Source organism: Ursus arctos, unplaced genomic scaffold (genome assembly GCF_023065955.2).
Source record: "Ursus arctos isolate Adak ecotype North America unplaced genomic scaffold, UrsArc2.0 scaffold_34, whole genome shotgun sequence".
Lineage (NCBI taxonomy): Eukaryota > Metazoa > Chordata > Mammalia > Carnivora > Ursidae > Ursus > Ursus arctos.
In genome coordinates, this window is record NW_026623030.1 from 13,193,644 (window position 1) to 13,265,179 (window position 71,536).

Sequence of the window (71,536 nt, forward strand, 5' to 3'; positions counted from 1 at the left end):
CTCTGCCCCTTGCAGGGTCCTGGGCCCAGTCTGTGCTGACTCAGTCACCCTCCGTGTCTGGGGCCCTGGGCCATAGGGTCACCATCTCCGGCATTGGAAGCAGCTCCAACATCAGTGGTAACTATGTGAACTGGTACCAACCACCCCCGGGCACAGCTCCCAGAACCATCATCCATGGTGACAGCAACCGGCCCTCAGGGATCCCCGATAGATTCTCTGGTTCCAGGTCAAGCAGCTCGGGCTCCCAGGCTGAGGACGAGGCTGATTATTCCTGCTCAGCCGGGGGCAGCAGGCTCAGAGCTCACACAGTGCTCCAGGCCTCTGGGGAAGGGAGACAAAAGCCTACTTTCTCATCTGCAAAGGGGGGACACACCTCAGGAATTGCCTGACAGTTTCACCTGCGATTCTCTTTATTCTTTTGCTGACGCCTTGGTCCCAAGTCCATCCAGAGGCACCGCCTGAGACTGACGCTCTTCAGTCCCTTCTGTCCTCAGAGTCCTTCTGAGCAGCCAAATCTTAGAAGACGACTCTTCACGAAAACAGAAATTCCTTGTCTTTACCAGCTAGGGACAGTTTACTTCTAGAATGGTTCATATTCATTTTTTATGATTTTAAATTAACGAAACATTTTATTTGCCTCTGAATGCATCACGGTCTATGCCTGTTGTGGCGAGGAGTACGTCTGCTCCGTTTGCGTCTGATAATATATACTGACTATAACCAGTGCGGGCCAGTTGTGTCCTTTTCGGAATTGTGTGTGTGTGAAAAAGATGTCAGTTTCCAATTATAAAATTATAGAAAGAAATCCAAAATTTTTGCACATAGAGAACTTGCACGTGAATGTTTACACCGGCTCATTCATAATCGCAAAAGACAGAAAACAATCCATAATCTGCACACGGATGTTTTTTTCCAGGTTTATCTATAATCACCCAAACCCGGAACCACCTGAGAGCTGGCACATTTATAAAATGGGATATTATTCATAGTATGAAGGTAATTATATCACATTTTGGAAGAGACAAAACTCTCCACACAGTGCAAGGATCTGCAGTTTCTGGGAGGGCTAATGGAAGAAAAAGCTGAACACATCAACAAAGGAGCGTGTTTTTGGGCAAGATAATTATTCTCTATGATACTGTACCGGCGTTGAAATGACACCACGGTATTGCCAAAATTCATTCAAAACTGTAAAGTCACAGGACAGAATTCAAAGGGTGCATATAAAAATCACTTAGGAGATTCGGGGGTCATGAGAGAATACAGGATGTGACAGAACCCATCCGTCTGCTCGACAAATGTGTGAACCCACTTCAGTGTAGGGCTTGGGTGAAAGCTGCTAATTTGTACGACTTTGAAAATGAGTGGATGGACATCTGGGCTCTTTCCATAGTTCGGCTACTGTGGACAATGCTGCTATAAACATCGGGGTGACGAATGGATAAAGAAGATTTGGGGTATATATATGTACAATGGAATATTACACAGCCATCAAAAAAACCCCCCCAAAACCTTGCCATTTGCAATGACCTGGATGGAACTAGATATTATGCTAAGTGAAATAAGTCAATCAGAGAAAGACAATTATCATATCATCTCGCTGATATGTGGAATTTAAGAAACAAAACAGAGGGGGCGCCTGGGTGGCACAGCGGTTAAGCGCCTGCCTTCGGCTCAGGGCGTGATCCCTGCGTTATGGGATCGAGCCCCACATCAGGCTCCTCTGCTGGGAGCCTGCTTCTTCCTCTCCCACTCCCCCTGCTTGTGTTCCCTCTCTCGCTGGCTATCTCTGTTAAATAAATAAATAAAATCTTTAAAAAAAAAAAAAAGAAACAAAACAGAGGATCATAGGGGAAGAGAGAAAAAAAATAAAACAAGATGAAACCAGAGAGGTAGATGAATCATAGGAAACAAACTGAGGGTTGCTGGAGGGGAGGGGTGGAGGGATGGGGTGACTGGGTGATGGGCATGAAGGAGGGCACGTGATGTAATGAGCACTGGGTGTTATACAAGACTGATGAATCACAGGCCTGTACCTCTGAAACCAATAATACATGACATGTTAATTTACTGAATTTAAATTAAAAAATGTAAAAAAAAGAAAATGAGTGGCGCCTGTAAGGGTAGAGACATAAGAGACTGCCCGTGAGCTCTGTACTCTAGCAGGTAAGCTTGTGTCCCGTGGGGAACAGGTGGTTTATTTTGATGGGTCTGCATGGTGCACCTGGAATTGCACCGCTAGGTAAATGGACTGGCTGTGGAAGAGCCAGATTTCTCACTTTGGAAATGGACATTCACAGACAGAACCAAGGGAGGAGACTTGAGCCACGTGTCTGGTCATGGATTAGAGCCGGAGATGGCAGTTTGGAATTACGTGCAGCTTGACGAAGACAGACAATTGCATGTGGAAACAGTCGCCACCATGGCCATATTCCCGGGGTAGTTTCCTCCCATGTACGTCCTTTGTCAGCTGAACAGAAGTGGAAGTAATGATGCCTAGGGGCCACGAGCTGCACTGCCCCAGGTGTTTCTTTCTAAAACATTTTCCTGGGAAATGATTCAGTATTCTCTGGAGAAATGTTTAATCCCCAGATCAGAAATTAGGCAGGATGAGAATGGAAGACCTTGTAGTGTCAGAAAGTAAATAATCTGTCAAAACAAACACAAGCACATCAGTGCACGCCAGCACACACAGGAACGTGTGCACATGCGCGGACACACACACACACACACACACACACACAAAATCACACGGGGTGTCAGGGAGCTCATGAGCCAGTGTAAAATGCTCCCATTGGGTGAACCTGGACACACTTGAGGACCAAATAAATGTAATATATGGGTTTCAACTCAGCGTCTAAATGGCTGTCCACGATCCATATTGTTAACTGGCTGAGCAAAGAAATAAGTGGAGAAAGAAGAGACGCATTCCCACGCAGAATACTTTCAGGAAAATGTAAATACTTGACCCTGAAGGATTCCAGGCACAACCCCCACTCAGTAAGTGTGGACAAAGTCACCAGAAACAAGGAGAGTCTCAGAAAATGTCAGAGTAAGAGAAGCTTGTGGAGACATTATGACTAATTGTAATGAAGAACCCCAAATGGATCGCAGAACAGAAAAATAGCACTAGTTTATTATTTTCTATTTTTATTTTCCTTTTTTTTTTGATAAGAGATCCACTTTATGGGGCGCCTGGGTGGTGCAGTCGTTAAGCGTCTGCCTTCAGCTCAGGGCGTGATCCCGGCGTTATGGGATCAAGCCCCACATCGGGCTCCTCCGCTATAAGCCTGCTTCTTCCTCTCCTACTCCCCCTGCTTGTGTTCCCTCTCTCACTGGCTACCTCTCTCTCTGTCAAATAAACAAATAAATAAATCTAAAAAAAAAAAAGAGAGAGACCCACTTTATTTATTCAATTCTGTGCAGTTAGCCGACATATAGTACATCATAAGTTTTTGAAAATAGCACTAGTTTAAAACTAAGAAAACCTGCATTGAACTGGGGACGTTAATTGTTACGGGTTGAACTGTGTCTCTAGCCATTCACGTGATAGAGTTCCAGCACACCCCATGTTTCAGGATGTGGCGTTATTTGGAAATGGGGTTCCTGCAGAAGTAATCAGCAGTGAGGCCAATAAGGCTTAATCACATGATCACATTCCCTTCCTCCTTTGGTTTTCCTCTATTCGCTTGGAATGCTGCTGAGATTCATCTGAATATTGCAGAGAAAGAGCCTGGGAATCAAGCATGTATTTTCATAGAGAATCCAGAAATTACATGAAAAAATATTCTAGAAAGTTCTGTTGTCTTTTTACTGACAATCCATAGGGAACTTACCAAATAAACATGATAGGCCTGAATACGGGTGAGATACAAGGTCCTCATGTCCCCTTGGTTTAGGAGCAGAGAAATTGAGAAGATGGAGGTCCCTTGTACACTATGATGCTTTCCATGAATTCTTGTCCTGAGAACAATCATAAAACTGGACGAAGAAAAAAAGAAAATGAATCACAGGTACGTCAGAGAGACACAAGACATCATAAATCCCAGGACAACTATAAAGAGCAAAGAAAACCCAGATTCCGAAGTATGAACAGTGGATACTTTTAGCTGAAAGCATTTCTTCTAGGGACAAATGCAGACCTCGAAGGCCAGGGCCTGTGCGCTGGGGGTTCTGGGATGTGAGAGCAGACTCTTGTAACGCAGCAACAACAGCATTAGTTCCACTGTAAGAATGACCTGTGTAGATTTCTTATCGGGTATGAACAAACAGTGAACCCTGGGGAACATTTGGCCTTGAACTTGGTTTAGATTGGAGACTGGTAGTGACACCAGGCACCTGCAGTAAGCAAACTCTCATCTCAGGTAACACTAATGTATCCAGGAGCATAAATACTGTAAAATAAACCCTGTGTGTGTCCACCTGGAAGTAACAGGTGACCTGGAGAAAATGAATGTCCTCATCCCCAACTCCAAGGAGAGGACCTACTCTTCTCCTTCCCTGGGCACCGAAGTCACAAAGATCTGTCTGCGAAACTCATGCTGTCTTCCAGGAGTGCTGTGTGGTGTGATGGCGGCAGGGTGACCAGGGCTGAGGTCAGAGGTGGTCTGTTTGGACCGGGCCTGAGACGGCAGGCGTCTGTTCTAGGACCCCCCCCGCCCCGCCCCGCAGAGCATACTCAACTGGCTCGCATATACTAAGACAAACAGGGTCCTCACTGCGGTGTGACCGGCCCATAACTGCACCCCAGGAGCCACAGGAGCCCTCGAATTGACTCACTCCCTCACATCACATTTCTCCCTCCACCCCCATGGTGTCCTTCCTGAGGCCAGACACAGACAGATGGACCATCCCACAGAATTAGCCAGTTTGCATGAAGAACCTTGTGTAGGAACACCTTAGGGAAGAGAATTGTAGAAATCTGGGGAAGTTGGGTCTCAAGGCTAAAAGTGAGGCTCAGCAGCTGATTTCTTGAGGCATTCCCCCCCCCCCCCCGGCCTGGATTCTTTTCCCTTTCACTCTTTTCAGTCACGGGTCACTGAAGTCCTTCCAGTAAATGAAAGGATGTGAGGGACACATACTTACCAGCTTTCCTCCTGGCATCCAGCACAATGGTCAGTCATCCTCTTCTTTCTACCACCTTCTCTCCCTGCTTCCAGGTCTGAGGTCAGACAGTGGCCGCATCATCATTTATAGTTTGGGTGTCTGTGTGCAAAAATAAAAATAAATCTAACTGTGTATCTATATATGCATTGTGTATATAGTATTTAGAATATTATATGTTTATATATTTATCGGTATATACACGCAAATACCATATATTGTGTAGTATAGAATTAGTAATAAACATTGTTACCCAAACAAAGAGCAAGGTAGAAAGTATCATGAGAGAGATGGTAACGTGCAAGGGAATTTTGAAATACTTTAAAATATAAGGAGGGTGTGGCCCAAACTGATTTCTAATCCTAGAAAATTCATGGTCAACACCCCAACATGATCAGTATTAGGTATGAAAATTCTTAGACAACCCCATGCTTGAACATGGAGACACACAGTCTTCAGCAGATCAGCAAGAAGAATCCATTGCCAGTGGAAGCAATTCCCCTTGACAACCAGGGAGGAACTGGGCTGAAAGCAGGGCCTTTGTGGGGTCTCTGGAGGAGAGGGGACAGGGACTGTGGAGGGCTGCAGACAGGAAGAGGTAAGAGTCACATTTCAGATACCCCGATAAGCATCTCAGGCTCTCAGTATCCGTTCCTGACACACTTTGGTTGGGCACGCTGACAAGACAGACGAGACATTCTAGTGTGTGGTGGGCACCACACAACACGGTCATTCTGAGATAAAAAGCAAAGATCAAAGATAGCTCGTACCTGGGTCAGGCCACATCTCCCATGAGCCACCAGGGGAAATGCTCTCTGCTGCTTCCTGCATTGTCATGGGCTCCTGGAGTCCTGGGATCTTCTGTACTATCCAGTTTACAGATCCTACTATCCCTCCCTGGTGAAGGGGGAATGGCGGGATTGTTTAATGGGCGCACATTTTCTCTGTGGAATTGCGGGAAGGGTCTGGGAATGGACGGCGGTGGCAGTGCCCAGCATTGTGAGTGTGCCTCTTGTCCCTGAACTGCAAACTTCAAGTGACTGAAGTACTGACTTTTACATTTATGCATGTTTTACCACAATTAGGAAATTACTAGAGCAGAGTTCAAACTATGTATGAAAGCTATACTCACGAAAATTTCCACAGTTGAATGCAACCTGATGGCACCACAAGCTTCTCTCTAAATAAGAAGTGATAGATTAAAAGCAGTGAAATTGAATCAGTAATCGACAAATTCCCACTAAACAGAAGGCCAGGACCAGGGGGCTTCACGGGCGAGTTCTACCACATGGTTAAAGAAGAGTTAAGACTTATTCTCCTCAAACTATTCCAAAAAAATAGAAGAGGAAAGAAAACTTCCAAATGCCTTCTATGAGGTCAGCATTATCCTGAGAGCCAAACCAGATAAAGACACCACAAGAAAAGAGAACTACAGGCCAATATCTCTGGTGGACGTAAACGCAAAAGCCCTCAACAAAATACCACGAACCGCATCCAACAATACGTTATAAATATCATTCAACGTGATCAAACGGGATTTGCTCCTGGGATGCAGGGGTGGTTCAATATTAGCCAATTAATCAACATGATACATCAGATCAATAAGAGAAAGGAATAAAAAATACGGGAAAGGATAAAAACCATGTGATTATTTCGATAGATACAGAATAAAGCATCTGATGAAGTCCAACATCCATTCATGAGAAAGACCCTCAACAAAGTAGGGATAGAGGGAACACAGCTCACCATAATAAAGGCCTTATCTGAAAAACCCACAACAATCATACTTACTGGAGAAAAATCCAGAGCTTTTCCCCTAAGGTCGGGAAGAAGACAAGAATGTCTAATCTCACTACCGTTATTCAGCATAGTACTGGAAGTCTTAGCCACAGAGATCAGACAACCTAAAGATATAAAAGGCACCTAAATCGGTAAGGAAGAAATCACTATCGCTCTTTGCAGATGACATGGTATTACACATAGAAAACCCTGAAACTCCACCAAAAAAATATTAGACTGATAAATGAGTGCAGGAACGTCACAGGACACAAGATCAATATACAGAAATCTGTTGCATTTCCACACACTAACAATGAAACAGCAGAAAGAGAAATTGAGAATCCAATCCCACTTACAACTGCACCAAAACCAGTATACCTAGGAATAAATGTAACCAAAGAGGTGAAAGATCTATACTCGGAAAACTATAAAATAGCGATGAAAGACATCGAAGACGACGCAAAGAAAAGGAAAGACATTCCCTGCTCATGGATTGGAAGAACAAATATTGCTAAAATGTCAATACTACCCAAAGCAATCTACAGATTTAATGCAATCGGTATCAAAATACCACCAGTATTTTTGGGGGAGCCTGGGTATCTCAGTAGCTTAAGCATCTGCTTTCGGCTCAGGTTATGATTCTCCAGGTCCTGGTATCGAGCCCCATGTCAGGCTCCCTGTTCAGCCAGGAGTCTGCTTCTCCATCTCCCTGTGTTCTCTCACTCTCTCTCTCAAATAAATAAAATCTTAAACACACACACACACACACACACACACACACACCACCAGCACTTTTCAAAGAACTAAAACAATATTAAAATTTGAATGGACCCACAAAAGTCCCCACATATGCAAGCAATTTTAAAAAAGAAAAATAAAACTGGAAGGATCATAATTCCAGACTTCCAGTCCGATTAGAAAACTAGTAATCACAGCCGTATGGCCCCGGCACCAAAAACAGACACATAAATTGATGGAACAGAATAGAAAACCCAGAAATAAACTCACAATTATATGGTCAATTAATCTTCAACAAAAGTGCGACGTATATAACATCAGAAAAAGACAGTCTCTTCAACAAATGGTGTTGGGAAAACTAGGCGGGTACATGCAAAAGAATGAAACTGGACCACATTCTTCCACCTTCCACAAAAATAAACTCAAAACGGATTACAGACGTAAATGTGAGATCAGAAACCATAAAAATTCTAGGAGAGAGCACAGGCAGTAATCTCTCTGATATTGGTCATAGCAGCATTATTCTTGAGATGTCTCCTGAAGTAAGGGAAATAAAAGCAAAGATAAACTATTGGGACTACATCAAAATAAAAAGCTTCTGCACAGTGAAGGAAACCATCAGCAGAACTAAACGACAACCTACTGAATATGAGAAGATATCTGCGAAGGGCATACTTGTTAAAGGGTTAGTATCCAAAATATTTATAAAGAACTTACGTGGGGCACCTGGGTGGCACAGCGGTTAAGCGTCTGCCTTCGGCTCAGGGCGTGATCCCGGCGTTCCGGGATCGAGCCCCACATCAGGCTCCTCCGCGATGAGCCTGCTTCTTCCTCTCCCACTCCCCCTGCTTGTGTTCCCTCTCTCGCTGGCTGTCTCTATCTCTGTCGAATAAATAAATAAAATCTTAAAAAAAAAAAAAGAACTTATGCAACCCAACACCAAACTCAAGTAACCCAATTAATAAATGGGCAGAAGACATGAAGAGACTTTTCTGCACAGAAGACAACGGGTGCTCAACATCACTCATCAGCAGGGAAATGCAAATCATTGACATTGAGATATTACCTCACACCTGTCAGAATAGCTAAAATTAAAAACACAGGAAACAGCAAGTGTTGGTGAGGATGTGGAGACAAGGGAACGCTCAGGCACCGTTGGTGGGAACGCCGACTGGTGCAGACCCTGTGGAAAAGAGCACGGACGTGCCTCCAAAAGCTAAAAATAGAACTACCATCCTACACCTGAGACCTGTAGTACACTATATGTTAACTAACGAGCAGTTAAATAAATCTTGAAAAAAATAAATAAAGTCTCTGGGGAAAAAATAGTACTGCTCTATGATCCAGTAAGCACACTACTGGATATTTACCTCAAAAGTACAAAAACAGTAATTCAAAAGGACACATGCACCCCTATGTTTATTACAGCACTGTTTACCATAGCCAAACTATGGAAGCGGCCCGAGGGTCCAGGGATGAATGAATAAAGAAGATATATATATACATATGTCACCCCCTCCCAGGATATATGATAAGATATATATAAGTTTCCTGCAATGAAGTTGGGGGAAGACCATCCAGGAGGAGCTGTTCTCAGGACTCTGTGAAGCTTGGGCATCTGAGCAGAGCACAGGGTGCAAGGGTCAACATATAGTGGTGGCCTTGCAGTGGCTGCGACATTCACAAGCATGTCTCAACTGAGCCGCTTTATGGGTCTTGTCCTTGGGTAGGGGATCACCCGAGGTCACTAACTCTCCCAAAGGCAGCCTGCGTGCAATGACTGCCTGCTGCCTGCTTCCATGGCCTAGTCCTCGGATTTCCCCCCTCAGGACTCTAAAAGGCCATCCCAGCTCCGGACTCACTACAGAAGGGGCTGAGCTTGTGGCAACCGTATCACAGCGCAAGTCCTTCCCCTGCCCCATTCTGTGTCCTTCACTCCTGACCAGCTGGTGACTGGGAGAGCTCTCCCCATCATATCTGTGAACAACATCTCCATTTCAGACGCTGCTGCTGGGGAAATAACGGGGACAAGGAACGTCTGACACTTACAGGAACGTAGGCTGGAGATGGCTCCTCCGTGAACCGCGCTCTGGTTAAGCTGTTACAAGAGTCCTTAGGGGCAGGGAGAGGGATGTTCACCAGCCCTGTAGCTGTGGGGAGTAACCACTCAGTCTGGATACGCCTCTCCTTATTTCAGGGAAATCACAACATACCTGTGACACGTATCGGCACGTAATAAAGGATTGCAATAATGAGGAAACGTGCGACAAAGGCTGCTTTATGCGTATTTGTTTCTACTGAAAATTGAAGGTGATTTAAGGAAATACCTATTTTTTAATTAAAAAATAAGTCTCAAAAATAAAGAAAAATCTAATTAAAAATGCAAATGATCTGAACAGTCACAGGTGATATACGGATGGCAAACACGCTTGAGAAAAGATGTTCAACATCGTATGTCAGTAGAGAACTGTAAAATAATACAGTAATGAGATAGTTTTCCACACCCATGAGAATGGCCAGCATCCAAAACACAGATGACAGCAAAGGCCAGGATGTGGAAGAACAGGGACTCTCTTTCATGGCTCATCTCCCCCATGCCTGGTGCCTGGGGAGCCCTCCATAAATGCTTGCCAGCCTCATTACTGTCCCTGGTAACTTTCGGTGACCTCATGTCAGACATCTCTCCATGCCTCCACACACACATGCAGAGACGCACAGATAGAGAAATGATACGGGAACAGGGCAGTACTAGATACCCCAGTCTGAACCCTGCGGTTTTGTCCCAGCCAGTCGTATATAGGGGATACGTGCCCAGGCCAGTAAGTATGGGACTCCAGAATTTGTAGGTCACGTGTCTCACACTCTCCCTCTACAGATAAGGGAAGGAAGGCCCAGAGAGGGAAGGCATCTGCTTAAGAACACACAGCACGAGTAAAGAGCAAAGCTGGATTCTGGATCCCTTGCCTCGCAGACTCTTTTTCTGATGCCTTATAAGACCCTCTGTGTGTCCTCCCACCTCCCTGGCTGGTCCTTTTCAGCCTCCCCACATTTCAGAGGGATGTCTACTCATCCAGGGCCAGCCCTAGAGCCTTCTCTCTTCCTGCTCTGTCACTCCCTGGGGATCTCTCATAACACCCCCTGGCTTTAAGGAAATCCCATCTGTGCACAGACAACTCCCGATTTTGTCTGTCCATGTTGGGACCCCTGACTCGCAGATCCCACCTCCCACTCCACATCTCCCCACGCTGTGCACACTCATGTCAGCCTTCATGGGCCCCAAACAGGCCTCTCCATTCCTTCCCTCCAAAACTGCCCCTCTCTGCCCTGCCCCTCACCCAGCTGTGTTGGCCAAGACCCTCGGTCGTTCTCCGTTCTTTGGTTTCTCTCCACTTCATCAACAAAGCTGAGATTCTGCCTTCAAAAATGCTGCAAGCCTCACACCACAAACCAAAATCAACTCAAAATAGACCAAAGCCCTCAATGCCAGAGCGAAAGCTAGAAAACTCTCAGAAGAAGATATAGGTGTCAACATTCATGACCTTGGATTAGGCAGTGGTTTCTCAGATACGGCATCAAAAGCACAAGTGACCAAAGAAAAAGAAATTGGAGTTCATCAAAATGAAAAACTTTTGTGCTTCAGAGGGCACCATGGAGAAAGTGAAAAATACAACCCACCGAGTGGAACGCAATTTCTGCAAATCCTATGTCTGCTAAAGCACTTGTGTCCAGAATATATAAAGAGTGATTACAACTCAATAATAAAAAGAACAATAACCCAATTAAGGATGGACAAAGGATCTGCACAGACGAAGAAGGGATACAATGGTCACACAGGCACATGGAAAGATGGGCCATGGAAAATGCAAGTCAAAACCACAATGAGATACCTTCATACCCAGGGGGATGGCTAGAATCAAAAAGACGGGTAAGTGTTGGCAAAGGATGCAGACACATCGGCCCTCACGCACTGCTGGTGGAACGTATAATGGTGCAACTGCCTTGGATTTCGGTGGCTCCCTTATGCTCTGGCCCCTGCCCCCTGTGCCCACTGGCGCCCTTCCAGCATCCACGGGACTGCTCATTCCCATGACGGCCATCACTCAGGTGGCACCACTCGGGTCCCCTCCCCAGGACACCTCCCCCTGACTACCCTCTTAGAGTCACCTCCCCATCGCCTCTTCTTCTATCTCCCCAGCACTTCCTACTCTCACTCACTCAGGGTCTGCTTGCCCCCTGGACCGGAGCCATCCACTGGAACATTCTGTGGTTACAGAGATGTTCTCTATCTGGGCTGTACAATACACTTGCCATGAGCCACCCGTGGCTTTCGAGCACTTGAATGTGGCTAGTGGGACCGAGCAATTGAATTTTTAATTTTGTTTAACTTTAATTTACATTCAAAGAGCCACATGTGACTGGTGGCGGCTTTATTGCACCGCACGGCCTGATACAGTGGGCTGGTCCCTCCAGGCAGCCCCGGTGCCTAGAACAGGGCCTGGTACAGGGTGAGCCCACTTATTAAATGTAATAAATGAGCAGAGGTCTGGAGGGGCTTCTCTGATTCCCTCAAACCTTCTTCACATCAGGCCTTGGGCCAGCGGCTCGACTACAGGATAAATCTGCTTCACAATAAATCTCCTATAAGCAGTGAAGCAGGCAGGATTCACATTCCACAGACGAAGACATCCAGGCTCAGAGAGGTCTGGCAAGACGCCTGGAGTCACACAGCTACTAAGTCACAAAGGCAGGCCGTCCAGGGCTGTTTCCAGGGAGAAATCAAGTCATGAGAGTACAAGAGGTTCACCTTCCTAATAAAGAACTCCAACGACTCAAGGAGAAAAGGACCAAGGACCAGGGTCCAAAAGAACAGCGAGTGGAAGGAACATAAGCAAGAGGGTGAGAGGAAGGAAAAACAGAGAGCCTCACGCAGGTGACAAGAGGAGGGGTGCGACCAGGGGCATGACATCCCCAGGTCTGGTAACGCGCCGGGCTGCTCAGGTCTCTGAGGGGAAATGGGGCCCTGTCCTTGCAGGCGAGGATGTGACCGGGTACAGCCCCCGCTGCAGGGCACTCCGGCAGGATCCTGCAAAATCGCAACCGCGCTCCCCCTAGACACTCGCCGTCCTAAGCCCAGGGCAAACCTGCGCATGCGCAAGATGACGGCTGACCGGGGTTGGTAATTCGCAAAAGATCAAGAACATCACCCATTTCTACCGCACAGCAATCAAAATGAGGACACCCTGTGGGCTGAATCCAAAAGCTCTCAAAGACACATATGTGGGTGTGAGCCGGGGGGGGCTCAGTCGGTGAGGAGTCTGCCTTCGGCTCAGGTCATTGATCCCAGGGTCCTGGAATCGAGTCCCGCATCGGGCTCCTTGGTCAGCGGGAAGCCTGCTTCTCCCTCTCCCTCCGCCGCTCCCCCTGCTTGTGCGCGCGCTCTCTCAAATAAATAAAATCATAAAAAAAAAATTGTGTTCATATTTGCTTGTATTTTCAGAAAGAAACTCTATATGAATTTGGACCAGAAAAGCAGCCAAGTGATGGGAGGAATGCTAAGGATGGGTGAGACAGGGACAAAGGGTGATAACTCCATGCCTTTAAGTAGTTTTGGAGCCTCCTGAAAATGTTCTGTCTTTTGAAATTCAAATAAATCAGTTAATTAAACAATACTGCAATCGGGCCTGGGACAAAGTTTTGATATATGTTTCTTAGGCGAAAAAGAAAAAGAGGAGGAGGAAGGGAGCACTTGAAGTCCAATCACACCCTACTCCGGGTACGTGGGCAGCACTGGCTGTGAATCAAGAAAGCCTCACCCAGGGGAGCAAACGCTTGCACCAACATGCTCCCCGAAGCCCTGTTTGTGACACAAAACCTCCAACCAGCCCACACGCCCACCAACAAGTGTCTGGATAGAAAATGTCTGGGGGGGCGCCTGGGTGGCACAGCGGTTAAGCGTCTGCCTTCGGCTCAGGGCGTGATCCCGGCGTTATGGGATCGAGCCCCACATCAGGCTCCTCTGCTGGGAGCCTGCTTCTTCCTCTCCCACTCCCCCTGCTTGTGTTCCCTCTCTCGCTGGCTGTCTCTATCTCTGTCAAATAAATAAATCTTAAAAAAAAAAAAAATGTCTGGGCTCAGTCACTTAATAAAATACTTTGCAGCCACTGAAAATAATGAGGTGATTATCTACACACTGTTTTGTTTGTTTTTTGTTTTACTGTTAAAAAAAAAAAGCAAGGTGTAAGATTTTTCTGTAGAATATTGCCGTGTTTCCATAAGACAGCATGGGATTTACCTGTATCTCTACCTGGCTGGGCTTCCTTACCTGTGGACCTATGTGCATTAGAAGCTGGATGATTCTCAGGGGCTGGGGCTGGGGGTGCCGATCCGTGCATTGGAGGGTGCTAAGTACTGGGAGAAAACTCTAGGCAGGGGAAGGGAGTGGACAACAGAAATTGTCCCACGGGTCACCAAATGTGCCCTAGGGCCAAAACTGCCCAGGGCTGAGAACCACCGATGGGCCTGGAAGCCTGTACCCCAGACTCACCACTTAGGGGAGCGTCTCGTTCTAAACCGTATGCTTACCATAACAAGTCCACTGTCATACACGCGTTCACTGCTTTTGCAGTAAGGAAAATACAACTACAGGTAAAGATGTATGTGATGGACCAGCAACGCTGTGGGGTGGGAAAGCCCCAGAGATATCGAAAGTGAACAGTGGCCGCATCTGGGGGTGGGGGGGTGGGGAAGGGAAAGGGGTTCAGGGTACACTTTTTTATACACTCTCGTAAGGTCTGAATTTTTAACCACAAACATTTTGTACTTCTGTGTGCCTTTTATGTTTTTCAAGATCAGGAACCAAAGCTGGTTGGGCAGGAGAGAAGGGAAACAGAGAGCTGGTCCAAGGCTTCCCAATCCCTCGGTGAGAAAACAGATCCCCTGACAACGAGCACTCCTGGGGCCTGCGCACCCCGGGCTGGTATCCAAGGCCCGGCTGGGGGCCCCCTCCACACTGCCCTGACTCTCCCACTGCCAGGAGGCCCCTGAGCAAGGCGCTGGCAAATGGATTAAGTGTCACATTTCCTGGTCCTCCCCCGTCTCCCGCTGTGCCCACAGTAACAGCCTCGTGGAATCCCTCCTCCGGCAGCGCCTTGGCTGAACCCACGGGCCGGCCCTGCGCTCGCACCCACTGAGTGCCCAGGCCACGCTGTATCTCCATTCAGCCTGCCAACAGAGCTGCCGGGCAGAAACTTCTGTCAGCTCTGGTGAGGGATCTGAGGCCCAGGGAGGCAAAGTCACTGTCCCACACACGGCTGGTGAGCGGCAGAGTGGGGTCTGAACGCGGTACCTGGCAAGCCTTAGGTGACCCTTGGTGTCGTGATCTGTACTGGCATCACCCCACTGTTTCCTTTCTACCACGTCCCTGTCCAGGCTGGACCCTCTACTTTCTTTTTACAGATGAGGAAACTGAGGCTCAGGCCCTCGGGGAAAGGGTCTGCCCTGCATCACTCAGAGAAGCCAACGGGGTTACGTCCATATGCAACCAAAGTTTCAACCCCCTGGAGAGAATGCTCTCTTTGATGGAAAAGAGGCAAAAATAAGAATTTGTGTTCGTACTAGCTTGTATTTTCAGAAAGAAACTCTATATGAATTTGGACCAGAAAAGAAGCTAAGTGGTCACGGGATGGGAGGAATGCTGAGGATGGGCGAGAGGGGGACAAGGGGATTGATACTCAGATTTCTTCCCCATCTTCAAGGGTCCTCATTCACCACCGAGGACCCTACTTGAAAGCTTGGGTATCAAGCCAGACCTGGGTTCAAACCCTAGGTTGCCATTTGGTGCTGTGTGACCCGAGACAAGTTACTTAACTTCTCTGAGCCTGGGTTTTTTCTACCTGTACAAGATGATCACATGTGCAGCTGACATTGTGGGCGCCCTGCCCAACACTCAAGTACATGCCAATGGCAATGGTGTCCTGCCGCGGGAGGAGTTTTCTCTCCACCACTGAGCGTGGCACCACCCAGGATGAGAAGTTCGGATGTTGACAGCCCCAGAAATAGCCTCAGATGAGGGCAAAGGGAACTGGAAAATAAATACTCCAGGTTCCTTGCCCCTCGGACAGGACAAGTCAGGGGTGATCTATGCCACTTCCCAGAGGTCTCCAGCAAGAATGAGCCTCAGAGGCCCACAGGGGCACCTTTATCACCAGCCTTCCCCTCCCCCGCCTCACTTCTCCACTGGGGATCCCTGCCGGGGATCACCTTCTAAAATAACTACTTGCAGGGCGCCTGGGTGGCTCAGTCGGTTAAGCGTCCGACTCTTGATTTTAGCTCAGGTCATGATCACGGGGTCGTGAGACTGAGCCCCGCATCGGGCTCTGTGCTCAGCAAGGAGTCTGCATGTCCCTCTCCCTCTGCTCCTCCCCCAGCTCATGCTCTCTCTGGAGCTCTGTGTCTCTCTCTCTCAAATAAATAAATAAATAAATATTAAAAAATAAAAATAAAACAACTGGTTGCAAGGGTCTGCTTCTATGGAAACCCAAACTACCACAATCCGACAAGAGAGGCATTGCCATGAGACTCACACAAGATTGCTCACTCACCCATTCAACAAGTACGCCTTGCACGTTCGCAAAATGTCATGCCCGATGCCGAATATTATGGACAGGATAACGAACTTGATACAACATACAGGAACGGGCAGCAGGTGCTCAATAAATGATTATCATCATTCTGGGCCAGAGGTTTCAAACTGGTGGCCCACGGACTGAATGGAGCCAGCACGTGTCAAGAACCCGCCAGACCTGAGCAGCAGCTGCCCCGCCCCCCTAGGGACTGAGCTCTCTATTTGCCACAATCCCCACCACTCCCTAGAGTTGCACACTCAGCCTGACTCCATTCATTTACACGCCCACCAGGCCCACATAGGACGGGAGTTTGATACCCCTGGCCTAGGTGTTTAACCAACGTTTTACAAAACAGAAACAGCCTTCCTGCTCACCTTGTGACTGTCTCGAGTCCCCGACTCTCGCCGGCAGGGCCCCATTTTGGTCTCCTTGGCCTCAGAACTGTCTCCGGAGAGGCTGGACCTCCCTTTGGGTTGCTCTTGCCTCCTCTCTCTGGCTTCCTGCATGACAGACAGACCTTCTCGGATTTTGGCAGGGGGGCCTTTCTCCGAATAGGCCCTCTTGACATTCAGCGGTGACCTGCCACAGTCGTATGGGTGATCACCCCACTGGACCACACTGCCCTCCTCTCCCCTCCCAGTGGATTTCCTTGGGGTCCCTTTCTTCTGGTCAGTAGGAGAAGATCTGGCCAACACGCAGGCCCCACTGCCCAGATCCTCCCAGGGAGTGGGCTTCGACTCGGCTGCAGAATTCTGGTACTTTGGACTCGGATGGTAATAACCAAGTCCTTTCTGTCATCCTCAGGGATTCCCAAAACTTTTCTCCTGGGACCCGCGGTGCCAGAAGAGGCCCCTTGGGTATTTCTCATTAGGAGCCGAGGGTGGCAGAGCCCACAGAGGAGGGCTGAATTTGGTGTTCGTGGCTGCCCCTGGGGCCTCTGCCGGCTGTTTGCCCGAGCAGGGAGTGGAACCGTGGTTTGCTTCGGCAGAACCGGCTTGTTTCCGGGGACCCTCAGCTTCAGACCTCTCCTTCCAGCTCTTCCTTCTTGGTTCCACGCTGCCTTGCTGGCCTGGCCTCTCCTGAGTCGAGTTGCTGGGGGCCGCGGGCGTACCCCCCACCAGCTCCTGACCCTCCTGCTTCTTGTACTCCGCCATCAGGGCGTCAATGTCAAGAACGCTGGACCTGTAGCCATCTTTGGTCTTCCCTGGGACCCTTGCACTGACCACCTCAGGGTCCCTTCTGATGAGGAGATCGCTGGCTTCTGGGTGGCTTTTGGAAGCTGGAGTGTTTTGGGGGCATTGCTGGGGGATGTCCTGTACCCACCATTCTTCCAATTGTTCTGAAAACCAGTGCCCTCTTCTGGGCCCTGACAGACCCACAAAGCATCAGCATCCATGATTCTTTCACTAGAAGGCTCCAGAATCCTGTCCCCAAGAGGTGATGGGTGGTCCGTTGGCTTCGGAGGTTGAGCAGCTGATGCTGTGGCGTTCTTTGCCCTTAGCCCAGTTGTTACTGCCCTTGGCCTCCAGTGGCTCTTCATGGTTAAGAGAAACCAAGGTGGATGTTAGACGATGAGAAGGAGGCAGGACTGTTTTTCTAGAATGTTTCGTCAAGTTTTCAGGCCCTGACTTACCAATGCTCTTTGCTTTTAGAGTATCAGGAATCTGATAGGTCACTGCAAAAAATGTCACCCTGGGTTCCCAAGAGGACCCCTGCTTCACCGCTGGCCGAGTCGGGTCCTGGGAAGCAACTGGGCTCACCTCCTGGGTCTCCAACTGGTGGTGGGGCTCCAATGGTCTGTTCGTCTCTGCTCCACCTTCCAGGAGTTTTCTGGGGCCAAGAAGCCGAATTCGTCAAACTTCACGTCATGGGGCAATGTCCACCGTGGCCACCTCTCAATCCGCTGGTCTGTGGGACCCGCCTTCCGCATCTTGGCCTCGGGCTCCGGCGACTGGGCCGGCCGTGGCTCACCCTCACCGGCAGCCACAGCGAGGGGCCCCTTCTGCACGAGCACTTCTGGATGCGGCCGTGCCCGGAAGCCAGACGGCTCATCCTTACCCCTGGGAGGAAGGTCCAGGGGGAATCCCCAGGGGGGACCCCTTTCCCCCGCTGAGCTGCAGATTCCTGACTTGTTCCTGGCCCCATCAGGCCCCTCGTGCAGGGCCTCCTGGATGGCAGCCTGGATGGCCCTCCCAGAGCTGGATTCGGGGCCGCAGGGACTGGCTGAGCACTCGCTGTTGACCTCAGGGCTCCGTTCTGAGCCTTTCTCTTCAATGGCCACCACGGTGGCTTTATGCCAGTTCATGGTCACCCCACATGTCCATCTGGGTGACAGGCAATTGCCCCCAAACGTGTCCTTTCACTCTCGGAAGTCAGGCTTTGGCCCATGCGTCCCTTGAGCTTCTGGCCTTTGGACAGAGCCCGCCTGACTTTCCAGCCTGCACTCCGGGTCAGCAGGGGTGACCTCGTGGGACTGCTGCCTCCCCTTCGGTGAGAGGCGAGACCTGCCGCTTCACAGGCTCATGGCTTTTTCCTCTGATGCTGTGGAGATGGCCTCACTGTGCACACGCCTGCCCACAGTGTGCACAATGTCATACTTGGGCTCGACCCTCTGGGACGGGGGAGGATTTTCAGAGCGTTGGAGGAAGGGGTTTTTATTGTGTTTTTCATCCAAAGGCTGTTCTTCTGGGAGGGGCACGTGATACTGTTTGGGTTCACCATTCAAAAGGGCGGTCGTCCCCATCTCTCTGTATGGGGATTTTCAACCCATCTGGAGTTTTATTTCATGAGGTTTGTCTTTTCCAGCAGATCCTTCCCCAGCCAAGAGCTTCTCTTGTGCCTGGGTCTGATTTCTGGGACACGGGCATTGGCCACATCTCTGGGGGGCGTGGCCGAGGGACAGTGTCGGGACTGGTCAGCTACCGTGTGTCTCTCCACGTGATGCTCAAACAGTGTGGCCCACACGGTCTGGAAGCTTCCGTCGTCTTCTGGAGTGCTGTCAGAAGGGCTCCGAGCCCCCACTGAACTTTCACCCTGACAGTTGCCAGGGACTTGGTTAGAACTGTCTTTCCGCTCTGTCTGCCTAGACTTCTCCCGGAGCGTACCAGGCTTCCAGGGGCTTCTTGGGACGGATGCTCCATCCGCACCATCCCCTTCTTTTTGCTGAAAAACAAAACAAAACAAACAAAAAAACAATCCAACAAAGTTAAGGGACTTGAAAGAGAAAGGAAGTGGTGAGTTGATCAAAACAGCTGCTTTTAAAATCACAGCCCTGAGATACCATAAAATTCCAAAGACTGAACACACCCAGTGTGGGTGAGGATGTGGGAACATGGACACTCTTGGACACTGTTGGCAAGGACATAAATGGGTACGACTTTTGGACGGTTTAGTATACATGTCATGATCTTAAAATACTCATTTCCTTTTAATCTGGCCAATTTCCTCCCAAGACTCTTTCTTGGCCCAGATGCCCAAGTCTGGGTCAACAAGGGTGCTCGGGGAGCACTGCAAAGACGGGAAGCAAGCGATACAGAAACAAACCTAATTGCCCACCTGTAGGGCACGGGCTAAATGAGTTCTCTGACATAATCCAGACAGCGGAATGCCACAGGGCGCCTGGATCAGGGGGGTGGCTCCTAACGTCCCATCTGACAACACACAAAACACCGTGGAGTGGGCAGGGGAAAAGCAGACTGCCGAACGGTGTATTTATAAAACAATATGGTTTCTAAACAACTATGTGTGTACGTGTACACACGTGTAGACACACAACAGAGAAAAGACAGAAACCAAACTGTGAGTAAGGGAGTGAGGGGAGGAAGGAATGAGGAGGAGAACATCGTTTTGCCTCTTCTGCGCTCAGTTCTGTTCGGTTTTTAACACACGTGTATTCCTTGGTCATTCCTTAATCTAGAAAGAAGTCTACTGCAACAAGGTAGAGGATCAACCACCTAACCCACCATCCTGTTCCTGGGGAGATACCCAAAAGAAGTGAAGACAGGGGTCCAAACAAAAACTTGTACCCCTGTGTCTACTGAAGTACGATTCACAATCACCGACAGGTGGAAATCACCCAAACGTCCTCCGGAAGAAGAACGGATACACGAACTGTGGTCTGTCCGTACAATGGGAATGTATTCCGCCACGAAAAGGAACGAAGTACTGATTCATGCTCCAACAGGGATGAACCTTCAAAGCATTATGCTATTTCAAGGAGCCAGACACAAAAGGATACATGTTCCATGATTCCATTTATATGGAATGTCCAGAATAGGAAAGTCTATAGGGACAGAAAGTAGATTCGTGGTTGCCAGAGGCACAGGTGGGAGATGGGAAGTGAATGGCTGGCTAAGGGTTTCCATCTGGAGTGATTAAAAAATTCTGTTGGCGCCTGGCCATCTCAGTCAGCAAAGTGTGTGACTTTTTTTTTTTTAAAGATTTTATTTATTTATTTGACAGAGAGAGAGAGACAGCCAGTGACAGAGGGAACACAGCAGGGGAGTGGGAGAGGAAGAAGCAGGCTTCCAGCGGAGGAGCCTGATGTGGGGCTCGATCCCAGAATGCCAGGTTCACGCCCTGAGCCGAAGGCAGATGCTTAACGACTGCGCCACCCAGGCGCCCCAAAGTGTGTGACTCTTAATCTCCAGGTCGGGAGTTTGAGCCCCACGCTGGGTGCAGAGATTACTTAAATTGAAAAAGAATAAAAATAAATAAATTCTGGAACTAGGTGGTTGTGCTGGTTGTACAACACTGAGAATACACTTAACACCACTGAATTATTCACTTTATTTATTTTTTAAATGTTTTTATTATATTATGTTAGTCACCATACAGTACATCCCTGGTTTTTGATGTAAAGTTCCATGATTCATTAGTTGCGTATAACACCCAGTGCACCATGCAATACGTGCCCTCCTTACTACCCATCACCGGTCTATCCCATTCCCCCACCCCCCTCCCCTCTGTAGCCCTCAGTTTGTTTCTCATAGTCCATAGTCTCTCATGTTTCATTCCCCCTTCTGATTACCCCCCTTTCCTTATCCCTTTTTTCCCCTACTGATCTTCCTAGATCTTATGTTCCATAGATGAGAGAAATCATATAATTGTCTTCCTCTGCTTGACTTATTTCACTTAGCATTATCTCCTCCAGTGCCGTCCATGTTGCAGCAAATGTTGAGAAATCGTTCTTCTGATGGCTGAGTAATATTCCATTGTATATATAGACCACAGCTTCTTAATCCAGTCATCTGTTGAAGGGCATCTCGGCTCCTTCCACGCTTTGGCTATTGTGGACATTGCTGCTATGAACATTGGGGTGCATATGGCCCTTCTCTTCACTACGTCTGTATCTTTGGGATAAATACCCAGTAGTGCAATGGCTGGGTCATAGGGTAGCTCAATTTTTAACTTTTTAAGGGACCTCCACACTGTTTTCCAGAGTGGCTGTACCAATTTGCATTCCCACCAACAATGTAGGAGGGATCCCCTTTCTCCACATCCTCTCCAACAATTGTTGTTTCTTGCCTTGTCCATTTTTGCCATTCTAACTGGCGTAAGGTGGTATCTCAGTGTGGTTTTGATTTGAATTTCCCTGATGGCTAGTGATTTTGAACATTTTTTCATGTGTCTGTTAGCCATTTGTATGTCTTCATTGGAAAAGTGTCTGTTCATATCTTCTGCCCATTTTATGATTTGTTTATTTGTTTCTTGTGTATTGAGTTTGAGAAGTTCTTTGTAGATCTTGGATACCAGTCTCTTATCTGTAGTGTCATTTGCAAATATATTCTCCCATTCTGTGGGCTGCCTCTTAGTTTTTTTGACTGTTTCCTTGGCTGTGCAGAAGCTTTTTATCTTGATGAAGTCCCACAAGTTCATTTTATCTTTTGTTTCTCTTGCCTTTGGAGATGTGTCATGAAAAAGGTTGCTGTGGCCGATGTCGTAGAGGTTGCAGCCTATGCTCTCCTCTAGGATTTTGATGGATTCCTGTCTCACATCGAGGTCTTTCATCCATTTGGAGTTTATCTTTGTGTATGGTGTGAGACAGTGGTCAAGTTTCGTTCTTTTGCATGTAGCTGTCCAATTTTCCCAGCACCATTTATTGAAGAGACTGTCTTTTTTCCACCAGATGTTTTTTCCTGTTTTATCAAAGATTAGTTGCCCAAAGCACCGAGGGTCCATTTCTGGGCTCTCTATTCTGTTCCATTGGTCTATGTGCCTGTTTTTGTGCCAGTACCATGCTGTCTTTGTGATCACAGCTTTGTAGTACAGCTTGAAATCCGGCAACGTGATGCCCCCAGCTTTGTTTTTCCTTTTCAACATTTCTTTGGCGATTCGGGGCCTTTTCTGGTTCCATACAAATTTAAGGACTATTTGTTCCAGTTCTTTGAAAAATGTCATCGGTATTTTGATCGGGATAGCATTGAAAGTGTAGATTGCTCTGGGTAGCATGGACATTTTAACTATGTTAATTCTTCCGATCCATGAGCATGGAATATTTTTCCATCTTTTTGTGTCTTCCTCAATGTCTTCCAAGAGTGATTTATAGTTTCTAGAATATAGGTCCTTTACCTCTCTGGCTAATTCCAAGGTAATGTATGGTTTTTGGTGCTATTGTAAATGGGATGGATTCCCTAATTTCTCTTTCTTCAGTCTCATTATTCGTGTATAGAAATGCAACTGATTTCTGAGCATTGATTTTGTATCCCGCCACATTACTGAATTGCTCTATAACTTCAAATAGTTTGGGAGTGGAGTCTTTTGGGTTTTCCATATACAGTATCATGTCATCTGCGAAGAGAGACAGTTTGACTTCTTCTTTGCCGATTTGGATACCTTTTATCCCTTTTTGTTGTCTGATTGCTGTTGCAAGGACTTCTAGTACTATGTTGAATAATAGTGGCGAGAGTGGGCATCCTTGTCGTGTTCCTGATCTTAAGGGAAAGGCTTCCAGCTTTTCCCCATTGAGAATGATATTTGCTGTAGGCTTTTCATAGATGGTTTATATGAGATTGAGGAATGTACCCTCTATCCCTACACTCTGAAGTGTTTTAATCAGGAAAGGATGCTGTATTTTGTCAAATTCTTTTTCTGCATCAATTGAGAGGATATGGTTCCTGAGTCTTTTCTTGTTGATATGATGTATCACGCTGATCGATTTGCGAATGTTGAACCACGCTTGCATCCCAGGGATGAATCCCATTTGGTCATGATGAATAATCCTTTTAATGCACTGTTGCACTGTTGGATTCTATTAGCCAGGATCTTGTTGAGGATTTTGGCGTCCGTGTTCATTAGGGAAATCGGTCTGTAATTCTCCTTTTTGATGGGGTCTTTGCCTGGTTTGGGGATCAAGGTAATATTGGCCTCATAGAATGAGTTTGGTAGCTTTCCTTCTGTTTCTATTTTTTGAAATAGCTTTAAGAGAATAGGTATTATTTCTTCTTTGAATGTTTGGTAGAATTCCCCAGGAAAACCATCCGGGCCTGGAGTTTTGTTATTTGGAAGGTTGTTTATCACTGACTCAATTTCTTCATAATTAATTGGCCTGTTTAAGAAATCAATTTCTTCCTGTTTCAATCTTGGTAGTTTATAGGTTTCCAGGAAGGCCTCCATCTCTTCCAGATTGCTTAATTTATTGGCATAAAGCTGTTGATAAAAGTTTCTAATAATCCTTCCAATTTCATTGGTGTTGGTTGTGACCTCTCCTTTTTCCTTCATAATTTTATTAATTTGGGTCCTTTCTCTATTCTTTTGGATACGTCTTGCCACTGGTCTGTCAATTTTATTGATTCTCTCAAAGAACCAGCTTCTAGTTCTGTTGATCTGCTCTACTATACTCCTGGTTTCTAATTCGTTGATTTCTGCTCTTATCTTGGTCAACTGCTTCCTCGTGCGTGGATTAGGCCTGTCCCTCTGTTGCTGTTCCAGCTTCTTGAGGTGAGAATATAAAAAGTGCATTTTAGATTTTTCTATTCTTTTGAGTGAGGCTTGGATGGCTATGTATTTCCCCCTTAGGACTGCCTTTGCAGTATCCCATAGGTTTTGGACCGTTGTGTTTTCATTCTCGTTGGTCTCCATAAATTGTTTAAATTGATTTTTGATTTCCTGGTTTATCGAATCATTCCTGAGCAGGATGGTTCTTAGTCTCCAAGTGTTTGAGTTTCTTCCAAATTTTTCCTTGTGGTTGAGTTCCAATTTCAAAGCGTTGTGGTCTGAGAATATGCAGGGAATAATTTCAGTCTTTTGGTACCAGTTGAGACCTGTTTCATGTCCCAGAACATGGTCTATTCTTGAGAATGTTCCATGGGCATTAGAATACAATGAGTATTCTTTGGTTCTGGGGTGTAGTGCTCTGTACATATCTATGAGGTCCAACTCGTCGAGTATGGCATTCAAAGCCCTTGTTTCTTTGTCGATTTTTGCACAGGTGTTCTATTTCTGATAGTGGAGTGTTGAGGTCCCCTACTACTAACGTATTTTTATCTATATGTCTCTTTATTCTGGTTAAGAGTTGGCTTGTGTATCTTGCTGCTCCCCTATTGGGGGCATAGATATTTATAATTGTCATATCCACTTGTTGGATACATCCTTTAAGAATAATATAGTGCCCTTCTGTGTCTCTAACTGTAGTCTTTAGTTTAAAATCCAATCTGTCTGCTATGAGAATGGCTACCCCAGCTTTCTTTTGAGGTCCACTGGCGTGAAAGATGGTATTCCATCCCTTTACATTCAGTCTGAATGTATCTTTAGGTTCAAAATGAGTCTCTTGTAGACAGCAAATGGATGGGTCATGTCTTTTTATCCAATCTGCAACCCTGTGGTGTTTTATGGGAGCATTTAGGCCATTTACATTGAGACTGAATATTGAGAGATATGATTTTAATGATGCCATGTTGCCAGTACAGTCTTTGTTTCTAGAGATTGTGACTTTCTGTTCTGTATCCCTCTTGGGGCCTTTTTACCTTCATAGAACCCCACTTTATATCTTCTGTAGGGCTGGTTTCGTGGTTACAAAATTGGTCAGTGACTGGCGATTCTGGAAGGTCCTTATCTCTCCATCGATTCTGAATGACAGCCTTGCTGGATAAAGGATCCTTGGCTGCATGTTTTTCTCTGAAAGAGCTTTGAAAATGCTCCCCCAACCCTTTCTCTCATTCCAGGTCTGTGTAGATAGGTCTGACGTAATCCTAATATTTTTGTCTTTGTACGTGAGAACTTTCTTTGCCCTGGCCGCTTTCAGTACCGTATCCTTGGATCTAAGATTTGCAAATTGCACTATGACGTGACGTGGCGTAGGTTTGTCGTGGTTGAGCTTGGGAGGGATCCTCTCTGCCTCTTGGACATGGATGTTTGTTTCCCTTGCTAGATTAGGGAAGTTTTCAGCTACAATTTGTTCAAATATCTCTTCTAGACCTCTGTTTTTCTCCACCCCCTCGGGGATGCCGATGATTCTGACATTGGAACATTTCATTAAGTCAGTAATCTCCCGTAACCTACATTCATGAGTGTGGATTTTTTTAAGTCCAGATTCTATTTTAGTTTTCTCTTCTACTAACCCATCCTCCAATTCGCTGATACGTTTTTCTGCCTCATTCACCCTGGCCGTCAGAGCCTCTAGTTTTGACTACATTTAGCTCATAGAATTTTTAATTTCTTCCAGATTAGCTCTCATTTCCGCCCTTAGAGATTCTATATTCTCATTAACATTTTCGTTAATACTTTTTTCAAGTCTACACATCATCTTGACCATTGTTACTCTGAATTCCATTTCTGATAATTTGGTTACATCCATATCCATTAGTTCTGTGGCAGAGGCCACAGACTCATTGTCTTTTCTTTGCTGGGGGGGATTTCTCCTTCTCGTCATTCTGATGAGGAGAGGTTGCGGGGTTGTCCAGAGCCCAAATTATTGCCCGGGACCCAGGCCGTGCACCCTTGTTTTATAGGGATCTTAGGGATGTGGGCTTCTTGATTTTTCAGCCTGTCTTCTGGGGGAGGGGCCTGCCACACCGACACTCAGGCAACCCTGTTTGGGTAGAGTCTCCGTGACCCCTGCGAGGAGGGATGCGGATGGGCACTCTCTGAGCCAGTATTTCTAGGCTTTTGTTCTCTGGCGGCTTTCCCTGGCGGTTTGCTGTGCCTCTTCTGAGAGTCAGAACAGCAGTGGCCGAATCTCAGCCTCTGTCACAGAACAGAGGGATCGCGGACCGTTCTCCACTGATGTTCTGGCCACTTTAACTCTGTTACTGTTGGTGCTGCTCAACCCTGCAGTGTCCCGGGATGTGCACCCCACAGCCGGCATCCCAGCCCTCACTTCCAGGGCCGGCGCGTCTCTGTCCTTTGTGTTTCTAATGCCGCCAGCCGCCCCGCGCTCCCGGATCTCCCGGTCTCAGTCTGGATCCGGTGAGCGCACCGGGATTCCGGTGTTCCGTGAGATGCCTGGTGGCGCGCGCACCCGGCTCACGGCTCACGGTCTCAGTCTGCTGTTTTGTGGGTGCCGTCCGTGAGCCCACCCGCTCCCCCGTGCAAGTGGCTACCGCTTCCCGGCGCCTGAACGCGGCGGCTCCATCCCCCTTCCGTTTATCTTCCGATATCTGTGCACGGTTTCATGGCTCCCCGCTTTGTACCTCAATACTCAGCGCTGGAGATGTTCATTTGTAGAGATCCAGATGCGTCTTCCTGCGTCTCAGGCTGGTTCCGTGGTTGTTTAGGCTGGTCTGGTACCTATCCAGCTCGACTTGGAGGACCGGCTGAAAACGGTGTCTCCTACTGCTCCCCCATCTTAACTCCCAAAACTCCGAATTATTCACTTAAAAATGGTTAGGATGGGGCTGCCGGGATGGCTGAGTCAGCTGAGGGTCTGACTCTTGATTTCAGCAGGTCATGATCTCAGGGTCCTGGGATCCAGCCCCACGAAGGGTTTCGTGCTCAGCAGGGGAGTCTGCTTGTCTCCCTCTCCCTCTGCCCCTTCCCTGCCTCAGGCTCTCTCTCTCAAATAAATAAATAAATCTTTAAAAAAAATAAAATGTTTAAGATACACACAGGGCCACTATTTGCTAATCTCTACTACAGATGATGGAATGCCATTAAAGAATTTAAAAAATATTTTCATATAAAGTTTTTGTTTACATTTTATTGCATAAAATTTGCATAAATAATACATGGATCCATTCTCTCTAAACAATACAAAGCTCAAGTCCTTTTTGAGACTTCAAATATTCAAATACCAGTGCCCTTTCTGGATAACAGCTGTTATCAATGGGGAGGACTGTATCCTTGAAGAATGTTCCAGAATCTTCTCTTAGTATTGTGTGTATGTGTGTATTTTTACATATGTGTGTATATACATAGAGAGAAAGCTTGTTTTTAAATTTAAAAATATATTCATTGCTCTTAAAAAATAAAAATTGTATATTTTATATGTGTCTCACTATAATAAAAATATTACCGACAGGAAAATCGATTTACAGAGATCAAATCTCATTATATGAAATCAAGCCAAGAGTTCCTTTATTAACTTTCATTTCTTGAAAGTTTTCGCACACATACAAAATTAGAGAGAAAATAATATATTCACCCCAACCCTTCCCCTAGATTCAATGACAACCAGAATTTTGTCCCACTTGCCTCACAGGGTCCTTCTTTCCTTGTTGTTACCACTATACAATTTTAATGCGAATATAAGAGGCTTTACTTCAACCGGACCCACTCTCAACCGTTTTCAAGGAAGTGATTCAGAACACCCAAGGATAAAAAGCAGGGCAGACCCCCACCCCCAGGAGTGGTGGGCACTGCCCTTCAGATCCAGCTCCTGGGGCACAAATGCTCTTGCCACCAAGCTCTGGTGTTAAAAGTTTGCAAAAGTGTTGTAAAAAGTGGCACCGACATCTACCATACCACCCAGCCATTCCTAGGCATTTACCCAAGAGAAAAAACCCCGATGTCCCTACAAAGCCTTGCCCACAGATGTTCAGAGCTCTTTTACATGCAATGGCCCCCAAACAGGAAACAACCCAAATGTCCATCAACAGGGCAAAGAGATAACAAATCACGGTCTACCCACACAATGGAATGCTACTCAGCTACGAGAAGGAATAAGCTATTGATACACACATGCATGCAGTATGACACATCTCAAAATAATTATTCTGAGTGAAAGAAGAGAAAAAAAAGGCTGGTTGCCTTTATAGAAAAATCTAGAAAAAAACCTAGAAAATGCAAACTGATCTATAGGAACAGAAAGCGGATTGGTGGCTGTCTGGGGGTAGGAGGAGGGGTCAGGAGTGGTTACAAAAGAAGAAACTTGCAGGAGCTGGCGATGTGTGGTATCTTGACGGTGATACATTTTCACAGGTGTGCACACGTATATGTCAAAACGCATCCACACACACTCAAAATGCAGTTTCCTGTACAACGAGTATCCCTCAAAAAAAAGCTGTTTTGAAAAAACAAAAACCCTGCACGAGGCATCCACCACAAATGGGTTAGACCTAGTAGTTATTTTATGAGCTTTTCTTTATTAAATAGATTAAACAAAAATACTTTTAAGCAATTTAGTTGCTGGTAATTTCCCTCCTTCTGCTACGGCTAGGTGACGAGCCAAGGTAGGGAAGGGAACAGGGACCATAACGAGGGAAACTGAGGGAGTTTCTGTTAACAGTCTTTAACCTAAATTTTAATTTCTTAATTATTTGTCCATAAGAAAGAGCAGGTCCCTCTTGCTCTTTGCATAAGAAAAAGAAAATAAAACCTGGCAATTGCATTTGCAAACAATATTTAACACTAAGGAGTGCAGAACCATAAACCCAAAAGGGACTTGAAAAATCCTGGCATTAAAGAAAAAAAAAAAAGTTTCATTCTTCACGAAAGGCTTCTGATTCTTTCCTGGGCTCTTTTTCCAGGAAGTGAAGCTACCCACTAGAAAACAAGATGTGCAAACACGGGGGCTCCTTACCTTCTCTCCGGGTTCCTTGGGAAGCTCGCCACTTAGCTCAGAACACTTCTCATACTTGACTTCATTGCTGGACGCTGGACTCGAAAACCTGGTACAGAGATCCACATTACTTGTTTGAGGCCAGACTCTGCCTCCAGCCCACACCCTGTAACTAGCCATGGAACCCAGGGGTGAGATCAGCATTGAGATCAACGAAGCAACACTACCTGGTTTGCTTTGAGAAAAGATGTGTCCCTTCCAGTCGCCAAACCAAGGGCCCGGTGGGATCGGCCTACCTTAAAGACAGCATCGTTGGGGTAGCAGGAGGCTCAGGCTGGGGTGAAGAGACCTGGGTGCTAGTCCCAGCTCTACTGCCTCCCCACTGCGGGAGCTTGGGCTGTGCTTGTGATCTCACCTGAACCTCTGTCTCTTCATCTATAAAATGGGGATAATTAACACCTCCCCATCGTCTTTTGTAGGGCAGATAAGAGGCTACCCAAGGCCCTAATAGCTATGTGAGGGCGTTTAGGGAAGAGTAGAGATGCCCCAGGAGGAATAATTAATGGTTGTTGTTAGCAACCCCAGGCACAACAGCAGCCCCACCACAGACCTGCCACGGGACTCGGGGGTGGTAGGCCGTCATGGAATGTGTGGGGGCACGGGCCTGTCGCTGCCTCTCTGGGTAACCCTGGCCAAGAGCACTGTCCCTCTCTGGGCCTCAGTTTCTCCACTTGTCAAGGGGAAGAGAAAGGGTATTCTGGTGCTAGAATGCTCCCATCTCTGAAGAGCTCCCTGGAGTGGATGCCTAAAGATGAATTTGGGGCTGGGGGCTGCAGAGACAACAGAGGGGAGAGAAATGAACCACTTCACCTCGTCCCCACTCTACAATACTCCAAGGTCTGCCTCCTTGAGAGGCATGATGATGAGTTATTCCCACCCTCAAGCCTCAGTTTCCCCATCTGTCAGAGGAGACTAATCCGAGGCACTGGGAGGACATGGGAAAAGGTGTGTGAGGTCCCTGGCACGGGCGCCTCCTTCTCTGTTATCCTAACTCGGGCCGGACTGCACATGAGAATCACTTGGGAAGCTTTTACAAAGAAGCCCCGCCCCAGACCAACTCGAGGGGGCAAGGGCTGCCCCAGGCCTCGGGATTTTCTTCCACATGATTCTAAATTCTGAGAGCCACTGGTCTAACCCTGGCCCAGCTGGCTGCCCTGGTTCCCAGGCCTGGGAGGGCAGCAGTCTGCCCAGAGGTGGCCCCCGGAAGCTCCGACCTGAGAAAGGTATGTCAGTGGCATGAGTGGCATTAAGGAGCTGGTGGCCACACCCCGTGGCATCTCCCTGCTGCAGCCGGGAAGCCACTTGTGGGAAGGCAAAAGAGCATGAGATATCAGAGCCCCGCTGAGCTTAGAAAACCAACTAACAGGATTCATCACGTCACTGGGAGCCACGATGTTATCTGTGAGTCTTCGCCTTAATCCTTCAAGGAAGGTTTCCGTTTTAAAGACAAAGAAACGAGGCTCAAAAGGGGAAGGAACTTGCTTAAGCTCTCTTGACCCATTTGATTTTACTTGGGGGCCACTCAGGGAGGCTCAGGCCGTACAGTAACGTTCTCAGGCTTCTGGAAAGACCAGCATAGCCAGGAGTTACATGGGGCTCCGGACTCCCTCACGGTACTTCACCTCGCTTATCCGCATCTGTGAAATGGGCATGATACCTCCCACTACAAAGTGTAAAGAGAAGGGACAAAGAAATGTTGCTGCCGACACACTGAGGCCAGGGAGGAGCTGCGTTACCTCTCTGCCTCTCAGCTCCTTATCTGAGAAATGGAAGCGAAGGCCACCTCCTCTCTGGGGCTGTGGGTGAATCGAGACGGGGGCTGTAAGGTGCCTAGCGTGGAGACTGGCGTTCGGTTCCCTTTCCCGAGGGGCCTCTGGTAGGCGGTACGAGGCAGCTCAGGGCTGAGCGAAGCCCGTGGAACGTTCCCACTTACAGTTTGGTCAGATCTGCCGACAACGGCCGTGCCTGGAATGTCTTCCTTCTGATCTCTGGCTTTGCCTCTGAGCTCTTGGCAGCCCAGCCTTTGATCCGCTCCTGGACGCTCACGCCCACTTTCTCCGGCTCCGGGGCAGCTGACGGGGGCTCAGGGGTGGCTGGTGGGGGTTCGGATTTTGCTGCCAAGGCCAAGATGCTCTCCTCCCCAAACAGGCTGACCCACTTCCTGACGCTGCCCCTGGGGGTCCATCCTCCCTCCAGCCGGCTTTCCCTGTCAGCTGCTCTGCTCTTGACCTCAGCAAATTCTTGGTCTTTTCCAGGTCCAGGCGAGGGGGACGGGGGCGCCTTGTCCGGCTCCCTGAGCGGCTTAGCTTTCTCTTCCCCAGGGTGCTGGTCATTCCTGGCTGAGCCCCCAGCAGTTCTGAGGCCGCCCGGCTCCGTCTGCTTGAAAAGCACCTTCTCCTTCTGTTCTCGGGTCTTCTTGGCTACCTCCAGGAAGTCTGAGTCTGGGTCACGAAGGCGAGGGTTTGCTCTGACCAAACACTCCGCGTCCACTTTGGGCTCCGGATCAGATGTCTCAGGCCCCCGACACTGGGCCGCAGAGCCTGCAATGGCCTCATCAGCCACCTTCTTCAGCAAGGCCTCTTTGCTCTCAAACGGGGCCGTGAGGTCCATGGACAGAGGCCTCCTCACCCATGTCTTCTCAGGCGGGGTGGGGGGCGCTTCCCCCCCCCCCCGCGGCCTCCCCGCCAGGGCCTGGCTTCTGAGGCTGGACGGAGTCGATGAAAATGGCCAACACAGGCCTTCTCCTCAGGCGAGGCTTGGGCTCCAGAGAGGGGTCCCCTGTGTCCTCCACACTCCTGGCCTTTGACAGCGTCTCATTTGGGCCCGTCTCCTCTTGAGGGGCAGCTGGCCTGATGTCCTGCGACAGGGAGGCCGGTCGGGGAAGGGTCCCAGGCTTTCGGGCAGGCAGGGCAGCCTTGGCGGCCACCTCGGGCCGGGAGCCCAAGGTGGGCTCCTGAGACACACCCGCGGTGGCCTCCCGAGCCCCCTCACTGATGCCCTTCCCCAGAGTGGGGCCGGCTTTGGTGGTTTCAAGGACAATCATGGTGTTGGACCGGGGCCGCAGGAAGGTGGCCTTGATAAGCACAGACGAGCTTCTCCTCAGGCTCTCCCTGCTCCCCGCCTCCTGTCCCACCAGCCCGGGCATCTTCTCGCTCAGGTCCTTTGCCACCACGCCCTGGGAGCGCCCACAGGGAGGGGACGGGCTAGTTGGGCCGGGCCCCAAGGATGCGACAAGGGGTTTCACGTCCGGGGCCTTCTCCCTGCAGAAGGGCTTGGGGGCAAGTCTGGGCAGAGGGAGTAAGCGGGCCGGGCTCCTAAGGGGGCTTTTTCCTTCCAAGAGCAGCGTCGAGGGCGCCCCGGGGGTGTCCCCGGCCTGGCAGAAATAGGTCCGTTTCAGGGTCTCCTCCTTGGAGATCTCGCCGAGGCCTGGCACCCCTGTCAGGGAAGTGATGGAGCCGACCTCGACCCGCGTCGCCATGGCTACGGCTGTGGATCCATGGGGATTAAGAACATCCGAACTAGGGAAGCAACCACTGAAAGGAAAAAGCAAAGGAGAGGAAAAAATCAATTTTAATCTCAGAGTCTGAGTCCATGCAGAGCGTTTTGGGGGAATGGGCCCAGGAGGCCGGAGGCCTGGGTGCCGGACAACCACTCCCCACTGACCTCACTGGGGAAGCCCGGGCGGGCCTCTCCACCTCTCTGAACTCCAGGCAAGGCGAGTGGACCAGAGGGCCGTCTTGGAGTTTGTTCTGGCCCCAAGGGTGGGGAAAGGGTGGCAACATTCTCTAGGACCTTCCCTACTCAGCTCATCTCAAGGCCAGCTCTTTCAGTAAAACGGCATCAACTCTGCTCTACAGAGAAGGAAACCAGCTCAGAGAAGCCAAAGAACTGGCCTGATGTCACTTAGAGAATAAGGGGCAAAGTCGGGATTCGAACCAGGTGGGGCTGCAAACGCACTCCGCATATTCCAGCAAAAGCCCCGGTGAGAGCATCCTTGCGTCCCCTCACTCCTGTTACCCCCGAGTCATTCCCCATTTCAGAGCCTGCCCATATCAGGCATCCCCGCTGACCCTCCTCACAACCCTGGGCTGAGCGCCAAGCACAGAGAGCGGAGGGGACCGACCCCAGCTCACACAGCTACCAAAGTCCCTGAGGTCACGAAGTTGGTTAGTGGTCCCCAGCCCTACTAGACTGTCCCTTATCTCCACCTGCCCCCACACACCCTTCCAGATGCCTTCGAACAAAAAGCCATTTTTTTTTCCCACTCCACCTGCTGTTTTTCTTGGTTTGCCTTTGGGTTCTTTTCTGCGGAACACCTATTCCGTGCTGGCTGCCTTCGGAGCCTCCGTGAGAAGAGTATCAGCTAGCGGTGAGGGTTCACCAGGAGTGAGGCCTCACACTAAGCCAGGCGCTTCACGTGTTTTATAAACCACATCCTCTTTATAGCCCTACGAGGTGGGTACGATGGTCATCAGACCGCATTCTGCAGCGGGTGTAATCCCCTCGTTCAGCCAGCTAGGAGCTCTGTTCTCTCTTATTAACCTTGCACAACCCTGAGAAGCAGGGGTCATCGCTATCACTATGAGGATGAAAAGCAAGGGCCCAGAGAGGTCACCCGACTTGCCGACATCACACAGCTGAAACTCGACCACATGTCCTCACCCCATTCAACCGGGCTGGGCCTTCTTTTTTTTTTTTTTTTTTTTTTTTTTTTTTTTTTTTTTAAAGATTTTATTTATTTATGTGACAGAGAGACAGCCAGCGAGAGAGGGAACAGAGCAGGCGAGTGAGAGAGGAAGAAGCAGGCTCCCAGCAGAGGAGCCCGATGTGGGACTCGATCCCGGAACGCCGGGATCACGCCCTGAGCCGAAGGCAGACGCTTTAACGACTGCGCTACCCAGGCGCCCCCGGGCTGGGCCTTCTTAAACACCACACTGTATTCCTTTCTGGTCTGAAAAGGTGCCAGACAAGTCGCCGTTCTTGATTCCCCGCCACCAGCCTGTCCCCAGCCTTCATGCCCGTGTTCTCTGTCCCTGCAAAAGCTGCCCCCAGCCTGCCCCCATCTAGATGGACTAAAAGTAGAAGGTATTTTAGTTACACGCGAGCCTCCTGCTTCCCTTCCTGGGGCCCTGCTCTGCTGCCCCCGGCTCTGACTCACTCCGCAGCCTGCAGGAAAGAAAGGCAGACAGATTTTGATATTTTCTCTTCCTTACACGCTCGATGGTGCTGACAGATTTCTTCTCCCCGAAACCAGAGAACGCTGTCTAGACAGGGTTAGAGGCAGCAGAGAAGGAAAGATACGGAGAATCGGAGAACGGCAGAGTTGTAAGGCGTATCGATCGGGTCCTGCTCCAAATCAGGACTGTTCACCTTTAGAGCCAGTCCCCGTGACCTCTTGGAAACCGTGCTCTGGGACACACACACACACACACAGCCTGGACAGGAGACACAGGGCAACAACAGGATTCAAAAGATGGAGAAGTCCTTGGCAGAACCCTCACGTTCCCTCCACCTCCAGGACACTCCAGCCCTACTTACCCGAGCCGGCAGGCCCCGGCTGGGGATGTGTGCCTGCCTGACAAAGCCAACCGTGTCACGTCTCATGGCGATCGGGGCTGGCTGCACCCTCCCCTGGCAGAGGCGGGTGGGGGAAGGGAGGCTGAGTTTCAGCAGGTCTGGGAGACACAGGACCACAGCCTCAGCTCCGGAGTTCCGGAAGTCTGTGCACAGATGGCACAAAGGCTCTGAGCTCCAACTGCATCCGCTGGCACTGTCTCCAGCTTGTGAGACGCACACTCCTTGTGGCTTCTCAATATTGTAGCAGAACGAGGACTGAGTCCACGCTGGGTGCTCAATATAAACCTCCCCTGTTCCTCCACTACGTGTTTGCTGAGCACCTACTAGGTGCACAAAGATGAACAAGAAAAATCCCCTGCATTCAGGGAACTCACAGCCTTGCGCAAGAAACACACACACACACACAGAGGCAATTACAACTCTGGGTGATAAACGCCATGGTATATAGAGAGGAATGTGGGAGCACAGGAATAATATTCACTGCTTAGAACTGGGAATGGTGATCCCGAAGACTCCCTAGGCTGAAAGGTGACGCCAGAGGACTCCAGGGCCGGCTAATTTGGGAGCTGTGTCTCCTGGCTCAGAAGTAGTTGAACACTGCATCTGCTGGAGGTCCTGAAACGCTGCCTCAGGGCCTTTGCACGTGCTGCGCCTGCTTTCCGGTATTCCCTTCTCACTCACAGACAGACACAGGCCTGGCCCTCAGAACACAGCTCTGACATCTCTGCCCCTACCAACACACACACACACACACACACACACACACACACACACACACACCCTGATACAATCTTCATCTTACACGTCCATGGAGCACCAGACATCCTCGGCAGGACTCATCAAGCTACACGGTTGTACTTAATGCTGTGTGAGCCTTCAGTCTTTCCCATCCAATGGCAAGCCCCAGAGTGCACCCTGAGTCCCCAGAAGCTAGCACGGCGCCCTGGCCTATCATAGCTCTGAATACATCATCATTGTTGAATATGCACATAGAATAACGGTTGGGGGAGTGAAGAAATAGGTGAATGAAGAGATCTTCTTCTGCTCCCCAGTCTCCTAAGATAGTGAATAAGGACAGGTACCGCGAGTTTCACGACACAAAGTGATCGAGGATGCTGGAGGGGTTACTCTGACTCTGGAAGCTGGGTGGTGGCCATCGGTCAGTTGCTACTGGACAACAGGACCCAAGGGCTGTGAAGAGCTCAGCCGGGAGCCCAACCTGCCTACCTCACCAAGAGCACCCCCCCTCCCCGTTTCTCCGAACCACAGGGAGGCACTCTACTGTGCCGGACAGGCCCCGTCAGACACCTGCTGGGACCACATGAACCCCAGGCCGTCCTGCCTTGTCTCCCGCTCCTCTGCCCAAGCGTGGAATGAACGCGTCTCTGCATAGCTTGTCCAGGGAAGGCGGTCATCCAGAGCAAACCCTGACTGGCAAATTCGGATCGACGGTGCACACGTGTTGCCCTACTCTGGGATCCTTGAACCCAGCTCAGTAGCCACCCCGCAGGGAAGTAAAGGGGGAAAGACGAGGGAAAGAAGACTCTTGGTCCGTTCCCCCTCTTAACCGGAACAGGGGCTCTGTTATCTGGAATGTGCTTCACATCCTGGGCTTCCTCTCGAGTTTCCATTTAAAATGGAAGGCGCCTTCCTTACCTCCCCCAACCCCATAGTATATAGTCAACCACCCCTCAGAACCCCAGGACAGCAGCTCTTTCTGCCCACGGGTCCTGTCCCTGTGCTTTAACAACCTACCATTTTGCACCCCCCAAAAAATAAAATAAATAAATTAATTAATTAAAATGCCTGGCAAATACCTGGTATGTAGATATGGCTGCACCAATGAATCCACGAATTAATTAATACATCAGTGAACAAAGGGGGGTAAAGAGACTTTTTTTTTTTCTTTTTTGAACCACCGCAATAAACAGCTAAAATAACATTTTGAAGTCTCTCCCAAACCTAAAACACAGGCCTCTCAGGGGTTTGCTTAACCTGTTGTAAAAAACGCAAGGAAACTGATTGAAATGTGTGCTTTAAAACCTTCCTTTAAATGCATCGCATATGTCATGCTTAATTTAAGACATGTCGGTCTCTTCCAGAACACTTCAGAAGCTCGCTCACACACAGGCCAGCTGCTAAGCCTTGTGTGGCCTCGCTCGCTCTCTGTAAATGTATCAGCACTACGGCCAAAGCCAAGCAAACAAGAGCCCCCTGAAGAAGGAAGGGGCGCGGAGTGCGAGCCACCCCTCTGGTCGGATCTGTATGAATCATCAAGGAGGGTGCATGTGGGGCAGACAGGGTGCAGGGCTGACTCTGGACCGTGGCCCAGGGGGCAGTGGATGCCAGTCTGACCTCAAGTAATGGGGGCGGCAAAGGGTATGTCCCCGCCGCTGACCCTGCCCCATCTATAGGCTGGATCTCCCCTAGTGGATCTGCAAAATCTGAAATGCCCATTTCCTGCAATTTTATTCAAAATAGCCCATTTTCCTGGGAACTGAGGCACTAAGGCTCACAGGTGCTGAAATTCGGCGGGAGATCATTCCAGAGCATCCATCCGTCCATCCCTCCTTCTGACTCTGCTGCAAACCAGGCTCTGTGCTCGCTCCTGGGCAGGGGGGAGGGGTGCAGCCCTGTGGCTCCCAGCCTCCTCCTCCCGACAGAACCACACAGGGAGAAGGCAAGAGAAGCACCTCCATTCAAAACCAAACAGCTTGGCAGCTTTTCTCTCAGATTCACAGGCGTTGATTCGTTCCAACAGCTGCTGCAGATCTTTCATAATTACACCCTTAAATCCGAGCTGGGAGCTCACCAGTCATTCACTCGGCCGTCTCTGGGTGCCGCTTGCTGGGAATGCCACCATCTGCCGAGGGCTGCGAGCCAGTCCTCACGCCTTCCGGTGTCTTCCGGAATGTGACCCGGCCTCCCCAAGTCTGCAAATCCACCGCACATGGTGCACCCTGCGAGGTGCCGAGTACATGCCCGCGTCCCCCCAGGAGGACAGGGCCCCAGATGGAAGGGGCCTGGTGGCTGACGGCACTGGAGTGAATGCATCCTCTCCTCTCCGTCCCCATGGCGACGGCCCGAGCTCGTTCGGTCGTTCATTCATCCGTTCATTCACTCCAGTACACAATTATGGAGCACCTACCATGTACCAGGCTCTGGGCCAGGCGCTGGGGACACGGCAGTGAACACAACACGTGGCAAGGTCCCCTGTCCCCATGGCGCTGGCAGTCAAGAAGATGGGAGCACACGTGACAATAAAGGGGGGAGTGGCCAGGGAAAAACTTCAGGAGGAAGGGACGTGGCAAACCCGCCTCCTCGCTGACATCCCCGTCTCTGGGGACCTTCCTCCAATCCAGTCTAGCTGCGCCGCAGGGCGGCTCTGACAGCAAGCACCATCACGCCACCCTGCCTTGCACACGCGCGTCCAACGCCTTCCCCGAGACCCGGCAGGATCCAGATCCCCTTCATCTCCCCCGTCCATCTGTCTGTCTCTCACATGCACTCACGTACTTACTTTAGCACAATGAACCCCTGGACAGTCACAAGACACGCTATGCTCTTTCTCGACCCCCATGCCTCTACACTGCCACTGCCTACTAACTCCTAGTCATCCCTCAGTCCTAAGCTCCAAAATGCCACCTCCTCCAGGAAGCCTTCCCTGATGCCCTGTGGGCAGGTTCAGGAGCCTCCTCTGGGCTGTGGTATCTAAGTCTTGGTGTTCCTGCCTAGCCCAGCACTGATCACACACACAGTGACCGCCTATTTCATATTCCACTAGACTGGGCAGTCCTGGGTCCAGTTCATAGCTGTGTCCTCAGGGTCTGAGAGCAGAAGGGACGTAAAGCCAGTGTGCAAAAATTATTTGAAAGGAGAGCATCCCTGAGAGAAGAAAATAATAGCATCCAATGAAGCATGGCTGTGAGAAAACCCATAGCTCATCTGCTCCCAGGGCCAATGTCGGTGATAAAAGCAATTTGGCAGTATTCACTCCCAACTAGTAATTTCTGAGACTCCATCAAGAGTCAGGCAGCAGACTCCGTGACTCCGTGTACCTTCTGCCTCCTCCATTTAATACTCTCAACAACCCCGTGCTTCTCAAATTAGTACCACCACTCTAGAGATGAGGAAAACACCGTTTTGAAAATGAGCCAGACCACGTGCTAAGGAGGGGCAGAGCTAGGGTTGAAATCTGCTGACTATAAATCAAGTGTTTTCCCCCAATATACTCACCCCCCAAAGCATGCATTTATTTTTGATTCAATAACCCTGCTTCTTCCCCCCCCCAAATTTTATTTATTTATTTATTTGACAGGAGGTGGGGGAGGGAGAGGGACAAGCAGACACCGCACTGAGCACGGGGCTCAATCCCACGACCCTGAGATCATGACCTGAGCCAAAATCAAGAGTTGGACACTCAACCGACTGAGCCACCCAGACGCCCCCAGTAACCTTGCTTCTAAAAACTTCATCCCACGGAAGGAATCCAAGGGAAGAGAAAGCCACCTACAAAAAGATGTCCATTACAGTGTTACCAACACAAGCACAGCAATAACCACCCCTAGGTTTAAGCTGCTAACCCTTATTTGAAAAAACCCAGGACTCCTATGCCATTTGAAGTGCCACAAAAGTTGCAAACGTCAGCAGGCAGACCAGATAGACCTCCGGTGTCCAGCCAGCCCAGAACACCACGAGTGGTGGAAAAATCCTGTCCCACTGCAGAAGCAGGTCCTCCTGTGAGCCCCAGCTTACAGATGAGGAAGACCAAAGCCGGAGCAGAGAAGGGACCTGCTCGTGGGCAGCTGGAGTTAGGCTGACCCCACCCTCCTTCCTGTCAGATTTCTTCCAAAGTCCACACGGGCTTAACTAGAATAACTGCTTTTTTTTTTTTTTTTTAAAGGACTTCAGGTGTGCTTTTTTTTTTTCCTTTAAGGTTTTATTTATTTATGAGAGAAAGAAGGGCAGGGGGAGGAGCAGAGGGATTGAGATAAGCAGACTCCAAGCTAAGCGTTGAGCCCGATGCGGGGCTGCATCTCACGACCCTGAGATCGTAACTGGAGCCGAAACTAAAAGTCAGATGCTCATACGGAGCCACCCAGGTGCCCCCAGAGTGCCCACTTTTTATGATGTTCAGATGTAAAGGACAGTTCACAGCCGTTAGGATGGCTATTATAAAACAGCAAAAAACAAAAAAAACCAACCCAAGCAGTGCTGGTGAGGATGTGCAAAAACTGGAAACTGTGTGCACCGCTGTGGGAATATAAAATGGTGCAGAGGCTGTGGAAAACACAGCGCAGACCCTCAAAAACCGAACACAGAATTACCATATGGCCCAGCATTCCCACCCCTGAGAGCAGGGCGTGGAACAGAGACTTGCACACCGGTGCTCAGAGCAACATTATCCACAACAGCCGGAAGGTAGAAACAACCCAAAGGTCTACTGTTAGATGAATAAACAAAATGGGGTGTCGCCAACACGGTGGAATATTATTCGACCTTAAAAAGGAAAGCTTTTCTGACGCGTGCTACAACACAGATGAGCCTTGAGGACACTACGAAAAGTGCAATAAGCCAGTCCCCAAAACACAAACACTGCATGACCCCACTTACTGGAGGCACCCAGAGCAGTCAAATTCATAGGGACAGAAAGTAGAATGGTGGGTGCCAGGCGTGGGGGTAGAAGGGAACAGGGAGTTAGTGTTTAATGGGGATGGAGTTTCAGTATGAGTTGGTGAGAAAGTTCTAGAGACAGACGGTAGTGCTGGTTGCACAACAGTGTGAGTGTACTTAATGCCACTGAACTGTACACTTAGAAACAGTTAAGATGGTAAGTTTATGCTGCATGCATTTTGCCACACTTAAAAAAAAAAAGCAAGAAACTAAACACAAATGTGAAGTAAACCTACTGCTTAAGCTCTAATGACCACAGGACTCAGCTCATGGGGACCTGTCCTTTAGGCAAATCTCCATTAAAGGCCCTCATTAAAAGTCCACACTGGGCTATGCCCCTCACCTTGGGAATGCAGTGGGAAGCAAAGGCGACCCCACTCATGATCACAGTGGGTCACAGACAGTCTCGTGGAGGAGAGGGAAAGGAAAGACCATAAAATTTGCAGGGGGCCCTGACGGGGGCAGAAAGTGATGAATGGATGGATGGATGGGGAGTAAATAGGTGGGTGAATGGATGTGTGCATACACGGGTACATGGATGGATGGGTGAATGGACAGAAGGATGAATGGGTAGATGGATGGTTATATGGATCCATGATATATACACTGATGGACAGACAGATGGGTGGGTAAATTAATGGGTGGGTACATGGACGGATGGATGGATGGACAGATGGATGGTTAGATAGGTAGGAGGAAGGATGGAAGGATGGATGGATGGATGGATGGATGGATGGATGGATGGATGGATGGATGGATGGTTAGATAGGTAGGAGGAAGGATGGATGGATGGATGGATGGATGGATGGATGGATGGATGGATGGACAGATGGATGGTTAGGTAGGAGGAAGGATGGAAGGATGGAAGGATGGATGGACAGATGGATGATTAGATAGGTAGGAGGAAGGATGGAAGGATGGATGGACAGATGGATGATTAGATAGGTAGGAGGAAGGATGGAAGGATGGATGGATGGATGGATGGATGGATGGATGGATGGACAGATAGATGGTTAGATAGGTAGGAGGAAGGATGGAAGGATGGATGGATGGACAGACGGATGGTTAGATAGGTAGGAGGAAGGATGGAAGGATGGATGGATGGACAGATGGATGGTTAGATAGGTAGGTGGAAGGATGGATGGAAGGATGGATGGATGGACAGATGGGTCGGTGGACAGAAAAGAATAGGTGGGTAGATATAAGGATGGAGAGGAGAAGGAATGGAAAAGTAGAGGGAGGGCAGATGGAAGAATCAACGGAGGACCACGTCCTTTGGGTGCTTCTGACCATGTGTTCATGAGTTCAGGGTCCTGAATTCAAATCTCTCACGACTGTGGTTTTCTGAACGGGTGAAATGAAATAAAGCATGGAAAGCATTTAGCAAGGGCTCAATAAACATTAATCCTATTATCTTAGTTATTGTTAAGCACCATAATATATATCTTGGTTCACATTTTGGTTGATCTTCGTGGGGTGTTTTGTTGTGTGTGTGTGTTGCTTGTGTTCCACGATGAATCTGGATTGTTTCTGCAATAAGAACTGCCCTCTACAATAATTCGATATTGTTTTTGTAAGAAGAGCCACCCCCACAGTTACACTTAGAGCTTAGCATCTCTCTCCAGCATCATCTCGGGTTTCAGGCCTGGTCCAGCCACCTACCCGACAACTACGCCTCACACTAGACATACTCTGGAAGCTGAAATCCCCCAGGATCGCGTTCCCCGTGGAAACACTGTCGAAGAATCCTCTCTGGAGACAGTGGCATGTGAAAGAGCCAGGTCAAGAAGACGCCCAGGGCACAGCTCAAGCCAGCAGCACGCAAGGCCAGCTGTCTCCCAACACTGCCTACAAGCCAGACTCCCCCTCTGTGGTCCACCCCCCCCCCCCCAAGAAATACAGTTTCTGGCTGCGAATTCAGTACCACATCCCACAAGAAGAGCCAGATTACTCATTCCCAAGTTTGGGAGACATTTGGGATGTGCCAAGCTGTGGGTACAATATCCGATCTGGAGAACCAGAGGGGTACCCCCAGGATTCAGCAGCCATCCTCCAGAGCAGCTGAGGTGGGTGAACGGGGCCTGGGGGACCACTAAAGGGGGACAAGGGACGATGCAAACTAGTAGTGGCTTTTAGGATCAGCCCCAGAAGAAACCCTCCCAGGGGCAGGTGCTCCCAATCACAGATGTTGGGTTGGGGTGTCTGCCTCGCGTACAAGCAGCCCCGTGGGGCCCCAGGAAAATAAACATAGTGAACCACTACGGCTGCCTGTCATCGACCACTTCCTATGCACGGGATGTTCCATCACACGGCCAAAGGCGTGGAGCTCTGGTTAAACATATTCTCAACCAGGGGCCCCCGGGGGGCTCAGTTGGTCGAGCTTCCGACTCTTGATTTCTGCCCAGGCCACAATCTCAGGGTCGTGGGATCAAGCCCTGCATCAGGCTCCCTGCTCAGCGTGGAGTCTGCATGAGATTCTCTCTCTCCCTTCTCCCTCTGTCCCTCCCCTGCTCATGCTCTTTCTCGCTCTCAAATAAATAAATAAATAAAATTGTAAAAAAGAAAAAAAATACTCCCAAGCAATGCGGAATCGTTATTAGCAATTACAACTACTGTTTATTACGAGGATTCAGGGTGACGATCACAGTAAGTACCCAGCACTTTTTGTTACAAACGACCTAAAGGACAAGCATCAGGAGGAGGCCCGGACTGTGTGCCTGGCTCTGCCAGCAGCCTTCACAGACTGTGGCACAACCGCCTTTTGGGGCGGGGGGGAACCTCCTCCTAGCCCCATTTTACAGACAAGGAAACTGAGGGTCGATCAAGTTGCCTAACTTACCCACGGTCCCAGAGCAAGTCAGGGGTGACATCACTTCCCTCCATGGCTATCACCAACCGAAACTCACCTCTGAGAACCGGGCCCCGTTAACCCCTTCCTCTCTCTGGCCCTCCGGGTCCCGCTGGCATCCAGGTGACTTCCTAGTTTTCAGACCTTCTTAGAGGTAGGGGCTGACCCTGCCTCTTGTTCCAGGGGTGCTGAGCCCATCCCGAAGCCACAGCTGCAGCCAGGGGAGGAGGAGGAAGGGTTCCTGGTGAGCTCATCTTCCAGGGGCCACTTCTAGCCCCAGGGACCATCCAGTTGCTTTAACTTGGACAACACCCAGGCCTCTGTGGGGACAGGAAACATCCCTGAGCGACAAGGATCAGGACTGGCTTGTAAGAGCATCTAGAATCCTTTGTGTGGGCGAACACACCTGGCCCAAGCCCCATCCTGAGCAGCCCCCATCTCCGACGTGAAATGGAACATAACAGGGCACTCCCCGGAGGAGGTGGTCCGCGGGTCCCCGCAGCCTAATGTCCAAATCCACCAGCTGTACGCTGCAACATTCCTAGAAAGGGGCTCACCGCTCAACCCCAGGAAAAAACACACATACATATAAAATGATTGCTAGAGAAGTCACACACTTGCTGTGTGCCAGGCACCTCTAATCCCTTCACATACATTAACTCACCGAATCCTCACGCAGCCTCCCTTTACAGAGGAGAAACGGAGGCTCGGAGAGGGGACGTGGCCTGCCTAAGGTCACACAGCTAGGAGGTCCCAGAGCCAGGATTTGAACCAAGCCAGCTGAAAATAAAGCCAATATTCTGAACCCCAAGACATGGTGCTGACAGCTTTCAATCATCGGTTCGGACGCACGGTGTGACTGCCTAGCCTAGAAATCCTACTTCAGAATAGTACCACTGGTTATCTTTACAAGTGGGGTTACAACAGTTTTATCTCCTCCTTCTGGGTTACCTGTATTCCTAAATGTTCCACAGTGAAAATAATGTATTATAATATAAACATATATAATGTGTGTTATAATAAGGACAAAGCGAGGATAAAAATTACTAATTTGGAAAATGAAATGAGAGTCACGTAACAAGCAGTAATCTCAAGCCACCACGTGCCAGGCGTGGGCAGCCGAATAAGGCAGAAGGACCCACCAAGTGTAACTACGAAGGTACGAGAACCCCGCAGTACTCCGGAGAGAGGCATGCACATGGTGGGGGCCTCACCTAACAGCGCCACCCACCCCCCCAACGGGACAGCACGGAGGCGACTCGCCTTTCACCCCACATTCACCCGTGTGACCTCGCTGAGAGCTCCCCGCCAAGCTGGGAGGCAGGCATCGGCATCCCCATTCCACAGGTGTGAACACTGAGGCAGAGAAGGGAAGTCACGCCCGTGGCTGGGGACCCAACAGCCAGAGCCGCATGGCTCCAAACCCGGGCAGTGCCTTCAGGCTGCTGCTGCCATCCACGGAAGAGCCACCTTTCGGGGGTGACTCAGGCCTCAGAACAGGAACTGGGTGACACCCACGGAGCCCCCGCGGAAGCCCAGCCGACCCCGACTAAAGCCAGGGCAGATGGCTCACACTTGTGCTGCTGGGTCAGCCAGCACGCTGGGCATTCCAAAAATTCCTCCAAAGCTTTTTCCTGCCCCCCCTTTCCAACAAAACTCCCATTTTTAATGAACCGAAAGAAGGAAAAGCAGAGGGGCCGTGATTAAGGCCTGTGGACAAAGGCGATCCTGGGAGGCTTGATGGCCTTTCCAGGGTTAGTGCCGACAGTTACCGGGCACCTGCCGCCTCTCCGAGAAGAAGGCGGTCTGCTAGTTGCCAACACTTCCCCTCGCATCCAAATCCCAAGTGCATCACGGGAAACGGTTTGGCTGCAAAGCTGACAGAAGGGCGACCAGGAGAACCGTGCCCCCGGGGCCCCCCGCTCCCCATCACAGCCCTGAGCACACCTCTCTCCACCTCCTCTCCTCTCTCCCCTGAGAGGGCAGGGACCCAGCACAGGCCCTGGTATACAGTGGGCGCTTAATAAATAACAAAGATGGAAAAGATCAACAGTCCCAGGGGAGAAAAGGGAGCACTGCACTGAAATTCTCAGGGGAGGGATGGTATTTCCCACAGGGTCAGCGGAAGATGGGAAGGCATCGGGCTGCCTTGAGCGTTATTATAGGGAATCTGGGTTTGCAGGAGACAGGCCTGAGTTCAAATCCAGACTCTGCCACTTCTACCTCAAGCTGAGTGAGTAAGAGACTCTGGGAGCTACCCATCCAGTTCCCCTTCCCCAGTGAAAGAGGCCCAGAGAGAGAAAGGGGCTCACCCAAGGACACACAGCAGAGTAGCTGGCATGAGAACCCAGAGTCCTGACTTCTGGCTCAGAACTCACTCTACTACACTCTGTGTTCTCTCCCATGACCTAGGATCCCTTCACATGCCAAGTACAGTCCCTGGCGTGCAGGTAATCAGTTCCAGAAACAAAGGCAGGAGTTTCCAGGGCTGGGGCCTAAAATGAAAGAAACGATCGTGGGCAGCTTCCCAGGCCAAAGGGCCCTGGGAGTTCCCCCACCAGTGACGGCCGGCCCAGGGCCCAGGGCCCCCGGCAGCGCTCCGCGGGGCACAGCGCCCACTGAGGCCCAGCCTTCATGTCCGGGCAGGTCGGTCAGTGCCACTTCACACAGTGACCTCAGTGTCCCCAACGTGCCCACTGGCATCTCCTTCTGCTGGGAGGCCCCACACACCCTGAGTTTCTTTCCCCCAGCAGTGTCTCACCCCCCCCCCCCCAGGTAAACAGGCCAGTCCCAGAAAGAGCTTTAGTCACTGAGGACACAAAACAAAAAGAAAAGAACTATGAACAGTCGGCAGCCTGACCCGGAGCCTTTGAAAATACAGCTGGACACCACCGACAACGACGACATTCACACACGAAGGGGCTCCGGTGCGTCCTGCCTGCCACTAGCTGCCAATGGGGTGGGGGGTGCAGGCGCCCCGCCTCTCAGAGGCTCAGCTTCCTCATCCGTAAAATGGGAACGACACTAACACCTGTCTTCATAGGCCGAAGAAGGGATTCCGTAAAGGATGAGATAAAATACTGCACCGACCCACGTGTCCGTCCGAGGAGCTGGAATATAGGAAGCAGTCAATCCAAGCTAACTGCTATTTCTGATTATAGCTCCTGTTACTATTTCTGCTGCTACCACCAGCAAGAGAGATTTGTATCGTGATTTATAAAGCAAGTCCTTGGCGTGTCTTACACACATTTGTTTTAAAGACCCTAAGGTGATCTTTTTTGGGAGGAAGGGTTCCCGTCTTTCCAGGGCCTACTACGTGCAGGAAGCTTTCTATGGTTTTCTTACCCAGTCCCACAAGGACCTCACGGGGAAAATCTTAGCATTTTCTTTCTGCAGAGGAGGACTGAGACTCAGAGAGGCCAAGTCACTTGTCCAAAGTCACACAGCAAAGACGTGATGGAGAGAGGACAGAATGCTGCGACTGTCCAGCTCTGTCCTGCTTTACCACCGGGGAGGTGGCGGGGGGTGGGGGGTCAGGACCCAGGGGCTACAGTCAGGCTCCCTGGACCTGCATTCATCCTTCCCAGGAGGGACCCTGGGCATGCGACTCCCTCTTTGAGCCTCAGTTTTCTCTTCTGTAAAATGGGGCCATGAGAATCAAAGGAAACACAGATGAGCACATGCCTAGGAGAGAATGAATGTTCTCTACTTCTTGGTTTTATTTTACTCTAAATAACAGCACTGTTGTCAAAAGCCAAGTCTCAGCAAGGAGAAGAAAGGCAGCCTACAGTCATCAACCCCAAACGTCTTTTTTTAAAAAAAGATTTTATTTTTTTGCGGAGGGGGGGAGAGCATGCACAAGCAGGGGGAAGGGCAGGGGGAGAAGGAGAGGGAGAGAATCCCAAGCAGGCTCCCACTGAGCATGGAGCCCGATGTGAGGCTCTATCTCACAACCCTGAGATCGTGCCCTGAGCCAAAACCAAGAGACGCTTAACCAACTGAGTCGCCTGGGTGCCCCAACCCCAAACATCCGAAGGCACAGAGGCCCGGGCTGAAAGCTACCAGGTTCACACAGGTCAAAGACTAGCCTTTCGTGCCTCCAGTGACACCTTGGCCCTTCTGAGACTCACCTTACAGATGAGGAAACGCTCAGAGAGATGAAGCAACCTGCGTGGGGTCACAAAGGAATCCCATGTGTGGGGCACCCCAGAACCTCTACCTACCCCACCCAATTTCCTTCAGAAACCCACCCCTGACACCCAGCAGAAGGGACCCATTAGCAGACAGCCCTCCAACTGCAGCAAAGGGGGCAGAGGTCCCAGAAACATCCCTTTCCTCACCCCTTGCCCCAAGGCCCTGCGGGTTCCCAGGACCAGAAGCAACGCCCCTGGGCCTTTGTGGACTAAGAATAACACGAGATAATAATGCAGATAATGCCGACGCACGTACATTCATTAGCACGCGCCATGTATTTCCCCAGCGAATGAGGCAGACGCTAGTATTACTCCCATTTTACAGACGAGGAAACTAAGGCGCAAAGGGGTTAACTCCCAGGCCCTAATTCACACAGCTGGAGAGTGGTGGCGCTGGGGTTTGAACCCAGGCAGTCTGAATGCAGATTCCCCACAATATTCCCAAGGGTACTGGGAATATCCCATTCTGCAGAATTCCACGTTCCACCCCAGTCTGGACCACATCAGCTCCACGCTCACAGGCACCAGCGGCAGAGTGGCCACTTGTGCCAAGTGTCGCACAGCCCTTCCTGCTAACGGTCACAAGCTTGGACCCTACACCCACTTTACAGATGGGAAAACTGAGGCTCAGAGAGGTCAGGATACTGGTGGAGGGTCATGTGACCCATAAGGCCAGAGCTGGGATCTGACTGGAAATGGGACCCCTCCAGAGCCTCCCGCCCCACTGGCTGCAGGTACCACAGTCTGAGGAACTGTAAACCGAATCCAAAGCAAAAATCAATCAAGGGGCGCCTGGGTGGGACAGCGGGTTAACTCTCCGACTCTTGATTTCAGTTCAGGGTCGTGGGATCGAGCCGCGTGTCTGAGCCTGCTTGAGACTCTCTTTCCCTTTCCCTCTGCCCTTCCCCCTGTGTGCGCGCTCTCCCTCTCTCAAATAAATAAATAAATCTTTAAAAGAAGTCAAGACAATGGTGCCTCACCTTCACACCTCCCATCACAGACCGAAATACCTGCTTCCGCAACGTCGTGCTTAAGTTTCACAGCAGCTCAGCCGGAGAGGGCACATTATGCCCATTTTCCAGATGGGGAAACTAAGGCTCACCCACGTGCACCGCCTCTTTGGGGTCATCGACTCTAACCAGGTCTCCTCCTGCAGAGAGAGCCCTGCTCTGATGTGTCCCACACAAATCAGGCCCCACGAGGCTCAACGCCCTCTCCGGGCGGACCCTCCACCCGGACTCCGTCCTGCCCCCTCCAAAACCTGATTGTGACAGGCTGTGTCACTGCTCGGGAAACATGTACTCCCTCCCTCTCAGTCGCCGCCGGGGGAGTACATGTCTTTGTGCCTGACGTTGGGCTCGGCCGTGTGACTTGCTTGGACCAACAGAGAGCAGAAGGAACACCGCCCGAGTTCCTAGAAGAGACTTTCTGATGCACCACGGGTTCCCACTGAACTCCCGAGCGTCTGCCATCCAGAGAAAAGCCGCTGCCCATCGGCCTGGTTATCAAGATGAAGATACGTGGGGCAGACACGCACCCAATTCAAAGCCTGATGTCCAGCCTGCCCCCCAAAACCCAGCCAAGTTCAGCGGAGTCATCTGCTGACCCGAGAGCATGAAACAAATGGTTCACTATTAAAGTCGAGAACTTGGAAGGAACTTGGGAGATGCTCATTACCCAGTACCATCACAGGAAAACGGGACTAATACACAGCCACCTATCTCTAGGGGGAAGCAGGTGGACTTGTGTGTACAATGGGCAAGTCTCTTCCAGGACACGGCCCCAGCAGGCTGGATTCAAACCCAAGGGCTGTGAAATGTGCTGCCTGCAGGAACGATCACCCTCCCTACAGTCACCCCAAATGCTACCCCGTGACCACCAGTAAGACGGAGCCATCCACCGTTCCCTCCCCCTGAAATGCACCAACCGGCTCGCTCCCCCTCAGCCTCAGGAGGAATGTGAAACGTCCAACAGCTCAGGAGAGAAATGGGGCAGGCAAGATCCACACCCCAAAGCCCCTTTACTCCAACAGCTCCACACCCTGGAATCTGCCATCTCATCGGTGGGCAGGAAGCGTGCAAACACACAGAATGGCGACGTCTATGACACCCCTGGGCGTCACAGCAAAAACCAAGCCACTCAACGCCCATCCTCAGGGGATCCATCCGGTAACCAACAGCGCCTTCAGGGGTTGGGGTATTATTCAGCTTTTTAAAGAGTAGTCAGTCAACACATTCTGAAATGGGAAAGGATCCAAATCTATTTTTAATTTATGTGTGAAATTCTTTGTTTTATCATCACTGTTGTTAAAAGAGTATGTCTACACGTACGGATTCATTGTTTCTTCCACCACTGTCTGCAGAGCAAACAAGACAGATAGGGTCTCTGCCTTCTCGGAGCATAAAGTCTAGAGGCGGAGGAGGGCAAGGGTAATGACTCCACTACAACACGTAACAAGTACAGTAACAATCAAGGCATACTGAGCACTGACCACGTGCCAGGCCCTTCTCCATTATTCTGCACAAAAACCCTCAGAAGGAAGACTCGCAATTTAGCCCTGGTCACTAACGAGGACGCTGGGGCTCAGAGAGGTTACATCACCTGCCTAGGGTCACACAGCAGATAAGTGGCAAAACCAAGATTCGATTCCTTCCATGTGGCTCCGGAGCGAACGTAAAAATAACTTAGATAATTAGCAGAATGTGACAAGGACTGGCACGGGGAACTCACTTGTCACTTAAAATAATATCATTTTGCCATCTTTGGCGTACTGGTGTGTTACATATTACTTTCACAATAGAAATATACATACAGCATACCTACGTACATCACTTCTGCCTGAGTGATGTAAATGTCCCAAGATCACGCTTTGGGGACATATTTATATTCTTAATAGAGACAAGGCTGTAGCAGACTTCAAAGATCATCTAATGAGCAATGAACTGACAGAGCCGTGATACAAAGCAGACGCAGAAGTCAATCCGTGATCATTTGCATACGTGTCTCCCTTGGCCTCCCCGCCACTTTTTCCTCCACTTTTTCCTCCCTCCTGATTGAGCAAATTCCTGAGGAGTGGATTCCTGAGGGCAGAGGCTCTTTTGAATTGCCCACATACAACGCTCAATAAAATATTCATCACATTGACGGGGGAAAATGTGGGTGTGTTTACGTGTGTCCCTCAACTGAATCAGTGTGTTGGCGTCCTTTTAAATGACAGGAGTTTGAAAGCGGGAGTGGATAGGACTCCCGGAGCCTCAGCTTCATAAACTGCAAAACCAACTGTCCCCAAACAGGCATCGCCTGGGTTTGTTATGAAAAATTAAAAAAAAAAAAAAAGAACAAAGAGTTTAGCCCAGAGCCTGGCACAGATGAGGGCTTCGGTGAACAGCGGGTGTTCTGATGTGCTCTGGGCTTTACTTATATTCCCTCCAACTGTCCCATTTTACAGAGGAAGAAACAGGTTTTACAAGGGAAGCGGCTTCTCTGGGGTCACAGTCCTATCTGCCTCGGTGAGTGGGGTAAGGAATACTGAACTCCTAGATAGGGATCTTCCTGCCCTCTTTTCTTTTTTTCTTTTTTTTTTTAAATTTATTCATTTGAGAGAGGAGAGAGAGAGCACGATTAGGGGGGAGGGGCAGAGGGAGCAGGAGAAGCAGACTCCCTACTGAGCAGGGAGCCAATGCGGGGCTTAATCCCAGGACCCAGGATCATGACCTGAGCTGAGGGCAGATGCTGAACCGACTGAGCCACCCAGGCGCCCCCTTCCTGCCCTTTTTTATATCCCATACCTGGCAAAACCTTCCTGCTTGGGTACTTAGGGAGTGGTAGAGGGTGTAAAGAGAATTTCTACTCCCGATAGTCTTTCACTCATTCAGCACGCTCTCTGCTCTGGGCTTACCAATTAGCACGCAATTCTCCAGTTGAGCTATGCTTTGCCTGGGCTGCTCCTTCTGCCTGGAATGTCCTTCCCTTGCCTCCACTCATCCTTCAAGACTCAGCTCAAGTGTCACCTTTGGCTGCCCCACCCCCTACACCCCCCCCCACCAGGTTGGGAGAGGCTCTCCCTGCCTGAAACACATCTGATGACAAGCCAAAATGATAATTATATCCATGACTTAATGAGTGCGGACCAGTGCACACACTGTGCCTGGCACTTCTATGTACTGCTTCCCTGAACTCACGTAACAACCCTGTGAGTGAGGGGAAGAGCCTATCATGAGCCCATTTTACAGATGAGGAAGTTGAGTCTCAAAACGAGTACGATGCCCACGACCACAGCCAGGAGAGGCACGGCCAGGGTATGCCCCCAGTAACCCCAGCCCCACCCCGGACTCCCTCCTTTCTATCCCTGTCTCCTCCTGGAAGCCTGCCTGGGTTTACCCTGCTGCAAGCTGATTCAGCCTCACCACCCTGGGGCTTCTCTACTCCACCTCACAGATTCCAAACATCCACAAGCTGCAAGTTGGAAGCAAGTTCAAATCCCTGCTCCGCCACGGTGACTGGCAAAGACCTTGCCACATTACGCAGTCCTGCATCTGTGAAATGGGAATAACGAGCCCCGCTCCCTCCCACGGGAAGGTGGAAAATACAAGCGTGAAGTCCCAAGGATGTGGATGTTTATGACCATCCCTGGGCAGGCAGCGCAGGGGCGCTCAGCAAGGTCTGCTGAATTGGATGGAATCCTGGTGAGATCTTCAGGCCACTGCCCCCAGGGGGTTCCTCCTCCCAAGACACTGCTCCGCCTCCAAGAAGGGGTCTTCAACTATGTGCCTCTCAAGTTTGGACAAACACCACCACTCATCTGGATTTTTCTAGCAGCTTCTTACTGGCTTCTGAGCCTCCTCCTAAGAGCAAGACAAGTTTCCCAAAACACACATCTGACCCTCTCCCACAGAGAAACTTCCACAGCACCCCACAGCCCTGGAATAAAGTCCAAACCCCTACAAATGGTTGACCTGGCCCCGGCCAGCATCTCCTGCCAACGCCCCATGCTCCCTCCTGCGTTCAGGCCGCTCTGTTCCCTTTTCCTGGCCCATCACACCATCCTCTTCCCCCTGGCAAGCTCTCCAAAAAACTAAACCCCCTGACCCCCAACCCTCCCCCTGCCAGAAGGGAGGCATCACCCCCTCTGCCCATTATCAGAACTCTCCCCTCTAGACAACTGCCTCCTTTCACCAGGCTTTACCCCTCACCGTCGTGACTGCTGGCCTCCTCCTTGACACAATGGCTTGAAACAGTTATTGCACGTATGCATGTATGCATGCATGAAGCACGTTTAAAATATTTCGCAGGGGTTCTTTTTCTGAATTGGTCAAAGATGTACTCTGGAGATGCTGTGAAGGAAGATAGGCTCAGGGCCGGACAGTGGGCCATTCCATCCTCCTGTCAAGGTCAGCCTTGAATAAAAGCCCCCGCGACCTCCAAGTGAGGGGGGCGTCCTCCACCCCCAGAATCTGGGGTGAGGGTTGCAACCCCAACAGCAAGAATCAGCACTGAGCTGCCTCAGTGGATTGCTGGAATGTGATGCCAGGAGGACAGATGCTACGTGGCCCTGCGTCTGTGACATAGTAGGTGCTCAAGACGCACACTGGTTGACGAAGGAGCGCCCTCACGCGCCCCCAGGCGCCCAGACACCGTGGCGGATCCCTGCACTCCTCTCAGGTAACGGCACCCTTGTCCAGCATATAAATCCTTTAAAAAAGATTCCCCTACAACCACCAAGACCAGGGCTAGCGTCCCTTGGGAACTGTCCCAGGGCTGAGATGCCAGTGTCTAGAGGTGAACGCATGGTTGTCCAGGAGCTTTCCCGGGATCCTGTAAGGGAAGTGCCGGGGATGGGACCTGGGAAAGAAAGGGCCACAGAACGAGGGCCCACTACTATTGACAGAGCCCCTACCTGTTTCATACCTATCACACCTATTAGTCCTGCCGGCCACTCAGAAGACGAAGCACTTTGACCCCCAATCCCACCCCATTTTGCCCAGAGGGGACACTGGGCTCAGAGAGGTTAAGTGTTTTGCCCAAGGTCACAAAGAAGCTGCAAAAGAAAAAGCTATTTCTTTGTGCCACAGGTACAGCCCTTCCCCTTCCAGAAGGTAATGGCTGCTCCCGGCTAGAGAAAGTTCAGTCCCCGCCGGCAGGAAGCCCAGGCCACCTAAGGCGGCGCCCGGAGGTCACACACCCCGCTACAGGACGGGAGCAGGGTTTCAGGGCGCGGCGCCCCGGCTCCGAAGCCAGTGCGTGCCAGGAGGGTGTGGAAAGGTCGGGGCGCGGGTGGGGGTTAGGGGGCTACTTCCCCTCCTGAGGGCCCCGCCTGTGGCCCGGAGCGGCGCCGCCAGCGGGATGAGGGCCATCCGAGCCTGCCCGGGAGCAGGGGTACCGAGCCTTAATCCCATCAGGGCGCCTCAGCCCCCGGAAGGCGCGCGGAGGGGAGCGCAGGCCCAGCGGGGAGGGCGCGTCCGGAGCCCTGCGCCGCTCTCTCCGCCACCCCCGCTGCCCAAAGGATCCTCTCACCCCGGGCTCGGCCTCGCCGGGCACCCCCGCTTCCCGGTGTCCACCTCCGGGCCTCCAACCCGCACGGACGTCCAGATCCTAGCCGCTCCAGGCTGGGTACCCGATCTTCAGCGATCCCCCAACTCCAAGCCACCAGATCTCCTCTCGGAATCCACTGCCAAGGCTCGGACAAGCGTGGGGGGGGGGGGGTTGGGGTGGGGAGTGGGGATCAACTAGCTCCCAGTCTCCAATCAACGACTCCCGCCACCCCCAGGCTGGAGATCGAGTGGAACCTCAGGCCGCCGGTGCCCAATCCACTCCTGGGATCGACTCCCAAGTCTTCAGCCTGGTGGTGCAGGATCCACTGGTTGCCCTGTAAGAGATCTTCCCGCGGGATCCACTCCCAAGTCTCGGGAGACAGATCCCTAGGCTCGCAAATCGGGATCCCCCCTCCACGCAGACCCAGAGCCGGGGGGAGATCCACCAGATCCCCACCTCTTCCCCGGCCAACTTTGCCAACTTTTCTCCCGGGGCCTCAGCCGAGCAGAAACTTGGCGGCCGTCGCCCACCACCGCCTCCCCAGCCCCTTCGCCGGCGGGGCACTGGGGGCAGACACCCTCCCCGCCCCCAACAGCCGGCGGCCGCCGCACAACCTACCCTGCAGCAGCCGCCGCCTGCCCGCGCCGCGCCGCCACCTTCCCGCAGCCCGTGGCACCAGCCCGCGCCTCAGCGACCCCGCGCAGCGTAGCGTGCTAGGGGCGGGGCCTCAAGCGGGGAAGCAACCCCCGTCGCCATGGGAACCGCTGCCGGCAGAGCCTGCGCGGAAGGGCCCGGGGCAGAGCACCGCAGGCCGGAGCGGCCAGGACCCGCAGGCTCCTAGGCCTGGGGACTATCTCGCGGGTCAGAGGTCGCGAGCGCGGCGGGGACACTCTTCCCGGAAGCGGTCCGGACCTGCGACCACGACCCCGCAGCGCGCGACTGGGAACGTGTTCGTGGTCCTGGCCCGCGTTCCCAGGACGACCCCCAGACTTCGGCCGGGATCCCCCGCCACGGTGCCGGCCTGCAGTCGGGCCTGTGCTCCTCGCTCATTGAACCGTGGGGGTTGCAGGCGCCCGCCAGGGAGCAGTGTCTGCGCGAGGCGCTCGCGCCCCCTCGCGGCGGGCAGGGGCACTGCACCGCGAGGCTCGCGGGCGTGGCGGGAAGCTGTTTGCTGCTCTGTGGGGGAGCCTACTGTGTGGGGTGGCTGCTGCCATTGTGTTGTGGTGGGGGCCAGGGGTATAAAGACTTGGGGACAAGTTGAGCGACTCATAGGGCAGTCGCCCCTAAACAAGAAAATTCCTGTATTGCTATCTTTCATTCATTTCACGCCATACGTCTTTATTAAGCACCTACTGTATGCTGGGTGCTGAGCGCCCAGTGCTAAAGCAGCTAGCGATATCCGGCCTCCTGTGAAACTTACAGACATTTTAAAAAATAATTGCACAAGTAAGTTGAATTGCACTGGTGACACGGCCTCCTGAGGAAATGCACTGGGCATGAATAATGGAGGTTCTAAAATCATGCGCATTTATTGTAAATCAGACCTCAAAAAAGGTAGAGGGAGCGAAAGCATCACACTGTGGCTTTGGGAGAATTGGTGGGAAGCTCTCTTGCCTCATCTTTCTGTGATTTGTTGGTGTCTGTATGTAAGGGAGGGTACCCCTGTTGCAGGAGACACACCATATGGGTTGTTCTTTCCATCTGCACAACAGTCCTTTTGAAGTGAGGACCACCCCCCCCATTTTACCAAGGAGCAGCCTAAGGCTCCCTAATTGACTCGAAAAGGTGAGCTAGAGGCCTCGTGCCCTCCTATAACTTAGGATAGCCTCCTCTATCATCTGGATGTCTTGAACATAATCATTAATAGGACCCAACTCAGTGGCTTTTAATATGACTACACCCCTAGGGGTAGGAGACAGAAAATGGTTGCACTGAAAGTTAAAATCTGTCCAAATCCACGTTTCAGCACGGGTTTTTACAAAACAGCTGTATGTTCTAGGAGCAAAGGCAAATGATTGTTTATTGTCTGCTGCCTTCTCTAAAGCTTCTGGAAGCAGAGACTTTTGTCTATTTTGTTCACTCCTGATTCCCAGGACCTAGGCGCAGCTTGGCACATAGTAAGCACTCAATACATATTGAGCGCAATAAATATTAGGTTAAAAGCATGAATGACCAACAGCTGATAGTGTATCATCTGCTCCCTCTCCTCTCTAACCTTATAGGGACTCCCCGTCTCTCCAGGGCAAATCTTGATTAACTGGAATGTGTGGACTGAGGGTTTTTTAACTGACTGTTTCGTGTTTCTCAGCCCCAGACATCTTAGTACTTAGGACTCCATCTCCAAGCACCAGAGGGGAGAAGACAGTCCTCCTCCTGCCACCTCCTGCCACCACCCGCAGAACCCCGAAACCCAGGCGTATCCCCAGCTCTGACCAGCCCTCCCCAAATCTTTGCCCCAAGATATGCCCAGCCCCAGTCCAGCGTCAGCCCTTCTGTTCTGCCAAGCTTTGAGGAAATCCCAGAAGTGCCAAACTACAACTCCCAGAGTGCTCCTGGCCTCGAGAGGGGGAGGAGTGCCTGGTTCAGCCCTTCAGCTGATTTCCCCCTCCATTCCTGTATCCTCCCATCCAGGTGAGAGGCTGCCAGCCAGCACACACCCAGAGATTATGCCCTGACCAAAATGGTGTCGGGTTGTACATTGTTTCCAGAGCCAACACTCCCACCCCTCCTCCCAGCTCTGGCTTTTCTCTTCCTGGGGATTTAGGACAATGCCACCCAGGGACTTTCCCAGAACCCCTTCTCTGCGATCTGGCCCCTCCTCCAGGAAGCCTGTCCTGATTTGGCAGTTCTACCCAACAGAACTTTCTGCAATGATAGTGATGTTTTATATCTATACTGGCCAACATCAGCCACAGCTGACTACTGAGCACTTGAAATGCTGCCAGTGGGACTGAGGAACTGAATTTTAAATTGTATTTAAATTAATTTATTTTTTAAATTTCTTTTTTTTTAAGATTTTATTTATTTGACAGAGAGAGACACAGTGAGAGAGGGAACACAAGCAGGGGGAGTGGGAGAGGGAGAAGCAGGCTCCCCGCTGAGCAGGGAGCCTGATGCCGGGCTTGATCCCAGGACCCTGAGATCATGACCTGAGCCGATGGCAGACGCTTAACCAACTGAGCCACCCAGGTGCCCCATAATTTTAATTAATTTAAATCTAGCCACATGTGGCTGTGGCTACCTTATTGCAGAGTAGAGTTCTAGAACTCACACCCTCCTTGGCAAAGACCATATTCATGCATTTTCATTAGTTCATACTTACCCATTTTGTTTCTCTTGTAATTTGCCTGCTTCTTGACAGTGAGGGCCAGTATATTTTTGAAATGTATTCTCTTACCACCAGGCCTTTGCCCATGCCGTGCCCTCTGTCTGGAACTCTTCACCCTTCACCTGCCCATCATCTGTAACAACTATATATCCTTCAGATCTTTAACATCACCTCCTCTGAGAAGCCACCTCCGATTACCACCCCTGACTACCATACCGCAGCCTAAAGCACCAATCACACTGTAGTGCCCAATTCCCTGCCTTACTTTCTAGACCGTGAGCTCCTTGGAAGCAGAGATGAGCACAAAATTGACACTCAATAAATATCCATGGAATTCAGTGTTGAATAAATGGTTTCCCATGACACGATTCAGCGCCTGGTTCACAGCAACGCTACTAATAAAAACTAGCATAGGTTGAACCAAGTACTTGGCCTGTGCTGTCTCATTAAGTGCCACCACAATCCTATTAGAGATCCTCTATTATTATCTACCTTTTACAGACTTGGCATCTGAAGCTCAGAGAGGTTAAGTAAATGGCTCGAGGTCACACAGCAGAGCATCTCAGTCTGGGTTCTCTCAGGCAGAAGTTACTGACGCATGCTTTACTGGGGATGGAATCCCAGCCCCACCAAAGTGAAGGAAAGGGACTCTGAGGCAGGGAAAGAGCGTGAGTCAACGCAACAGGTGCGTCAAGGGGTCGGCCACAGCTGCTTCCGGAAACACAGCTGGGAGTCACAGCACTAGGGGCATCCCCAGAGAAGCCGTGGGAAGGCAGGGACTTCCTCTGCTGCCACAGCCCAGCTCGAGTCCGCCGTTAGTCACGGGTGGGTCCAGCTGCCCCTCGCTTCCGGCTTGTGTCACCTGAGCCTCCCGGCAGCCACGAGGGAAGCCAGTTCTGGAAGGAGAAGCACCAGCATCCCCGGCTGCCAAGGGTCTGGTCCCGTCAGCAGGGACCGAGAGCTGGGGACCTGGGGAAGGCTGGTCCAGCCCTCAGCCACGTCACTGCAGGTTGAGCTGGCCCGGTGGCTGCAGCAACTGACCCGGGGCCACCTGCAGGGGGAGGTGAGCCGAGGCTGGAGCGCGGCAGGGGCAGCAGGGTGGCTGGGGAGGACGCCGCTGAGCACGCCTGAAGAGGTGCACCTGCCAAGCCTGATACCGCCGGTAAACATCTGAGCTGGGATTCAGATCCAGTTCGGACCAACTCCAAAGCCCTTCGGCAAATATTGATGGAGGAACTGGGTGACTGAGTGAGTGGAAGAATCCCTAGCAATAGTCTACTCCAGATGCCCCCATTTTACAGGTAAAGAAACTGGGGTCCAGAGAGGCGGAGTTGCCCTGACCAAGGTCACACTAAGTGCCGGTGGCAGAGCTGGGACTTGAGCCCCGGCCTCAGGCCTCACTCATGCTTCCTGCACTTACCTTCCTGGGCCGTCATGCTTCCTCCAGCACCAGTGGCCCTGTGGTCATGGCAGCATTCATAGCATGAGAGTGATGTCTCTGGTTCTCACCAGCCCAGCAGCTGTCCCCCATCCTCGGCTAGCCTCGGTTTTCCTCCCAGAAACCACCCCATCCCCCACTCGTAGTCCGTGTAGTTCCAGTGGGGTGAAACTTGGGACCTGCCTACCCTATCCCCACCCCAACCCCGTACCCCCAATCCTAGGGCATGTGACTTAAGTCTGGCCAATGAGAACATCCCATCTTGCTGCCCATAATGATTGGTTTATGGTGGGCATGTGACCTGAGCTTGTCCCTTGAGAGTTTGTCACCACATTTGCAGCAACTATGTGCAAAGAGCAGCTTTCTTTTCTTGGATTGCTTTCCTTTGGCCTCAGAAGGTCAGCCAGAAGCCAGCACTGTGAGAAAGAATCTGCCTGAGACTGAAGCCGACCCAGCAGAAAACAGAGCTGAGATATGGGAGGAAAGAGAGGCGCTGAAGATATTGCTTGTTCACCTGGATCCAGCTGTGCCTGAAGCTGTATCATAGAATTTTTAGTTCAGGAAGCCAGTAAATTTCTCATTTCTACTTGAACCAGTTGGAGTTGCACCTGCATCATTAATAGCAAAAGACAAGACAAGCACCTACCCTGTGCCAAGTCTTACGCCAGATGCTAAGGATGAAGATATTCAGATCCCGTGCCCACTTTCGGGAAGTTCACAGGCTGTAGAGAAGATCCTCAAGTCCCAGGGAAATATGTAAGTCGGTTCCCTGGACTAGAATTACCAAGGCAGAAAGGCGAGCACAGTGCCAAGAATTTCAACAACTGGTGTTTAACTGGAGAGGAGTTAAAACACCATACCCTTACCCCATTCCGATGTGGGGCTGGCTTTTCCCGCTTTGCCCAGCCCATCCAGCAGCCTGGAGTGAGACTGTTGATTTAAGGAACTGGGAAGATACACACACACAACACACACGCACACAACTCAGACCAGCTTATCACCCACCTGGGCTTTAGTCGCCAACCCGAGTGTTTCCTTCAAAGGGAAGGAGACATTTTACAAGGTCATAGACTTATGTCCGAAGCTGGAGCCTGAGCAGAAGAGACCGCACTGGAAGCTCTTGCCCAGAAGTGTGGTGAGTCTGGAGGGAAGACTCTGAAGGGGGGAGAGGAGAAAGTATTGTCCAGGGGCCGTCGTGAGCTTCAGGGGCCCATGAACCCCTGAAATGACATATGCGTGTGTCTGTGTGCGTGTGCAAGCCTGCATGGGGAATGCAGCCGTAGTTTTGAATCATGGTTTCAGAGGAATCTGTCACCCCCCGGAGGTAAGTCCCGTGGTCTAGACCATGGCCTCCTTTCGTAGGTGGGTGTTTTAGTCTGCTCCGGCGGCTGTGAGGAAGCCCCACAGGCTGAGTGACTTGTCAACCACAAACACTCCTCTGCCCCCGTTCTGGAGGCTGCGAATTCCAAGATCAAGACGCAGGCAGACGTGGCGTCTGGTGAGAGCGCACCTGCCAGTCTTCCCACGGCCTTCCTCTCTCTGTGTCCTCCCGCGGCAGAAGGGGTGAGGGAGCGCCCCGGGGCCTCCTTTACGAGGGCACAAATGCCTTCATGAGGGCCCCACCCTCACGACCTCCTCACCTCCCCAAGGCCCCACCTCCCAATACCATGAGCTCGGGGGTTAGGATTTCAACATACGAGTCTGGGGGCACCACACCTTCGGCCCACTGCGTCGCACCGTTTGCCTTGCTTGCCCAGCCGGGTTGTAGCACAGCCAGGCCAGAAGCAGAAGTCTGGCTTACCTGGGAGAGAGAAAGGGGTCCAAGTCCAGCTCCAACGCAGTCCCAGCTGGCCCAGCAGCTCTCAGCCTGGCTGTCCCCTGCCCCCTGCCCCCGGGCTGAGTCAGGTGCCCCTCCTCTCTGCTGGTGCCCAGCATTGCCCTGGGCTTTCTCTGGGCCTGAAGCTGCGCCGTCCCCATCTGTTGATTGACGGCTTGGGAAAACGCACATCCGAAACTTCAGTTAGGCTACGTCACGTTCAGATACCTCTTTCTCCCCTCACACCTGCTCCTCCCAGAGCGTCCCCAAATCAGCAGTGGCAGCTCCCCCATCCCAGGTACCGAGGGAAAAAGCCCTGGAGGCCTCCTCACACTCCGTCTAATTCATAAGCACGTCCAGGTGGCTTGACCTTTGACCTTCAGCAGAGCTCCAGACTTCGCTCCTTTCCCCTTCCCTCGCTCTCGGCCCACCCATCTGGTCCACCCTTGTCTCGCACCTGACGGACTAAAGTTGGTAACTACTTCTCCCTCCTTCTCCTTCCACCTGGTTCTCCGCTCAGCAGCCAGAGTGAACATTTAATTAAATTTATTTATTTATTTATTTATTTATTTATTTATTTATTTATATTTTTTAGAGAGGGAGAGAGGGAATGGGGGAGGGCAGAGGGAGAGGGAATCTCAAGCAGGCCCCACACTGAGTGTGGAGCCGGATGCAGGGCCCCATCTCATGACCTGAGCTGAAATCACCAGTTGGACACTTCAGCGACTGAGCCACCCTGGTGCCCCCAGAGTGATCTTTTGAAAACACAGGACAGGTCGCCACACTCCTGCTCAGGCCTACCCACAGATTCTGCATCTCACTCAGAAATTAAAAGCCAAAGATCTTCTTTGCCAACAAGGCCCTCCACGACCCCCTTTCCCCCAGCTTCTTTTCTTTTCTTTTCTTTTTTTAAAGATTTTATTTATTTATTTGACAGAGATAGAGGCAGCCAGCAAGAGAGGGAACACAAGCAGGGGGAGTGGGAGAGGAAGAAGCAGGCCCATAGCGGAGGAGCCTGACGTGGGGCTCGAACCCATAACGCCGGGATCACGCCCTGAGCCGAAGGCAGACGCTTAACCGCTGTGCCACCCAGGCGCCACCCCCCAGCTTCTTTTCTTCCTGAAACTTGCCAAGCCCATGCTCACCACAGGGCCTTTGCACCTGCACCTCCCACTGCCTGGAATATTCCTCCCCCATAAATCCACATGGCTTCCTCCTTCAGCTCCTGCCCAAAGGTCACCTTCTCGTGGCTTCCCCTGACCTCTCCAACCACTCGGCACCTCCCTTCCCTGCTTCATCTTTCTCTACGGCATTTATTAACGTCCAGCATCTTATAGGCTGACTTGTTTATGTTCTTCCTGTCTTGCTTTCCTTCTAGAGTATAAGCTCTGTGAGGACCGAAGTTGTGTCTGTTTTCCTCACTGCTAAACCTGCAACACCTTGAACACTTCTAGAAACGTAACAGATACTCAATAAATATTTGTTGAATAGACGGATGGCTGGATGGACAGACAGACCTTATTGTTCTAACCTGTTGGTCTGTCTTGCCCACAAAACCGTAAACTCCTAGAGGGCACAGACTACGCTCTGTTCACTACTGTGTCCACGAGGGGCCCATCGGGCTGGGCACATCAAAGTTCAATGAACAAATGATCCACCCCTTTGGTTCACAGATAAGGACATGGAAGCCAGGAAAAAGAAAGGGACTTGGCTGCGGGGACATACCGAAGCACGAGCAGCCCCTCCCCCTGCCAAGTCCCGTCACTCCACCTGCTGTGGCCAACTCTGGCTCCTCTGGGACCATGCAAGCTCCCTGGCCAGTTCAGGTGGGAGCCCCGACCGTGGACAGCCCAGGAAGCTGCTGTGTATGCATCTGACTTGTAAACTAATCTTTTACTCTCACCTGGGGCTCAGGCCACAGAGTCGGAAGCCCAATTGCCTGAGTTTGAGTGCCTGCTTTACTCTTCCTTCCTGTTTTACCACTAACTTCCTGAGCCTTCGTTTTTGTCTTCTGTAAAAATGGGAACTCTGGGGCACCTGGGACACTCCGTCAGTGAAGCATCTGCCTTCGGCTCAGGTCATGATCTCAGGGTCCTGGGATCGAGCCCCACATCGGGCTCCCTGCTTCTCCCTCTGCCTCTGTCCCAACCCCCTGCCCGTGTTAGTTCTCTCTCTCTCTCTCTCCCTTGCTCGCTAGCTCTCAAATAAGCTTTTAAAAATCTTTTAAAATCAGGGGCGCCTGGGTGGCACAGCAGTTAAGCGTCTGCCTTTGGCTCAGGGCGTGATCCTGGCGTTATGGGATCGGGCCCCACATCAGGCTCCTCCGCTATGAGCCTGCTTCTTCCTCTCCCATTCCCCCTGCTTGTGTTCCCTCTCTCGCTGGCTGTCGCTATCTCTGTCAAATAAATAAATAAAATCTTTAAAGAAAAAAATCTTTAAAATCAAACTGGGAACACTGATAAGAGCACCTGCCCTGGAGTGGCCGGGAGGCTTACATGAAGCCGGGCACTGCAAGTTGTTTCCAATGGGGCTTGGTGAGGGGTCCTGCGTCCTTGACCGCCATCAACAGTTAAACGCTGAGCTGGCGGAGGAGAAAAGGTTCAGTCCCTTTCAAGCTTCCCTTAGGTGGATTCCAGCTAATGGGAGTCCGCCCGGATGTGGTTTCAGGTTATAATGCCTCATTTATGTTTCTGGGCATCTGGACGGTCGGCGTGATTTTCCCGGGTGACATTGAGGACACTATCTGGAGAACAAAACGCCTTTCAAGGTCAGAAACGCCTGGAGAGGTACAGGGGCAGCCAGAGAGACGCAAAATCACGGGCCTCAGTCGGCTCTGGGCTCCCTGGCTTCCTGGCTGGAATTACACCCCTCGGGATCCTGCCCAACCCCCAGGAGAGGCTGATTTTGGTGTAGGAATAAAAGAATCCATCCGCGTTCACTCAAGGGGCTGCATCTCACTGCCGGCTAGCAGCCACCAGGTTTTTCTAATCCTGGGAATAAAATGTCCCTTCATTGTAACCCTGACCTGCCTGCCCAGGCTTCTCTCTCCCTCCCCCTGAGACACACACATGCATTCTATCCCGTGAACCCCCAAACCCCCAGCCCCTTATCCAGCGAGGTGAGGCGGCCTCCCCAAGGTCATAGTGTTGGGAAGGGGAAGATGTGGTCCGTCTGCTTCTTTCTACAACATCACCCTGCACGGTGATTAAACCCCATGCCCCATACCCCCTGGGATGTCCAATCTGCTTTTACAGATGGAGAAACTGAGGCCCAGACCAATGCAGCGTCTCGTCACAGATCACACGACTGGGAAGTGGTAGAGTAATTGGCTGGCCTCCAAGCCCAGGACTCCTGCCACGTGTAAAGTGCTAGCCAGGCTTGCAGACCCGAAGTGAAGCCCAAGGTTGAAAAGCACCGGGCCTGGGGAGTCTGCCTGGGTGCCCTTGGCTTGGCTGTCAGCTCAGACACTTTTGACCCTGGGTGCCCTTCAGCTGGCTCAGCCCTCCTGGGCCTCGCTTTCGGTCACCAATGTAGTGTTGGCTATCAGCAAACCACCTCCCCCATGGCCTCCTCGTCCTGCCACCGCTGTTATTATTTAGATACGACTGGGTTTTAAATTAACTCAGTTTTTCATCAAAATACATTTCAATTCTAAGTGGCCAACCAGCATCCCAGCAAAACATAGAACAAAACCACCACGATAAATACGAGGAAACCCCGCCCACATTCCTGAATTCTCACCCGACTTCGTTGCCTCTTCAAGGCTCCCCATCATTTTTTAAAAGGAGGAGGTTGGGGGCGCCTGGGTGGCTCAGTCGGTTGAGCGTCCAACTCTTGGTTTCAGCTCAGGTCATGATCTCAGGGTCGTGGGCTCGAGCCCCGCATCAGGCTCCATGCTTAGTGCAGAGTCTGCTAGAGATTCTCTCTCTCTCTCTCCCTCTCCCCTCCCCCCCACTCGTGTGTGCACTCTCTCAATAAAATAAAATCTTTAATAAATAAATAAATAAAATAAAAGGGGGAGATTGACAGATTTTGAAAGGTGTTTAAGACTGATAAGCTCTGGGGCGCCTGGGTGGCTTGGTCGGTTAAGCGTCTGCCTTCAGCTCAGGTCATGATCCTGGGGGCCTAGGATCGAGCCCCACATTGGGCTCCCTGCTCAGCGGAGAGTCTGCTTCTCCCTCTCCCTCTGCCTGCTGCTCTGCCTACTTGTGCTCTCCCTCTCTGTCAAATAAATACATAAAAATCTTTAAAAAAAAAAAAAAGACTGATTAGCTCCAACAGGGACTTTCTTCTTGATGTAAAGAGAAGTAATGAAGGAAAATCGAAAACTCAGTAACTTTGGTACTTTACGATCTAGTGACATTTAAGTGACACCCTGGACATTCTCCAAGGACCGTCGGAGGCACCTTGGAATCCTGCATCCTTCCTCTGGAAAACTAGCACGGTTGTTCTCTGGAGGCCCTTGACGTGCAGGGCTGTGGCATAAACTCTCCCTGTGTCTGTCAACGAGTGTGTCGGAGGGGCTGAGGCAGGTGGAGGGAAGGGTGTCATGCCGCATCGTCCCAGGAAGGGTCGAGGGGCCGCCAAGGGTGGATTAGTGGGTGTTTGCTGGTCAGTGGTTGAAGCCGGGCCTTGCCTTGCCTTCCCTTTGGAGCAGTTTGCGCCCCTCCCTGCCCTCTTGGGTAATTCTCAGTCTCCCTGCATCGCTGGCACCCTTCCCTTCCTTCCCCTTCTTCCCCATTCACCTGCCCCCTCCCTCTCTGAGAGCAAGCCAAGGGGACGGACACTGGGGAACAGGAGGTGGAGGGATCTCATCAGGGGAGAAGAAGGTGTTTCTGCTTCTCAGTCTGGGGGCTGGGGTCTTGGCTTGGATCTCAGTTTTCCCCTGATTTGCCAGGGGATCTCGGGCAAGTCACATGAGCAATCTGGGCCTCCATTTTTGGTTTTTATCTCTTTGAAGTATCTGCTAATCCCACCTGGTGTGAGCAACAAGATAAGAGCTATGACTAATATGAGTACTACTGCGAATAACCCCACTGCCCCCACCGGGATCACCACCACCATCATTCGTGGAGGACCTCCTGGGTGCAGGGCCCTCCACAAAGTAGCTTCTGTACGCCTTCTCATTGAATCCTCCCAACAACCGCTGAGACAGGTACTCGTATTGGGCTTGTTTTACAGACGAAGGAGGCTCAGAGAGGGTAGGTGCCTGGCCCAAAGTCACACAGACAACACATAGGAGAGCCAGAAATTGACCCTCTGTGGCCTCACAGACCGTATGCCTCCCCAAAGTGAAAGCATTTACTTGGGCCGTAAATGGTTGGAAGGTTGGTTTGTACCTGGGGCTTTCAGAGATGCTTGGGGGCAGTTTCAGGGCAAGAGAAATAAAATTCTCTTGGGAGATGCCATCACCGGGTCAGAGGAGTTATTTTGGCCCCGTGGGGGTGGGGGGCGGCCACCTCTGGGCAGAAAGGGACAGATACACGGCCCGGCCTCAGACGAAAGCTAAGCGCTGGGGAGAGGAAGACAGGGGAAGAATAGAGGTCGGGGCTGAATGAGGCCGAGCAAGGAGGTGGGAAGGAGCACGGTTACGCATTCAACTTAATCCCCGTTCAAGGCTCGGACAGATCCAGGTTCTAGCACTGCTGTCCCACATCTTAGCTGTGAGGTCCTGGGCATGTCTCCTGACTTCTCCAAGGAGCCACCTAGACCAGTGCCGGGGCCCGCAGCAGCTGGGTGATGCTGGGTAACTATTAGAACCATCACCCTGGGGCTCTCGGGAAGGACAGCTGCCGACTCCTCGGGTCTGGGTATGAATCCCTGGCCTGCCCCTTCTAACTGTGTCCTTGGGCTGAGTCGCCCACACCTCACTGAGCCTCAGCGTCCTCCCCTGTCAGACACGAGGTCATAGCACCCACCCGCGGCCCAGCAGACACGCGGGCCACGGGTGGGCTCTCCTCCAGTCCGCAAAGACGAGCTCGCTCCTTGTGGCCGGGGAGTCACGAAGCATGTGAGCTCTAGGATGTGGACTAATTGTCTGGCATGTGACAGTGTGTGGACAGCACCTGCCACCCAACTCACCCACCCACACTGGCGTCCTGGGTCAGACTGGGGGAGTCTGTTAACCTCTTTGGGCCTCTCCTTTCCCAGCTGTAAAACAGGAGGAGACTGAGATGAATGTTTGGGCACGTGGGCCCACAGGCGCCGTCGGCACGGAGGGAGAGACTATGGCATGGTGCGGCCACCCTGGGGGAGGAGTCGGGATTTCTGGCTCCGAGGAAGCAGAGCTGTGCCATATGAGACAGCAAATGTGTTCCAGGGTGTAGGCCCCCCAAAATTCTGGCACAAGTCCGCGCACGCAGATGTTCACGGCAGAGCCGCCCGTGGCAGAGGGCTGGAGCTGGCGAACAGCGGAGAGAATAGCACGCAGCCTGTGGAGGCGACGATGTGGCAGGTCCGGTCACGGTCAGCTCCGCACCCCTCAGTGTCATCGTGTCTCCGCACAGCAGTGGGCTTTCACCTGCCCGCTGCATTTCATTGCCGCTCTTTAGTTGGTTCCTGTTGGAGCCCATTTGCCCCCCAGCCCACCCCCCCCCCCAAACACATGGCTGCCACCCAGCACGGGGGGTGGCCCTCAACCAATGGCTGGCAGGAATTGGTATGTAAAGACCACATCTCCCTCTGCCCTCCGGAGGGATAACTCTGAGGTGCCCGGTGTACCCCATCTCTCAGAGCCACCCTGGGGACAGCTGGCTTCGTAACACACTCTTAACCGGCCGCCTTCTCCCCCCATCCCACTTCCTCCTCCACAGGACCACCTCCCAAGTAAACTGCCTGCACCCAAACCCTCGTCTCAGGATCTGCTTCTGCGAAACTCAAAGTTAAATGAAATAGGCACGCACACAGATACGTGGATTGACCCTAAAGGCATTATACTTGGTGCCCAAAGTAGGAACCAAAATGCAACATACGAAATAATGTCAATTACATAAATTAAAAATACACACTGGGGCGCCTGGGTGGCTCAGTCAGTTGAGCGTCTGCCTTCAGCTCGGTTCAGGGTCTTGAGATTGAGTCCCATGTCGGGCTCCTTGCTCGGTGGGGAACCGGCTTCTCCCTCTCCTTCTTACTCATGCTCTCTCACTCTCTCTCTTTCAAATAAATAAATAAAATCTTTAAAAAAATTATATACATGCTGAACAATACCCATTTTGCAAAAATACCTCCAAAAAGATACAATTAAATAATTACAGCGGTCAGTGGTTGGCAGGAGTGAGCTAATGGGCAGGGTGGATGCTGGAAACACAGCATCCATGTGTGATTTAGAAAAAGGTGCCCCCTCTGGGGGGCAGCAGCCCTTTTGGACGGTGCCACACTTGATGGGCTGAGCAATGAATGAATGAGCAACGGAAGGAAGGAAGGAAACGGGGGGGGGGCTTGCTGGGATCGGAGATGACGATGTTCCATGCAGAGCGGGAGTGTTCAAAGTTCTGTTTAAGCACTAACATTTATTCTAGGATTTGGGGTTACTCTACTTCCAGAACTTGTTGGGGCAAAGCCTCATCCCCTCCCCAGATATTAACACCTCCCACTGCATCACCAGGCTGAAAAGAAGGCTGGGACCTGGCGTCTGAACACAGGACCAGGTCCCTGACTGGGGGGGGGGGGGGCACTTTCATCAGCTCCTGGTTCCTCTCTTCCCAGCAGCCTCCACCACTAATCTTGCCTGGTGACCGCTAGGTCATCGATGCTCCCTGATGGCAGGCAGCGAGCGTCTGGGCAGCCCTGGGACTCTCCCTAGCCTGCATCTCGGCCCTTAGCCTCATCTCTCCCGCCTGGTTCCAGCCCCACACTTTCTCCTTTGGCGTCCTCACCTACTGCTCCTGGCCTCGGGGTGACAGCTGGAACCGGAGTGTGGGACTTTCAGGTCCCTGGAAGATATTCCTGACTTTGCCTGGAAGGTAAGACCTGGGCTGGGACCTCGGGGCACTATCAAATCCACCAGAGGCGGGGGGGAGGGGGCAGTTCTGGCCCCCACCGCCTACCCCACACTGAGCCTCTGAGTCTGCATGTGTGCTGTGGAGTCTGGCTATCTGCATTTTAGCAAACACCCAGGAGGATTCTAAAGGCAGCTTCAAGTCCCTATAGCACCTTAGTAGAAATTAAGAAGTTTCCTCTTCTTCAGGACACTATACTGCCATCTGCTGGAAAAGGACTGTAATGAATATGATCCCAAGGCCTCTCCAAGGGTTGTACAGTGTACGACCTGTACACACCTACCTGGCCACCCTCTGAGTGCTGCTAAGTTTGAAAACCACAGCTAAGGTGTTGAAAGTCTGTTACGATGCACATTACCAAATTCAACGATGTGGACGAGGGGTCAGGCCTCCCAGTCCAACACCTCTAAGGAAGATATACAGCCTCTGAAGCCAATAATTACAAGGGTGCCTCTCCTGGTGATCCCATCTTATAGCAGGTATTCAGTAAAGGTGGGGTATGGTGGCTGTAAATCTGGATCTTAATTCTGACTTGACCACTTAATTAGCTGTGTGTCCTGAGGGAAATGACTCAACCTCCTTGGGCTTCAGTTTGGGTATATGTAAAATGGGGGTAATAATAGCACAGACCTGTTGGGGGTTTGAGGACTAGTAGCTGGCCAATAAATGGAGAGACATACACCTGCCCCTACCTGCCCCATTCAATACCCTCCTTCCTCTTTCTTCCTGACAGGTCTCGGCTGCAATTCTCCTTGGAGGATGGCTCTTGTTGGCCTTTAATGCAGTTCTCCTCCTATCTTGGGCCCTGGCCCCCAAAGGGCTGTGTCCCAGAAGGGGCAGTGGCCCAATGCCAGGGGTGCAGGCAGCTGCAGGTAAATCCAGTGTCACATAGTAAGCATTCCAGACATGTTTGTAGAATGAATGAATGAATGAATGATCAAATGAACGCACCTGTGAGCAGAGTTGGGCCTCCTACGTTGAATCTCAGAGATAAACCCTAGAACTGAAGACCTTCTGGTCCTTCAGCAAGCCAGAAATCGTGGGGAGGGAATGGCATACTTAACATCACTCTCTCCTGCCCTTAGCTAAACCCAGTCCTAATAGTCTGTCCCCTTTGTTTCTCTCTCACCCATCCACTTTGTATCATCTTTACCAGGACCACCATACACAGTTGAGCAGGTTGTGCACTGCACAGGGAGACCCAACTGAGGGCTGAGAGATGCTGAAATCTAGCCTATGTGCTGCTTGCTAAGCTGTGAAATGGCCAGGTTGCAACTCCCCAGGAAGGCTGCTTTTCTCTAACTCCCACCTAGTCTCTCGATGGTCTAGCCCAGGGCTCAATTGCAACCCCCATGCAATTAATCCCCCACCACCTCTCACCTGGATTAGAGCAATAACCACCTCACATGTCTCTCTGCTGCCACCTTTGCCCCTTAGCGTCTGTCTGCACACTGGCCAAATAGGTCCTGTTAAAACTGAAATCAGATTGGGCCACTCAAACTGGTTTATCTACCCTCTAGTGACTTCCTGTTACACTCAGAGCAAAATCCACACTCCTCGTCATGGCCCATGAGGCTCTGCCTGATGAAACCCTCCTTCCCTCGCCAATCTCACCCTTACCCCTTCTGCCAGGCTCCACATGCTCCAGCCGCATGGCTTGCTTTCTGTTCCATGATACAGCACGCTTGTCCCCTCAGCCTGGGATTCTCTTCTCTCAGATCTTACATGTCTTGCTGCTCTATGTTGCTCAGATATCACGTCTCAGTGAGATCTCCCATGACCTCTAGGCAAGGGAGCTCCCCTCTCCCAAGATTCTCCTACCTCTCACCTTGCTCTGTGTTTTCACAGCACTTACGTACCCTATCTGCTTGCTTGATGACTGTTCATCTCTCTCCACTACAATATCAGCTCCTTGAGGGCAAGCTCATGTTTGCTGAAGTGGGCCCTTTCTGCTCCTCCTGGGAAATGTTTCTTTGCTCATTTCTGGCATGAGGTAGGAAATCACTACGAATCCACATTCGAACCTCACTTCTGCTGCCTCTGTGCTGTGTGACCTCGGGCAAATCACTTCACCTCTCTGGACCACGTGCAGTCTGTAAAATGGGGGGGGAGGGGTGTGTGTGTGAAATAATGCCTACCTCATTGGGTTGTCAGGAGAATTAACTTGAGATGCTGGTGTAAATAAAGCGCTTAGCACCATGTTAAGGCCCATTGTATTCCAGAAACTTCAGCTTATTATTATTAACATCCCTATCTCATAGGACTCCTTAGGAAGAGAAGTCCTATCTACTCATGAAGAATGCCCAGGGGGCGCCCGGCTGACTTAGGGAACATGGGACCCCTCTCGGGGTTGTGAGTTTAAGCCCCATGTTGGATGTAGAGTTTACTTAAAGAAATAAAAGTGCACCTGGGACAATTCTGAGTCCATCTGTCCCTCCAACACATCTTTCAATAGGCACGTGCACATTCCCTTTTGCGCCCCTCCATCTTTATAACTCCTCCTTTCTGGGAGAATTTGAGAATTATTTCTTTCCCAAATATTTAGTGAGTGCCCATACGTACAACAAGAGTTTGTACAAAAGTGTGTCCAGTGTTGGGGTGGGGATGGGGGGACCTGTCTCATCCCCCCACCCCATGCAAACAACCCCACGATGTGGAGACCTCACTGTTACTTGGGGCACAAGGGAGGCCCTTCCAGATCTCATTCCAACCTCTCTCTTCAGCCTCTTTCTTGTCACACCCCCCAGCTCCTGTGCCTGTCCTTCCGTCACACTGAATTCTGGGTCCACAGAAGGTCTCTTCACACTTCCACCCCACGCACACGCTCTCTCTGCCAGGGATGCTGGAGTCTGTCTGTAGCTTTTGCTTATCATGACCCACTGCCCTTCTCTGGGAAC

The 71,536-nt window shown here is 51.0% G+C and overlaps 1 protein-coding gene, 1 long non-coding RNA gene and 1 pseudogene across 2 annotated transcripts; 1 reads left to right on the forward strand and 2 right to left on the reverse strand.

The window, feature by feature from the left end:
• Positions 1 to 3,407: 3,407 nt before the first annotated feature.
• On the reverse strand, positions 3,408 to 8,498 carry LOC123000305 (uncharacterized). Its single transcript, XR_006408238.3, has 4 exons — positions 8,338 to 8,498; positions 6,236 to 6,283; positions 5,086 to 5,205; positions 3,408 to 3,981 (listed from the first exon to the last, which is right to left on the reverse strand). It is a non-coding gene; the product is annotated as an uncharacterized LOC123000305 (long non-coding RNA).
• An 8,072-nt stretch (positions 8,499 to 16,570) lies between these two features.
• Positions 16,571 to 54,744, reverse strand: LOC125283045 (uncharacterized protein KIAA1671-like). The gene is given in 11 exon segments (XM_048221640.2): positions 16,571 to 17,031; positions 17,034 to 17,097; positions 17,099 to 17,544; positions 17,547 to 17,728; positions 17,730 to 18,018; positions 18,021 to 18,989; positions 18,992 to 19,406; positions 29,200 to 29,287; positions 31,172 to 31,905; positions 31,907 to 32,771; positions 54,679 to 54,744. Coding segments are annotated over 10 exon segments (4,440 nt in total). The 5' UTR covers positions 32,717 to 32,771; positions 54,679 to 54,744; the 3' UTR covers positions 16,571 to 16,588.
• A 12,343-nt stretch (positions 54,745 to 67,087) lies between these two features.
• On the forward strand, positions 67,088 to 70,102 carry LOC125283015 (LHFPL tetraspan subfamily member 7 protein-like; annotated as a pseudogene).
• Positions 70,103 to 71,536: the final 1,434 nt, after the last annotated feature.